The sequence below is a fragment of the Equus quagga genome, chromosome 2 (genome assembly GCF_021613505.1).
Source record: "Equus quagga isolate Etosha38 chromosome 2, UCLA_HA_Equagga_1.0, whole genome shotgun sequence".
In the NCBI taxonomy this organism is placed as follows: Eukaryota; Metazoa; Chordata; class Mammalia; order Perissodactyla; family Equidae; genus Equus; species Equus quagga.
In genome coordinates this window covers 114,130,829-114,202,917 of record NC_060268.1, presented here as the reverse complement: position 1 = coordinate 114,202,917, position 72,089 = coordinate 114,130,829, and the positions used below count along the sequence as shown (strand labels likewise).

At 38.0% G+C, this 72,089-nt stretch overlaps 2 protein-coding genes across 5 annotated transcripts; both read right to left on the bottom strand.

The window, feature by feature from the left end:
- Positions 1-8,738: 8,738 nt before the first annotated feature.
- LOC124235206 (uncharacterized) lies at positions 8,739-11,266 on the bottom strand. The gene is made up of 3 exons (XM_046652809.1): positions 11,239-11,266; positions 10,717-11,121; positions 8,739-9,961 (listed from the first exon to the last, which is right to left on the bottom strand). The coding sequence occupies exons 1-3, from the start codon at positions 11,264-11,266 to the stop codon at positions 9,732-9,734; spliced, it is 663 nt and encodes a 220-aa protein (XP_046508765.1). The 3' UTR covers positions 8,739-9,731.
- A 20,496-nt stretch (positions 11,267-31,762) lies between these two features.
- ZNF248 (zinc finger protein 248) lies at positions 31,763-50,937 on the bottom strand. 4 transcript variants are annotated; one of them, XR_006887545.1, is made up of 9 exons: positions 50,846-50,937; positions 49,998-50,061; positions 49,165-49,266; positions 49,024-49,065; positions 41,092-41,218; positions 40,730-40,825; positions 34,935-36,005; positions 34,090-34,170; positions 31,763-33,656 (listed from the first exon to the last, which is right to left on the bottom strand). XR_006887545.1 is itself a non-coding variant. In XM_046654043.1 (8 exons), exons 4-8 carry the CDS (start codon positions 49,036-49,038, stop codon positions 34,154-34,156), a joined length of 1,326 nt encoding a protein of 441 aa, XP_046509999.1. In that variant the 5' UTR covers positions 49,039-49,065; positions 49,165-49,266; positions 49,998-50,061; positions 50,846-50,937; the 3' UTR covers positions 31,763-34,153. The 4 variants fall into 4 exon arrangements, 2 of the variants coding, with proteins under 2 accessions (XP_046509999.1, XP_046509998.1); XR_006887544.1 differs by having other exon boundaries at positions 34,090-36,005; XM_046654043.1 differs by having other exon boundaries at positions 31,763-34,170.
- Positions 50,938-72,089: the final 21,152 nt, after the last annotated feature.

Genomic DNA, 72,089 nt, shown 5'->3' with positions numbered 1-72,089 from the left:
AGCACAAGGGAAGCAGCACTACAATGCAAGTTGGGAAATACTGAGCTCCAGTGACGGGAGGCAGCCACCTGATTAGGCTGCACAAGTGAAATCCCAATTTCAGTATATTCAACCATTCTTTTTTCTTTTTTCCCTGTAGAGTACACATCTTGAGGGTGGTTTGTAGTTCGGGCCACCATCGGACCCCAGACAGGGCTTCCTGACTCTAATCTGGAGGCAATGTTTCCCCAGGTGCCTCTTCTCTATGGAATTCCACAAAGGTGATGCATGAGACCAAGGAGTACCAGGGTGCTAGGGTCCCTCTAGTGGCACTGAGGATATTTGATCCATCCATTCAGGTGGATGACGTTATCAGATACGTCAAGTTTGTGCAGGACTGGACAACCTCCCTTCCTGAAATGGACAACCAAGATCAAAAGATTTGGGTCAAACAAGACGGACAATGGATCCCCAATGAAGTAGCAAACACGAGCAACTCCAGCCTTAGGAGATTCATAGAGTGGAAGGGGGATTTCTTTTCAGTCCTACAGAAGCCTCTGTTGTGCGTGGATGATAACACCCTGATAAGAATTAGCATAGCTGTGGCGAGAGGAAGCAAACTTAAACAATGTTGGATCTATCATCCCAGAATAAAATCTCTTTCATCTCACAATCCCATTTAATGGCCTGGCCAATACATATTGATTTGGACCATCCTCAAGCCACCATTGGGTCAAATCACCAGGTAACTCCCTTGATACAGGTCCAGATGCAGACATCCTGTGGAGTCCCCTGCTTTATTATTATCTATGTTATGACAGGAAAAGACCCCCATACCAGAATGGGTATTACTGATCTATATTGGCACCACAGACTTGGATGTGCCATGTGTAACTTTTCCCTTGCTGCATTCACACGGCAAAAGCAGGCTGAAACTATATATAACTGGCTAGCCAGCATTATGACAACAAATCCTGAGAGGTGTCACCTGTGCCCCTCCGGGCTATGAATTCTTCTGTGGACCCCAACAGGCAACAAAATGTCTGCCCCCGGGGGAAAAAGATCATGTTGCTTCAGAATCCTAGGGCCCACTGTCCATGTCAGCAATCACACAGAGGGCTGGAGGGGACCCATTCTGATAACCCACCTCAAAATGGCTCATGGCACCCTCCCAGGAACACAAACACCTGGTTTCATTCTGCTGTCCGTGTCCCCATACCCGGCAAAGGCAAACATGCCCTGGAAAAAATGGTAAACAACTTGTCATTGACTATCACAGAGACAGCTTACACTACAGCTTGAACTATTCAGGATCAACAAAACTCACTAAACTCACTCGCCAAGGTGGTGGTGGAAAACAGAATAGCCCTTGATTATCTGCCGACAGAACAGGTTGGCATTTGTTACTGCCAACACCTCTTCCTGCACAGACGTAATAACTTGGGAAAGGCAGAAACCAAGCTGCAGGAAATCCACACTAACAAAAGATGATTATCAGCTGAACACCTGCAGTCCCCCCAGACTCACCCTTTGACATCTTCAGTTGGTTTAAGCCAGGCACCTGGGGTTTCTGGATGAGGGAAAATCCTGCAGGGAAGCTTAATCATCCTCCTGGGTCTAATTCTCCTAATAATCCCAGTAAAGTGTTGTCTCAAAATGACAGGGAGGCTCTGCAAGCAAACCACATTCATACAGGTTGGTAGGGGTCCCATTAGACCCAACTCTGTCTATAAATTTGAAGTGGGCAATGGTCCTACCAGATTTGATATGCTTCGTTCAATAAGCTGAAACAGGTATCTATGCAGGTTTTTGACCTCCACTCAGCTAGCTAAGAATGTGCCTTGGGCCTGGAACGCTTCCTTAGCAGGAGATAAAAAGCCCACACAGCTGTGCAGGGCTTATTGCCTTGTGTGGGAATACGTTTCCCTGTTTTAGGCTAAGGAGTGTTCCTTTGTTCCTGATTGTGTATATAAATGGCTCTCAGGCACGTCCCTTGCTTTCAGCTTTTCACACTTCATGGAGGTTGGGGTAAGAGTCCTTCTGTTGTGGCACAAGAAGTGTGCACAGGCCAATTGCCCTGCATCTGCTGCAAGGGGCACCTGCTAACCAGGGGGATCGATAGCACACTATTGGAGCTGATCTTGCTCCATCTCTTCTCTAAGTGAGTAAAAACATTGTTCCACCCAGTGCTTGACTGTGTTGTTTTCCCTGGTGACTCTGATACCATGAGGCAGTGGGCAGAAGTGTTTGGACTTCTATTTAGTGGTGGCTGGCATAGTGATGATGTTTTCTGTCCCCTATATGGTCAGAGTCTTCCCCAGGCACTGGTAACCAGTGAATGGTGTTCTGCTCAGCACAGCCACCAAAAGACAGCTAGAGAGGCTATATTAATATCATATAGAATAGACTTTAAGACAAAAATTGTTACTAGAAATGAAGAAGGACATTTTATAATGATAAAAGTGTCAATCAATAAAGAAGATATAATAGTTATAAATATATATGTACCTAACGGAGTCCCTCAAATACATGAAGCAATAACTGATAAAATTGAAGGTAGAAGACAATTCACCAAAAACAGTTGAAAACCTCAATACCCCACTTTCTCTCCAGTAATGCAGAGAACACTGGAAGATCAACAGAAAATTAACAAGTAATAGCAGATTTGAACAACACTATAAGCCAACTAGACCTAACAGACATCTATAGAACACTAAACCCAATCATAACAGAACACACAGTCTTCTCGAGTGCACATGGAACATTTTCCAGCATAGACAATACGCTAGGTCACAAAACAAGCCTAATAAATTTAAAAGGACTTTAATAAAAAGTATGTTCTCCAATCACAATGGAATTAAATAAAAACCAGTAAGAGAAAGAATTTTGGGAAATTCCAAGTATGTTTAAACATTAACATACTCCTAAATAACTAATGAGTCAGAGAAGATCTTACAATGAATTTTGGAAATATTTTGAAATGAATGAAAACAAACATACAACACAGAAAAACTAATGGGAATCAGCTTAAGTGGTGCTCAGAAGAAATTTAAACAGATATTTTAAAAAAGAAGAAAGATCTCAAATCAATAACCTAAACTTTCACTTTAAAAAGTTCAGAAAAAGAAGAGCACACTAAACCCAAAACAAGCAGAAGGAAGAGAATAATAAAGATTACAGTGGAAATAAGTGAAATGGAGAATAGAAAAATAATAGAAAAGAATAAATGAAATCAAAAGTTGTTTTTTTAAAGATCAACAAAATTCATAAACCTTTACTTTGATTGACCAAAATGAAAAGAGACAGAGAGAGAGAGATCAGAGAGGGAGAGAAAAAAAGAGAGAAGACTCAATTTAGAAAATCAGATTTGAAAGAAGGGACATTACTATCAACATTAAAAAATAAACAGGATGATAGGGGAATATTATTAACAATTTCACATCAAAAAATTAAATAACCTAGATAAAATGGACAAATTCCTAGTGCAATAAAAACTACAAAAATTGACTCAAGAAAAAGTAGAAAATCAGAATAGATCTCTACCAAGTAGAGAGATGAATTAGTAACCAAAACTTGCCACACCAAAAAGTCCAGAACTAGATGGTTTCACTGGTGAATTCTACATAATGTTTAAATAAAAATGAACACCAATCTTTCACAAACCCTTCCAAAAATAGAAGAGAGAACACTTCCCTACTCACTTTATGAAGCCAGTACCCTGATGCCAAAACCAAGAAAACTACAGACAAATATCCCTTAGCAATATAGACATAAAAATCTTCAAGAAAATACTTGGAAAAGTAATCCAGCAACAAATAAAGAGGATTATACACCATGACTAAATGAGATTTATTCCAGGAATGCAAGGTTGGTTTAATATCTGAAAATCAATTGATTTAATATACGATATCGATAGAAAAAAGGACAAAAACCACAATCATTTCAATAAATGCAGAAAAACCATTTGACAAAATTCAACACCATTTTGTGATGAAAACACTCAACATACTAAGAATAGACAAGAACTTCCTCAACCTGATAAAGGGCATCTAAGAAAAACCCAAGCTAATATCATACCTAGTGACAAAAGACTGAAAGCTTTTCCCCTAAGATCAAAAACAAGACAAAGGTGTCAGCTCTTGCCATTTCTGTACAATCTAGAGTTTCCAGCCATGGTAATTAAGCAAAAAGAGGAGATAAAAAGCATCCAAATTGGAAAGCAAGAAGTAAAATTCTATTTGCAGATAGCACAATCTGGCATATAAAAAATCCTAAAACATCCCCAAAAAACTATTAGAACTAATAAGTTCAGCCAGGTTGCAAGATACAAGATCAATATAGAAAAATCAATTGCATTTCTATATACTTGGAGTGAACAATCCAAACATGAAATTAAGAAAACAATTCTAATAGCATTAAAAAAAGTAAGGTACGTAGGAGTAAAGATAACAAAACTTGTACACTTGAAACTATAAAACAATGTTGAAAGCAATTAAAGAAGATCTAAATAAATGGAAATATATCCTCTGTTCAATGGATCACAAGACTTAATATTATTAAGATGGCAATATTTTCCAAATACATCTACAGATTCAATGTAATCCCAGCTGGCTTTTTTGCAAAAGTGAACAAGCTGATCCTAAAATTCATATGGAAATGCAAGGGACCCAGAATAGTCAAAACAATCTAGAAAAGAAAAAACAAATTGGAGGACTCATACTTCCTGACTTCAAACTTATTACAAAGCTATAGTTACCAAAACTGTATGATACTTGCATAAGGACAGATATAGGGACCAATGGAAAAAATTCAGAAACAAGAAATGAAACCATATATTTATGGTCAATTGATTTTTGACAAGAGTGGCAAGACAATACAACAGAGGAAAATAGTCTTTTCAACATTTGGTGCTGGAACAACTAGATATCCACATGCAAAAGAATAAAGTTGGGTCCCCAGTTCATAGCATACATAAAAATTAACTCAAAATAATCAAAGATCGCCTTTGAAGAACACATAGGATTAAATCTTCAAGATTTTGGATTAGGCAATGATTTCAGAGATATGACACCCAAAGAATGGGCAACTAAAAAAAAGATAAATTGGACATCAACAAAATTACAATTTTTGTGTCTCAAAGGACATTACCGAGAAAGTGAAAATACAACCCACAGAATGGGATAAAGTATTTATGAATTATGTATCTGAAATGGGTCTATATCTAGAATATTTAAAGAACTCTTACAACTCAACAGTAAAAAGACAACCCAAACGAAAAATGGGCAAAAGATCTGAACAGACATTTCTCAAAAAAAGATAGACTAATGGCCAACAGGCACACGTAAAGATATTCAACAGCGTTAGCCATTCAGGAAAATCAGAACAAAACCACAATGAGATCCCATTTCACATCTACCAGAATGGCGATAAGCAAAAAGACAGACAATTGTGTTGTCAAAGATGTAGAGAAATTTGAACCCTCACACATTTTTGGTTAGAATGCAAAACTGCACAGCCTCTCTAGTGAACAGTTTGGTAGCTCCTCAAAAAGTTAACGACCTAGCAATTCCACTCCCACTCCTAAGTACACACCCACACAACTGAAACCGTATGTTCATGCAAAAACTTGTATATGAATGTACAGCAGCTTTATTCAAAATAATCAAAGGGGGGAAACATCCAACCCAAATGTCCACTGACTAATAAGAGGGAAACTAAATTTGATATATCTGCACAATGAAACACAATAGAGCCATAAAAGGAATGAAGTACTGATACACACTACAGTAATATGAACCTAGAAAACATTATGCTAAGTGTGAAAGACGCAAGACACAAAAGACCAGACTCAATGATTCCACTTAAATGAAATATTCAGAATAGGTAACTCTATACAGACAAAAAGCCAATTAGTGGATGCTTAGGGCTGGGGAGTTGAGGGAAAATAGGGGAGTAACTGCTAATGGGTATGGTACTTCTTTTTGGGGTGATGAAAATTTTTCGAAATTAGATAGCAGTGACAGTTGCACAACTATGTGAATATACTAAAAACCACTTAATGTGCTTTAACAAGATAAATTTTATAGTATGTGAATTCTATCTCAATAAAATTTTTTTTTTTTAAATAAAACCATGTAAATTTTCCTATGTACTAGTTTGGAAAGATCTCCAATATACAGTCCTTTTTTTTTTTTTTTTTTTGGTGAGGAAGACTGGCCCTGAGCTAACATCTGTGCCAATTATCCTCTATTTTATATGTGGGACACCGCCACAGCATTGCTTGATGAGCTGGGTGTAAGTCTACACCTGGTATTCAAACTCATGAACCCCGTGCCTTTGAAGCAGAATGCATGAAATTAACCACTACGCCACCAGGTTGACCCTCCAATATATACTCTTACATGTAAAACTCAAGGTAAAGAACAGGGTATTATATACTTGTATCCTTTTGGGTAAGAAGGGAGTAGAGGGGCTGGCCCGGTGGTGTAGCAGTTAAGTGCACACATTCCGCTTCAGTGGTCCGGGGTTCACCAGTTCTAATCCAGGGTGCAGACATGGCACCACTTGGCAAGCCTTGCTGTGGTAGGTGCCCCACATATAAAACAGAGGAAGATGGGCATGGATGTTAGCTCAGGGCCAGTATTCCTCAGCAAAAAAGAGGAGGATTAGCAGATGCTAGCTCAGGGCTAGTCTTCCTCAAAAAAAAAAAAAAAAAAAAAGAAGGGAGTAGAAATAAATATATACACATCAAGTTGGTGGAGGCCCTTGTGCTGAACACCAAATCACCCTAATTAATATTGATGACAAGAAACTAGGGGAATGGGTAGGCTTCTGTTAAGACTGACAGAGAGGGAAAACTCTAGAAAGTGGTTGGTTGCAGATATGTGGCAGTTAAGGATTATGGCCAAGTCTCAGGGCAAGGATGTCATCAAAGAGTAACTCAAATGCAAGAAATAAACAAATAAAAAACTTGGCTCTTGTTTCTCAAAATAAAAACATACATAGACATACAAACATGTATATACCTGTATGTATATTCACAGTTATATACATACAAATATACTAAGAAAAGGGTACAAACATATATTTATGTGTATATATATTTATCTAGATAGACAGATATAAAATCATATTTACTTGTCCTGTATTTTAAAAAATGGAAAAATACACACAAAAATTTGTTCCCTATAATTAGAAAGGGAGGTTGCAATGACAGGGACAGGCATGGGAGTAAGAATTCACATGGTCTATCTATTTATATTGTTCATATTGTATTGATTTTTCCAATATGAATACATCGCCCAATCCATACACACTCTCAGAAAAAAAAAAGATAAAGAGAAAAATAAAACCCTGATAGCTTGGTATGCAGTAATGGCAGGCATCACTATGGCAAATGTATGCGTCTTCTTCTCATAGAGTATTTCAAGAATGCTATCTCCATCTAAATCTTATACCCACATGCTGAAATTTTAGGCTTTCAGATATCTGACTAGCCAGACATGGTTTTTCCATTTCTAACCAGCAGCTTCAATAATAAAGTATAATTTAATAACTGATAAAAATTGGAATAAAAAATTAATGTTAACTAACATTAAGAGTCATCCCTGGTGGTCTAGTGCTTAAGGTGCGGTGCTCTCACCATGGTGGCCCAGGGTTTTTTCCCATCACTGAACCATGTCATCTGTCTCTCAGTTGTCACATGTGGCAGCTGCATGTTGCTGTGATGCTGAAAGCTATGCTACCGGTATTTCAAATACCAGCAGGGTCACCCATGGTGGACAGTTTCCAGTGGAGCTTCCAGACTAAGACAGACTAGGAAGAAGGACTGGCCACACAATTCTGAAAAAATTGGCCATGAAAACCCTATGAATAGCAGCAGACGATCGTCTGCTAAGGTATCAGAAGGGGAGAGGATGGTGCAAAAAGACTGGGGGGGGGGGGTTCAGCTCTGCTGTTCACAGGGGCTCTAGGAGTCAGAATCAACTCAATGGCACTAATGACAAAAAAAGGTTTTAAAAATCATAATTCTTTCAAACATACTGATGCAAATAAATTTGAAAACTTAAAAGAAATGTACAACTTTAAAAACAAATATATCTAAAATTGAACCAAGAAGTTTAGAAAACTATAAACCATCTAAGAAAATTAGTAACCAAAACCTATCCTTAAGCCATATAGAAAAAACATTGGGTATTACGGACACTCAAAACTTAAGGTGTAGAAGGAACTGAGCTAATGGGATAATGGGTGTACACCAAGAGCCTGCAGAGCGTCCCAGTGTTTGCTAATGCTTCCCGAGTTCTCTGAAAATCAGGTGCCAGGAGGATTTGCTCTCACGATTAGCAAGCATGCCAGCCATCACGCAGTAAGACCAGAAAAAGGGTAAGAAAGAACAAGATGAACCGAAGAATGAACTAAGGACTAACGGAATTAGAATGCCGAGAAGGAGGTGTGCACAGACACGGTGACACACTGGATGACAGCGATGGCATTATAATTCACTGGGGAAAAACATTAAGAATTAGTCGGTGCAACTGGGTTTATGTGTTAAAAGGTAAACCTACGTTCCCTCCTCATACTACCTATAAAAAAGAGTACCAGACTGATTCAAGGCTTAAATATTTTATTAAATAGTATTAATATTAATTAAACAAAAATAAGGAAAAAATCATTATATTGGGTTACGGAAAAAATTTTAAATAAAAATCAAAAGAAAAAAATCAAATGGAAAACATCAAAAGATCAGTCTACAGAAAAACATAAAACTTTCATGAGGCCAAAGGCACGATGCAGGCATAGGTCAACAGACAGACTTGGAGAAAACCTTCACAACAAATATAACAGATGAAGAATTACTGTTCAAAACATATAAACTATTCTTAAAAATTAATACATATAGAAAAATATGATTAAAAAACGAAGTCATTCACAAAAGCCATGAAAAAACAATAAACATATGATGTACAAGCTCATGAGTAATCTGAGAAATGCAAATTAAAATGATGAGTTCTTCTCAGAAGTTAGATTGGCAACAAATCTAAAGTCTGACAACACCAAGCGTGGGCAAGGAACAGTCTATGTACAGTGCCACAGTCTAGAGGAGGAAATATTTATACGGAGCCACTTTAAGGGCATGCAGACCATTCAGGCTTCTTCCAGATATTCCAGGTCTTGCTCCTGGACCAAGTAAGACCATTGGAAAACTGTCTACTCAAACTCTGTTATAGACTGAATATTTGTGTTTGTGTCCCCCCAAAATTCAGATGCTGAAGCCCTAATCTCCAATGTGATGGTATTTGGAGATGGGGCCTTTGGGAGGCAATTGGGTCATGAGTGTGGAGCCCTCGTGATGAGATTAGTGCCCTTAGAAGAAAAGACATGAGAGAGCTTGCCCCAACTCTCTCTCCACCACATGAGGCTACAAGGTCGCCATCTGCAAACTGGAAGTGGGCCCTCATCAGAACCAAATCTGCTGGCAGCTTAACCTTGGACTTCCCAGACTCCAAAACTATGAGAAATGTGTTTGTTGCTTAAGCCACCTGTCTACGATAATTTGTTATAGCAGTGCTATAACACTTCTCTCTGGTTTCTTCTTTGCTGTCAGGAAGACCAAAGGCAAACTTGTAGCTTGACTTTGGTAACTCCAGGACGTTATAGGACCTGCATGTATCCATATGATGACTTTGCTTAGCTACTGACCTGCCACTCTACGGTTTCTGTGACACTGATTTTCATTTCTACTTTTCCATTTAAATTTCTGTTCCCTTACAAATTACACAAAGTCCACTGTAAAACAAAGTGGGAATACATAACTCACCGGTGACTTGTTCATTTCCTGTTGCTCTTGGAAAACTGAAGAGAACTGTAAAGGTAAAGCTGGAGAAGAAGGAAGACCATGAGGTCCTGTGATTCTGGGCCTGCTGCACAGCTCTCAGACTCATCTGCCAATCAAGCTTCACACAGCAGCTGCCTATAAGGCCTGTGAGGGACAATGTCCCTTTAACCCAAGGAAGGGCAGGACAGACCCTGTGGAGGAGCACCCAGGTGTCCATGCTGACTCTGACAGGTCAGAGAGCTTAGAAGGCAATTTTTCTTTGGATAAATGTAAACATTTCCTACTAATTTATAAAGAATTTATCTTCCCCATCCACTGACTAAAAGAAAAATTAAAAACAGAGGATTCATTAAACAAAGTACAATACAGAGAAGACTATGCCTTCATTAGAACTAAACTGCAAAAATAGAAGTAAATAAAATCAAGCAAGCACACAAGCAAGCAAGCCCAGGCTGTATTGTTTCTCTGCATTCCTAGTGACAGTGTTTGCCCCTTGACTTAGAAAATCCTTATCAACATCCCCTGGAAAAGGATGGGGAATTTCACTTATTCTAACTTCGTTAGTTTCTCAAAAGGATCTTTTTCTTTTCTTTTTTTTTTTTAAGATTGGCACCTGCGCTAACATCTGTTGCCAATCTTCTTTTTTTTCCTTCTTCTTTTTCTTCCCAAAGCCCCCCAGTACATAGTTGTATATTCTAGTTGTACCAAAAGGATCTTTTAATAAAAAACTTGATGTGACTTAATTGTTAAGAGTGACAGGAACGAGTTCTCTGTCCATGCCACTAATAAATCATATGACTCTGAACAAGTCACTTATCTTTAGGCCCATTTTTTCTTCACCTCTCAAAGGCAAAAAGAAAAATCTTGAAACTCTACACATTATTTCTTTGATTCTTTACCATCAGAACAGCAGGCGTAATGGAGCATCTCTCTAGGTTGTGCGGAGAGTAAGCGCAGAGCGAAGGGACTGGGGCTGATGAGGGCAGGCAAAGGGGCAATGTCCCCTTCTGCGGGTGGTGACTCCTTTTCTTGGACTGTGTCCTCACAAAGCCTCCTGTGAGGGGCCCTCGGCGGTGCTGCCAGCCTCACCTCAGTTCTGAAGCTGATCGCTAGACAGTCCGGAATTCTGGATGTGGTGACATCACCCAGTGTTGCCCATTCTGAGTAGGAGGACCAAGGATTACTTCTGTCCAGGCAGTTCTGGCATAGTCTTTCCTGGGCCTCTTCTGCCTCTGTTCTGAGGCCCTGGTGAGAGGTCTGAGATGGAGGGGTGATCTTCCAGATGGGTTTCCTGAGGATTATCCCTTCTTACCTCAAGAGCTGCTCTGTTCTAAGGAAGCGGTGACCTGGGCAGAGAGGGAAAATTAAATTGAGTTGTAACTTTCAAACAGGGCTCCCAATCCGACCCTCACGGAACATACCTTCTCCAAGAACCAAGGGCTGGGCCATCTATAAACTCAAATGAAGGCCTCCAAAGACAAAGGCTGGAAAGGGCAGGTCCCGTCCAGAAACCTCAAGTGTGCTGCCTGACTCAAGGGCTCAGACGAATCAAGGATCTCCAAAATACAAGGACCAAGTAAGGATTCAGTCCACACATATTTCACAATTACTTCTTTGAGTCCTATAAAAACACAACGGTGCTCAGTGCTATGAATAAAGACGCTGGGTTTCAGGCAAAGTGATTTCTAAGAAAGACCATGAGATCTGCAGAAAAATCGAAAAGCTGCTCTCTGTGTGATCTTGGGTAAATTACTTCACCTCTCTGAGCCTCAGTTTTCCTCTCTCTTAACAAAGAGACTGTCAAACCTACCTCAAAGACAGTTGTGAGAATTAAAGGTGTCTGATGAGAAAAAAATCGAAGTATATATGTAGCATATAAATTAAATTTACAGCGCAGAAGCGCACGGGTCAGGTATTATAAATATTCTCCTTTTACAGAAGACGATACTGAATCTCTCGCAGTTAACTGACAGCGCTGGGACTTGGATCCCGCTGCGCTGCGAAGCAGCCCGCGCCCCTCTCCCGCCGCCGCAGGTACACGCGCGTTCTCTGCATCCTCCCCAGGGCCCGCGGCCCCCAGCCGGGCCGCCCCCACCCGCCCTCTGGAGCTCACGTGCTGGGGGGTCCTGACGAGGGCTCCGCGGGGCTCCTCCCCACTGCCGCTCCCGCCTGCTCCCGAGCCGAGCGGGCCCCCGTGGCCCTCGCCCAAGCCTCCGGGGCTCACCTACCGCTCCCTTGTTGGGCTGCACTGGCCCCGGATGATCGCAGAGACTCCACCGCCCCGGAGCCTCCTCCCAAGCGAGGCTGTAGCCTGGGGAAAGACAACTTGCACCTACGGAGCTGAAGTACGCACGCGCAAAAGGGGCCCCGAAGTTCAATACCAAAATAAAAACTACATTTCCCGTTAAGTCCTTGCTCCCTCCCCTCTGGAGAATGTCAGTTTCTTATTTACAGGTTCCTGTTACCTGGCGCTCAGGTTTTCTAAGCGCCTCCGGGCTTTGGATTAGAACTGGAGTCCGCTGACGCAACAGCCAGGTGCAGTGCGTGGTTCTTAATTGGATTTGGTATAAACAAATCAACTGCAAAGACATTTGGAGAACAAATAGGGTAATTTCTCCTTATTAAAATTGAACTGTTTATTAGTGATATTAAGGAATTACTGTTTTTTATTAAGTGCGATAATAGTATGCATTGTGGTTCTGTAGAAAATGTCCTTAATTTTTAGAGATGCAATACCGAAGTATCTAAAATATTTTCTGTAAAAAGTTGTAAAAAGCAAATATAGCAAATCTTCAGTGCTTAATCTAGGTAATGACTGTAGATATTCATTTTAGTTTCTACTTGTGAAATTTTTATTTGAGTTCATAATAGTTTACGTCATTGTGAAATTTCCGTTGTACATTATTTCTCGTCTGTCACCACACAGGTGCTCTCCGTCACCCTCTGTGCCCATCCCCCACCCCCCTTCCCCTGGTAACCACTGAACTGCTTTCTTTGTCCATGTGCTTATTTATATTCCACATATGAGTGAAATCATCTGGTGTTTGTCTTTCTCGGTCTAGCTTATTTCACTTAGTATAATTCGCTCCAGGTCCTTTCATGTTGTTGGAAATGGAATGAATTTGTCTTTTTTCTAGCTGAGTAGTATTCCATTGTGTATATATATATATATATATACCACATCTTCTTCATCCAATCATCAGTCGATGGACACTTGGATTGTTTCCATGTCTTGGCTAATGTGAATAGTGCAGCAATGAACATAGAGATGCATATGTTACTTCGGATTGTTTATTTCAAGTTGTTTGGGTAGGTACCCAGTAGTGCGATAGTGGGAGTTCTATTTTTTAGTTTTTTGAGGAATCTCCATACTGTTTTCCACAGTGGCTGCACCAGTTTGCATTTCAACCAGCAATCTATGAGGGTTCCCTTCTCTCCACACCCTCTCAAACATTTGCTATTTTCAGTCTTAGTGATTATAGCCATTTTAACAGGCATAAGGTGATATCTTAGTGTAGTTTTGATTTGCATTTCCCTGATGATTAGTTATGTTAAACATCTTTTCATGTGTTTATTGGCCATCTGTATATCTTCTTTGGAAAAATGTCTGTTCATAACCTCTGCCCATTTTTTGATCGGGCTGTTTGTTTTTTTGTTGTTCAGTTGTGTGTGTTCTTTATATATTATGGAGATTAACCCTTTATTGGATATATGATTTGCAAAGATGTTCTCCAAATTGGTGGGTTGTCTTTTTGTTTTGACCCTAGTTTCTTTGGCCTTGCAGAAGCTCTTTAGTCTGATGAACTCCCACTTGTTTATTTTTTCTTTTGTTTCCCTTGTCTGAGAAGGCATGCTATTCGAAAAGATCCCTTTAAGTTCGATGTCAAAGAGTGTACTACCTATATTATCTTCCAGGAGTTTTATGGTTTCAGGTCTTATCTTCAAGTCTTTGATCTCATTTTGAGTTTACTTTTGTGTATGGTGTGAGATAATACTCTACTTTCATTCTTTTGCATGTGGCTGTCCAGTTTTCCTAACACTATTTATTCAAGAGACTGTCTTTTCTCCATTGTACGTTCTTGGCACCTTTGTCGAAGATTAGCTGTCTGTATATGTGCGGTTTTATTTCTGGGGTTTCAGTTCTGTTCCATTGATCTGTGGGCCTGTTTTTGTACCAGTACCATGCTGTTTTGATCACTATGGCTTTGTAGTACATTTTGAAGTCAGGGATTGTGATGCCTCCAGCTTTGTTCTTTTTTCTCAGTATTGCTTTAGCAATTTGGGGTCTTTAGTTGCCCATATGAATTTTAGGATTCTTTGCTCTATTTCCATGAAGAATGTCATTGGGATTCTGATTGGGATTGCATTGAGTCTGTAGATTGCTTTGGGTAGTACGGATATTTTAACTATGTTTATTCTTCCAATCCATGTGTGTAGAATCTCTTTCCATCTCTTTATGTCGTTGTCTATTTTTTTCAATAATGTCTTATAGTTTTCATTGTATAAGTCCTTTGCCTCCTTATTAAATTTATTCCTAGGTACTTTATTCTTTTAGTTGCGATTGCAAATGGAATTGTATTCTTGAGTTCTCTTTCTGTAAATTCCTTATTGGAGTATAGAAAAGAAACTGATTTTTTTAAGTTGATTCGGTACCCTGCAACTTTACTGTAGTTGTCAATTACTTCCATTAGTTTTCCAATGGAGTTTTTGGGGTTTTCTATATATAAGATCATGTCGTCTGCAAACAGCGAGAGTTTCACTTCTTCACTCCCTATTTGGATTCCTTTTATTCCTTTCTCTTGCCTAATTGCTCTGGCCAAAACCTCCAGTACTATGTTGAATCAGAGTAGTGATAGTGGGCATCCTTGTCTTGTTCCTGTTCTCAGGGGGATGGTATTCAGTTTTTCCCCATTGAGTGTGTTGTTGGCTTTGGGTTTGTCATATATGGCCTTTATTATGTTGAGGTAATTTCCTTCTATCCCCATTTTGTTAAGAGTTTTTATCATAAATAGCTGTTGGATCTTGTCAAATGCTTTCTCTGCATCTATTGAGATGATCATGTGGTTTTTATTCCTCAATTTGTTGATTTGGTGTATCACGTTGATTGATTTGCGGATGTTGAGCCATCCCTGTGTCCCTGGTATGAATCTCACTTGATCATGTTGTATGATCCTTTTGATGTATTGCTGAATTCTGGTTGCCAAAATTTTGTTGAGGATTTCTGCATCTATGTTCATCAACAATATTGGCCTGAAGTTTTCCTTTTTTGTGCTGTCCTTGTCAGGCTTTGGTATCAGAGTGATGTTGGCCTCATAGAATGTGTTAGGAAGTGTTCCATCTTCCCTAATTTTTTGGAATAGCTTGAGAAGGATAGGTATTAAATCCCCTCTGAAGGTTGGTAAAATTCCCCAGGAAAGCCATCTGGTCCTGGGGTTTTATTCTTTGGGATCTTTTTGATTACTGTTTCAATCTCTTTTCTTGTGATTGATCTATTCAGATTGTCTGTTTCTTCTTGACTCAGCTTTGGGAGGCTGAAGAGTCTAAGAATTTATCCATTTCCTTTAGGTTATCCATTTTGTTGGCATATAGGTTTTTGTGGTATTCTCTTATAATCCATTATATTTCTGTGGTATCCAATGTTATTTCTCCTCTCTCATTTCTAATTTTATTTATCTGAGCTTTCTCTCTTTTTTTCTTTGTAAGTCTAAGATAGGGGTTTGTCAATTTTATTTATCTTCTCAAAGCACCAGCTCTTTGTTTCATTGATCATTTCTACTGCCTTTTTTGTTTCAATAGCATTTATTTCTGTTTGAGTTTTATTATTTCTCTCCTTCTGCTGACTTTGGGCTTTGTTTGTTCTTCTTTTTCTAATTCAGTTAGATGTAGTTTGAGATTTCTTATTTGGGTTTTTTCTTGTTTGTTAAGGTGTGCCTGTATTGCAATGAATTTACCTCTTACTACTGCTTTTGCTGTATCTCATATGAGTTGGTATGGTATGTTTTCATTTTAATTTGTCTCCAGATATTTTTTGATTCTCCTTTAATTTCTTCAATGATCCATTGCTTGTTGAATAGCATGTTGTTTAGTCTCCACATCTTTGTCTGTTTCTCTGCTTTTTTCTTATAATTAATTTCTAGCTTTATAGCATTGTGATCAGAAAAGATGTTTGTTATTATTTCAATCTTCTTTAATTTATTAAGGCTTGCCTTGTTTCCGAACATATGGTGTATTCTTGAGAATACTTCGTGTGTACTTGAGAAGAATGTGTATTCTGCTGTTTTTGGATGGCATATTCTATAAATGTCTATTAAGTCCATCTAGTCTAGCTTTTCATTTAATTCCACTGTTTCCTTGTTGATTTTCTGTCTAGATGATCTATCCATTGATGTGAATGGAGTGTTGAGGTCCCCTACTATTATTGTGTTATTATTAATATCTTCTTTTAGGTTTGTTAATAGTTGCTTTATGTACTTTGGTGCTCCTGTGTTGGGTGCGTAGATATTTATGTGTTGTTTCTTCTTGATGGAGTGTCCCTTTGATCATTATATACTCCCCCTCTTTGTCTCTCTTTACCTGTCTTATCTTGAAGTCTACTTTGTCTGATATGAGTATTGCGACACCTGCTTTCTTTTGTTTGCCATTAACTTGGAGTATCGTCTTCCATCCCTTCACTCTGAGCCTATGTTTGTCATTGGAGCTGAGATGTGTTTCCTGGAGGGAGCATATTATTGGGTCTTGTTCTTTAATCCATCTTGCCACTCTGTGTTTTTTTTTATTGGAGAATTCAATCCATTTACAGTTAGGGTGATTATTTAAGTATGAGGGCTTAATGCTGTCATTATATCACTCGTTTTCTGGTTTTCCTGCATTTCCTTTGTTCCTCGTCCTGTGTGTTTTGGTCTACCGATTGAATTATGTAGTTTTTCATGATGTGTTTCTTTGTTTTTTCCTTATTTATTTTTTGCATCTCTGTTCTGCTTTTTGGCTTAGTGGTTACCCTGAGGTTTGTATTCAGAATCTCATGTATAAGATAGTCCATTTTCTGATGGCCTCTTATTTCCTTAGTCTAAACCAATTCAGTCCCTTTCCTCCTCCCCTCCTAACTTGTGTTTCTCATATCTTATTCCAACTTTTGTTGTGAGTTTGTGGTTAAAGTGACAAGATTCTCTTTGTTTTTGGTGTTTTTTCTTCCCTTTAGCCTCATGCTATAGTTGAATATTTGCTATCCTATTCTGATTCTGTCTATCTATTTATCTCCTTACTCTGTGTTTTGTGACCCCTTTCTCCCTTTTTTCCCTTTTTCAGGTATGAGAGCCTTCTTGAGGATTTCTTGTGGGGGGGAGTCTCATGGTTAGAAGTCCATTAGCTTTTGTTTGTCTGGGAGAGATTTAATTTCTCCCTCATATCTGAAGGATATTTTTGCTGGATAGAGTATTCTTGACTGAAGATTCTTGTCTATTAAAGTTTTGAATATGTCATTCCATTCTCTCCTAGCTTGTAAGGTTTCTGCAGAGAAATCCACTGAAAGCCTGATAGGGGTTCCTTTGTAGTTATTTTCTTCTGCCTTGCTGCCTTTAGTATTCTTTCTTTATCATTCATTTTTTACAGTTTTACTACTACGTGCCTTGCAGTAGGTCTTTTTTACATTGAGAAATATAGGAGATCTGGGAGCCTCTTCCACACATATTTCCCTCTCTATCTCTAGATTAGGGAAGTTCTCTGCTATTATATCTTTGAACACTCTTTCTGCTCCATTCTCCTTCTCTTCACCTTCTTTAATACCTATAATTCTTATGTTGCATTTCCTCATTGAGTCAGATATTTCTCACAGACTTTCTTCATTTCTTTTTAGCCTTAGTTCTCTCTCCTCCGTCTGGAGCATTTCAACATGTCTATCCTCGATTATGCTCTTATGCTCCTCTATGATGTCCACTCAAGTATTCAGGGAATCCGTATTTTGTTTTATCTCTTCCATTGTGTCTTTCATCTCTAATATTTCTGATTGATTCTTCTTTATAGTTTCAATCTCTTTTGTGAAGTAGCTCCTGAACTTGTTGAATTGTTTCTCTACATTCTCCTTTACCTCATTGAGTTTTTTGAAGATAGCTATTTTGAATTCATTATCGTTTACCTTACATATTTCTGTGTCCTCAGGACTGAGTCCTGGGTGCTTGTCATTTTCTTTCTGGTCTGGAGATTTGATGTAGTCTCTGATGTTGGAAGGTCAGGTCTTTCTCATTCTGATATTATTCAGTTGCAGTTACCACCTTTCACCACTGCGTGGGGTCAAGACCGTGTATTCTGAGCCCTTGGTGTTCAGCCAATATCCCAGGCACTGGAGCAGCATGGAGCAGGTAGGGGGAGGGGCACTTTCTCCGGCATGCACTCTGGGATTTCTCAGATCAGCTCTCGCTATCTGGTCTCCTGGGGTCTTGGCTTGATGAGGTCACCCCCTAGGAAACCTTTCCCCCAGTTATAGGGCTTCCCTCTAGGCTGCAAGTGCCCTAGGGAGTCCTTGGTGATCCTGTGGACATGCAACCCCTCCCCCACTCCTTCCCTCAAGGATCCTCCCACAGTGGAGATCGCAGTCTTTAGGGTAGGGAGCAAAGTTCTTTCTTACCCCATTACAGCTCCTCTGAGGGGTGCTCCAGCCTCTCTGTCCTCTGTTGTGTGGCTGCATCTCTCTGAGGTTTTTGTGTTGTTAGAATGTCTTCTGTTGGAGTATGGATGTCTCTTTTTGTTGTATATTGGAGGGGCGAGAGTGCTGGGCGAATTCACTCCACCATGATGTTGACCCCTTGGAAAGTTTTATCCATTTACATTTAAGTAATCATCTATAAGAAAGGGCTTACTTCTGTCATTTTCTATTTATTCTCTGTATGCCTAGTGGCTTTTTGTCCCTCATTTTCTACATTACTGTCTTCTGTTGCATTTATTTTTTTTGTAGGGAAATATTTTAATTCCCTTCTCATTTCCTTTAGTGTATTTTCTATAGCTATTTTTATTTTTGTTTACCATGGGGATTACATTTAATATCCTACAGTTATAGCACTATAATTTCAATTCATACCAGCTTAACTTCAGTAACACACAAAAACTCTGCTCCTGTACAGTTCCATTTGCATCCCTTTTCGGTTACTGCTGTCACAAAATTAGACCTTTATGCATTATGTGCCCCCAAACATACACCAACAATTGATATTTTTATGCATAGTCTCTTAAATCATGTATAAAACAAAAAGTGGAGTTACAAATTAAAGATATAGCACTAGTTTTTATAATTTTCTATGTATTTAGCTTTACCAGAGGTGTTTTCATTTTTTTTGTCTTTTGTTTTACAGCTTTGAGTTTCTGTCTAACGTCCTTTCATTTCAACCTGAAGGACACCCCCCCTTAACCTTTGTTGAGGGCAGGTCTAGTGGTAACAAACTCCCTCAACTTTTGTTTATCTGAGAATGTCTTAATTTCTCCCTCACTTTTGAAAGACAATTTTGCTGAATATAGGATTCTTGGTTGACAGATCTTTTTCCCTTCAGGACTTTGAATATACCATCCACTGCTTTATGACATCCAAGCTTTCTGATGAGAAATCTACTGGTAATCTTATTGAGGATTCTTTGTGACAAGTTGCTTCTCTTGCTGCTTTCAAGGTTCTCTCTTTGTCTCTGACTTTTGAGAATTTGTTTATAATGTGCCTCAGCATGGGTCTCTTTGAGTTTATCCTACTTAGAGTTTCTTGAACTTCTTGGATGTTTATATTCATATCTTTTATCAAATTTTGGCTATTTCTTAAAATAATTTCTCTATACATTTCTCTCTCCTTTTTAAACTTCCACAATGTGTATGTTGGCCCACTTGATGATTTCCCACACGTTTCTTAGGCCCTGTTCACTTTTCTTCATTCTTTTTCTTTTTTGTTCTCAGACTTGATTATTTCAAGTTCACTCATTTTTTTTTCCTGTCTGATCAAATATGCTTTTGAATTCTTCTAGTAAATTTATTTCAGTTATTTTACTCTTCAGCACCAGAATTTTTTGTTCCTTTTTGCTTTTTATCTCTTTGCTGATATTTCTATTTTGGTCATATGTTGTTTTCTTTACTTTGTCCGTATCATCTTTTACCTCTTTGAGCACGTTTAAGACTTTTAAAGTCTTTGTTTACTAAGTCCACTATCTGCATTTCTCAGGGACATTTTCTTTAAATTGTTTTTTTCTGTTGAATGGGACACTATTTTGCTCTTTCTTTGTATGCCTTCTGATTTTTTTCTTGAAAACTGGACATTTGAATCTTGTGTGGTATCTTTTTAGATTAGACTCTCTCCCTTCCTCAGCTTTTGCTGGGGTTTTTTGTTTTGTTTTCTTTTCTTTTCTTTTTTTAAAGATTTTATTTTTTCCTTTTTCTCCCCAAAGCCCCCCGGTACATAGTCGTGTATTCTTCGTTGTGGGTTCTTCTAGTTGTGGCATGTGGGATGCTGCCTCAGCGTGGTCTGATGAGCAGTGCCATGTCCACGCCCAGGATTCGAACCAACGAAACACTGGGCCGCCTGCAGCAGAGCGCGCGAACCCAACCACTCGGCCACGGGGCCAGCCCCTTGTTTTATTTTTTTCATTATTGTTATAGGATGTCTGTGGGCTAGGATCAGACTGAGGTATAAACTTACAGTCTTCTCAAGGTTTTTCTGAGTCTGCACTTTTCCTTAGACGTGTGTGGTACTTTCTAAATTTTCCTGTATATGTGGTTGCTTTTGAATATGCTAGTCTTTAAATGTCTGACTCCCAAAAGGGGGAAAAAAGAAAAATGAAGGAGAGGGGGAAAGTGCCAGCATTTTAAATCCCTAGGAACTCACTTTATTTAGAGGGAGAAGGGCTTACAGCAATGGTATGGGGGTGCAACAATGGCTGCCTTCACCTCCTCAATCAGAAGTAGCAATGAGCAAACAGAGCACAGATCCCTGCTAGTTGGAAGACAGAGTCACTAATGCCCACTTTGGCTCACACAAGCTGCTGCAGGAGTGTGTGATTAGCTGACTGCCACAGGACTAGGAGGTGGGGGATGGGTAGCCACTATCATGCTAATAACTGAAATTTACTTAAGTTAACTGCAATTTACTATCCATGCCTTCCTGTGAAGATAGTTTTTGAGGTCAATATTTGAGGCTCTTTCTGACCTCACTTAGGCTCTTATTTGCTCTTTCTTTGCTTCCTCTAGAGGAAGCCTGGATTTATCATGAAGCTATCATCCTCCTCTTAATTGCTATCCACCAAAATCTTCAGTGTTTTTGATTTCCCTCAGGCTTAAACTTGCTGTACACTCTTTCAAATAAAGTCAGTTCCTTTGGGGAGAGTTTTGGACCTCTTGATTCTATCACCTGCCTCTCGCCCTTGGCAAAAATCTTTGAGTCATGCCCCAGACCTGGGAGTAGAGACAGTGGCATTCTTCTCTCTTAGTGACACCCATATTTTAGGAGCAGGTTGCTGGATGCGGGTGGCAGCCTCTGGTTTTCTTGGTTTCCTTTCTGGCTTGAAACCTCCACCTTACTGAGTCAAAATGAGGGTGATTAGGGTCTCAGTATTCTCAGCATGCCATACCTGAAACAGTACCTCTGTTATGTGAGTGGGGCCTGGGCAATTAGGAGCCCTTGACTTCTCCTCAGTTACACTTCCCTGCAATGCAGCCTCTGAAAGAGTTTGCTGGAGAGGTACAACAAATGCTGGAAGCCTGACCCTCCCAGCTAGATGCTATAGCCTGTGACTGGGAGCTGGTTGTGGCTCAAATACCACAAACTCTTGCTGTTCTTAATGAGTTTTAGTAGATTTTCTTGAATAAATGTTTCTTTTTTGCTGTATGCCCTTAGGCCCATTTCCAGAGAATTTACTTTTTTGAAAATAATTTTCATCAGTTATGCTTGCTTCACATGGAAGTAGGTCTGTGAAGCTCCTCTTTCTGCCAGTTTGGGAATAACTTTTTATGTGTATTGTCCCTGCTAGAAAATAAGCTGTGTAAGAGCACAGAGGTTTTTTTCCAGCTTTATTGAGATATAATTGACATATAGCATTCCGTAAGTTTAAGGTGTACAACGTGATTTGATAAACTTGTATATTGAAAAATGTTTACCACAATAAGGTTAGTTAACACATTCTTCATCTCACGTAATTACCATTTTGTTGTAGTTGTTATGGTGAGAACAATGAAGCTCTACTCTCACAGCAACTTTTAAGTAGACAATATGGTATTTTTAACTGTAGTCATCATGCTCTACCTTAGATCCATGGAATTTATTCATCTTATGAAAGAAAGTCTGTACCCTTTGACTAACATCTCCCCATTTCCCCTACCACTCAGCCTGTGGCAGTCACCATTCTATACTCTGTAAGTTCAGTGTTTTTAGATTCCATATATAAGTGAGAACATACTGTATTTGCTCTTCACTGAGTTATTTCATTTAGCATAATGCCCTAAAGGTCCATCCATGTTCTCTCAAATGGCACAATCTGCTTCTTTTGTATGGCTGAATAAAATTCCATTGTGTGTGTGATTAAGACCTTAATATATTTTGAGCTAATTTTTGTGAGTGGTATAAGATAGGGGTTCAATTTCATTCTTTTGCATATGGATATAGTTTTTAGTAGACACTTCAATTCTTTTCTCTTTATCTTGAGTGTATCTACTCTAGGTATTTGTTTTGTGGTTACCCTGAGGCTTACTTAAAACATCTTAGTGGGGTCAGCCCCAAGGCCGAGTGGTTAAGTTGGCACGCTCTGCTTCGGCAGCCCAGGGTTTCACCAGTTCAGATACTAGGTGCAGACATGGCACCGTTCATCAGGCCATGCTGAGGCGGCAACCCACATGGCACCACCAGAGGCACTCACAACTAGAATATACAGCTATGTACTGGGGGGCTTTGGGGAGAAGAAGAAGAAGAAGAAAAAGAAGAAGATTGGCAACAGATGTTAGCTCAGGGCCAATCTTTGGGGAAAAACTCCATCTTATTGATGTAGTTTATTTTAAAGACTTTTTATTTTTTCCTTTTTCTCCCCAAAGCCCCCCAGTACATAGTTGTATATTTCTCATTGTGGGTTCTTCTAGTTGTGGTATGTGGGACGCTGCCTCAGCATGGTCTGACGAGCAGTGCCATGTCCGCGCCCAGGATTCGAACCAACGAAACACTGGGCCGCCTGCAGCGGAGCGCGCGAACTTAACCACTTGGCCACGGGGCCAGCCCCTTGACGTAGTTTATTTTAAGCTCAAAACTTAACTTCAATCACACACATAAACTCTGCCCTTTTATCCCCTCCACATTTTATGTTGTTGACATCATAATTTACATCTTTTTATATTGTGTATCCACTAAATCATTGTAGCTATAGCTATTTTTAATGCTTTGTCTTTTAAGCTTTATACTAGAGTTAAGTGATTAATACACCACCATATTGCAAGTGTTAGAGTATTCTAAATCTGACTATATACTTACTTTTACCAGTGTGTTGTATATTTTCATGTTGCTAATTTAGCATCCTTTAGTTTCTGCTTGAATAACTGCTTTCAGCATCTTTTGTAAGGCAGGTCTAGTGGTGATGAACTCCCTCAGCTTTTGTTTGGGAAAATATCTTGCTTTCATTTCTGAAGGACAAATTGCTGAGTAAAGTATTCTTGATTAACAATTTTTTCTTTCAGCACTTTGGATAGATCATCCTACTCACTCCTGGCCTGCAAAGTTTCTGTTGAGAAATCCAATTGCTTTATGGAGGTGTCCTTGTATGAGATAAATTTTTTCTCTTGCTGCTTTCTAAATTCTTTGTCTTTGATTTTTAAAAGTTTTATTATAATGTGTCTTGGAAAAGATTGTTTTGGATTGAAATTATGGCATGACCTATTAGTTTCGTGTACTTGGATGTCCAAATCTCTCCCCAGGTTTAGGAAGTTCTCAGCCATTCTTTCTTTTTTTAAAAAAGATTTTATTTTTCCTTTTTCTCCCCAAAGCCCCCCAGTACATAGTTGTATATTTTTAGTTGTGCGTCCCTCTAGCTGTGGGATGTGGGATGTCACCTCAGCATGGCTTGATGAGCAGTGCCATGTCCGAGCCCAGGATCTGAACCAGTGAAATGCTGGGCCGCCGAGGCAGAGCGCACAAACTTAACCACTTGGCCATGGGGCTGGCCCCTATTATTCTTTAAATAAGCTTTCTGTCCCTTGCTGCCTCTATTCTCCTTCTGAACTCCAATGATGTGTATAGTTTCTCTTAATGGTATCCCCTTAGTTCCACAGTCTTTCTTCATTCCTTGCGTTCATTTTTCTTTTTGCTCCTCTGACTAGATAATTTCAAATGACCATTTTTTGAGCTCACTAATTCTTTCTTCTTTATGGTCCAGACTGCTGTTGAAGCTATTGAATTCTTCAGTTCAATCATTCTGTTGTTAGCTCAAAACTTTGTTTGGTTTTTTATGTTTTCTCTTTGTTGAACTTCTCATTTTATTTGTACTATTTTCTTGATTTCATTAAATTCTTTATGTTCTCTTGTAGCTCTCTGAGCATCTTTAGAACAATTATTTTGATTTCTTTGTCAGGTAATTAATGTATCTATTTCTTTGGGGTCAGTTACTGTAAGTTTACTGTGTTCCTTTGGTGGTGTCATATTTCTCTGACTCTTCATGATCCCTGTATCCTTGCATAGGTGTCTGTGCATTTGAACAAGCAGTCACCTCTTCCAGACTTTATGGACTGATTTCAGTAAAGAAAGACCATCACTTGAGAGTGGGGGTATGCCAGATCATGTGGGATGCAGGTCTAGTGGTGTAGGGTACCAAGCACAGGGGTGTGTACCAGCTGTGGTTTGGGGTGGGGGGGTGATGTTTTGTCAGCTCAGGCCACTGGGTTCCAGAGCACTGACAACTGTGTGGTCCTTGATAAGTGCTGTGGGGGGGGGGGGGGGGTCCACAGTGGTTAGAAGGATTGATAGGGTCCTCAGTGGCACCTCCAGGTCTAGCAGCTAGGGAACAGGGCAGGCAGTGGTGGTGGTCAGAGCTAGTGATGTGCACATATTTGGCTGTAGGAGCCAGTCACAGGTGCCTGTGAAGTGACAGGTGTTCATTGTGGACACACATGTAGTGATGAGGGCCTGGGCTAATTGTGGGCACACAGGCAGCTGTGCGGGCCCTGGCTGTTGGTGTACACCCCTGTGACTGAAGGATCTATCCACAGGTACATGCATGGCAGTGAAGACCAGTGAAGCGAGTCAGGCTGGGAGCATGCAAGTGCACAGCTGGAGGGGTTGCTGCAGGTGAGTCCAGTGGTGCAGACCAGTGACAAGAGACAGGGTTGAATCTGGGCCCAGAAGCAGCTAATGGAACCTTGTTGGTGTGTACTCATGGCTGAAGTGTCTTGCCACAGGCACAGAGCAGTGGATGCTGGTGACGGGGTCAGGCCAGGGGAGTGCAGGTGCACAGCTGGGGTGGAGGTAGCTGCAAGTGAGCCCAGTGGTGTGGGCCAGTGACTTGAGATAAGGCTGAATCTGGGCACACCAGTGTCTGTGGTGACCTTGGCTGTCAATGTGCACTTCCATGGCTGCAGGATAGCGCAATGGGCATGCACATGGCAATAGTTGGTGATGAGTCAGGCTGGCAGCATGCAACTGCACAGCTGGCGAGGCTAACCCCAAGTGTGTGCATGGTGGTAGGTGTTAGCCACTGGGGTCTAGGCTGGTGTCCTGCACCCCTGCAGCCATGGAGGCCTGCACCAGCTGCTGGTGTGGATCCTGGGCTCTGGTGGAGCTGGGGGTGGAGGTGGGGAGTGGCAAGAGTGGAGAGGGACTTAGGCAGCTGGCATCTGCAAATGCAACTACCTGTGGGGAAAAACTGGTGAAACCTGCAGGGGGGTCCATGGCTGAGCTAGCTGTTTTCTTCAGTGGCAAAAGCTGCTGGGGTCCTCTGCAGAACAGATTACTGGGAACTGTGGTCACTACCGCTGTGTAGCTGACACTGGTAGCCCCTGCTCTTCTTCCTCATTCCTAGCCATCTCTATACTGTTCTCAGCTTTGCCAGTCTCTGGGTGAAGTAAAACCTAAGCGCCTCCTTCATGTGGTCCTGAAAGGCTAGGGAAGCTGGCTGCTCACCTCACTCCTCCTTTGCCAGCGAGAGCTCTTTCTAGCTGAGAAGTTCCCTCTTGGCACTGAGCAGCGCCAGCCAAGGGGATGGGTTGATGCAGGCAAAATGAAGCTCTCCTTCCTTCCCTTTTTGAGCAGCTATTCTCAGGTTTTTTGTTCCACTGCATTGCTGAAGTTTGAGTGGCTTCCTGAGCTCTCTCAGAGCTGTTTTTGTTCATGGCTAGCTAACTGTTGCTCTCTGTGAGGGGTGGCTGGGGTCTCCTACTTTCTCTTGGTGACGTCACTCTCCCAGTTTTGTCTGTTTCATTTTCAAATAACTCCTAATCAACTATAAAACTGCCTGACTCATATCTATCGACTGAATGAATTTTAGAATTTACTTAAAACCCCATAAAGTAGGTATTGCTGTCATCACATTTTAGAGAGTGAGAAACTAAGGTTTGCAGTGGTTAAATCACTTGTCTGGACTCACAAATGTGCTAAGTGGTAGAATCTGCATGCGTATGCAGACCTGACTAACTCCCAAGTCCATGGTCTTGGACAGTATGCTTTACTACAGACCACTGACACCCACAGCCCCAGCTCTTACCAGCCTTTAACTACCCTCTTCAGTCACATTCATGGGCCTCGCTCCCTGGCATACACAGCTGCAGAAGACATCTTCTGGAATGAAAGCCTGTAAATTTTACTGCACACACCTGGCCATTTACATCAGGAGCTTTCCTCAAAGAAAGTAACAAATGCAACCACAGCTCATGCCCTGCTTGACCCCAGTCCTCTTCCTCTTTCCTGCACCCTGCCCTCCACCCTGAAACAGCAGACCCTATTATCAAATGCCTTTATGTGAAGGTAAGTCCAGAGCAGGCTAAAAAATACATACATTAAGAGACCCAATTGAGAGGCATTTGGAGAAATTTTGGACCCTACCCACTGTAAGCTGATCTTAGCTCCTTTTCTATGGCTGCCAAATTCCACAGAACCCAAAAGTGCACAAACTTCCTTCCCAATTCTGTCCAGAACCAGGTCTCCAAAGGATAAAGGCTGGATCCTCAGGCACCAGCTCCCTCAGGAGGCTGGATACAACACAGAATTGCACATGTGTGGAGCAAAGTGCAGCACCTTACTTTCCCAGTGTCATCAGAGGCCCAATTCATATTTCTGCATTCAGTGCCCATTAACCTCTATGGCCCCTCCTTTTGTGCTCCCCAAAATAATCTCTTCTCCCTGGAGGTGTTGCTTTTACAATCCCTAAGACATGGTTTAGAAGTAGGCTTTCATCATACCCTGAGACTATATTGACATAAAACTACCACAGATAGGTATCACAAATATATCAATTTCACTTATGAATCTAGATAAAACATTTAAATAAAATTGAAAACAGAGGCCAACAAAGTGTCACATCCATGATTGTCAGGGTTTCTTTTGGGTTGCAAAATATGTTAGCTTGAAGAAATTACACAAATATTTAAAAAATGGAAAAAATTCAGAAAAGAAATACAATCCAAAAGACTTCTCCTCTCAGAGTTAAGTGCAAATTCTCTGACATTTTTACAAAGCGCATAATGCTTTGTGACTATCTCTTCATTAAATAGTATATAGTGAAAATCTTTACTGTCAAATATGTTTTAATAATATGTCTCCATTATGTCCATGATGCTAACATAATCAAGAAGTTTACAAGTTCAAAGAAAAAAACATAGACATAAATAAGAAATGTGAAGAGACCACATGAAGGAAACTACAGAACTTTACTGAACAGTAGTCTAAGATGTGAGTAATAATTTTCCTGAATAAAAAGATGAAGTATATTATGGTACAACATTCCAAACAAAATCTCTACAAAGTTGTTTTCAGATTTTCTGTTCTGCCGCCAGACAAATGTAAATTTTATGTAGCATGATACGAAGCGCCATTTTGTGAAAATGCAGACTAAAGCTCAACTGAAGATGTGTCTTTAATAGTTATAACAGTTAAATATTTTAGTTCTAAGTCAGGAAAAAAAACATGTAAAGTCCTAAGATTGTGTAAGAATTTAATATGTGATAATGGTGGTGTTTCAAAATGTGCCTATTTAATAAATGGTGCTGGGGCAACTGGTTCTCTCTCTAAACAGCATAACAAGAGTAGATGTTTCTCTCACATATTACAAGGAATACTCTTTTGATGGATTCTTAATATCAAAGTATTCAAAACATAAGAATTTCATAATTTTAATGTTGAGAATGCATGACACCAATTGCAGGCAAAAAATCATTTAAAAGTTCAAATTTATGAAATCTGAACTGCAAAAAAAAAAAAAAAGCCCTCCCATAGGCAAATTTTAGAGTACACTCCAAAAGAACAAGAAATGTTATCATGTTGATATGAACCATTTATTAAGTGAAAAAAGCAATTATGTATAGCTCTCGTTGTAAAATGAGGTAAGAAATATATTTAGATTCTTATAAAGAGCACATAAACCAACAAAATGTTGTAATAATCGTTTATGACCAGCTATTATAAAATGACGAGCACCTCAATTAAAATTAGGCTAAGGACATGAGCCAACATTAAGAAAGAAACTGAAGACAAGCAATCAATAAATAGTGTTAAAATTTTCAATGTCTCCAGAAAATCAATTTAAGAAATATTTTATTATGTTGTATAAATGAAGTTGGAAAAAACTGTAAAAGAGCAGAACCCACTGTGGGAATGGGTTTAAGGAACCCACATTTCCAAACTTTGGATGGGAGTGAAATTCATTTAGCCTTTCTGGAGTCAATTTCATCAGAACTGAAAATGAACTTACCTTTTAATCCAGAAATTACACTTTTAGAAATTCTAAGAAAACTTGGACCAGTGTAGAAAGATGTATGTTCAGAGGTGTTCCTCCATAATGTTATTTATGATAGTAAAAATTACTGGAAGCCACCTTAGTGAGCATTGAGAGGGTAGAGGTAAAATGGTATTGATCCATAAGATAGAATTCTAGGTAGTCATTAAAAATGATCATGTAAGGGCAGAAAAACTAACGTGGAAAATGTTAGTCACATACTGTGAAATAAATAATGGAGTTTACAATATATATATATATTATCTTAACGTGTGTGTGTATCCAAAAAGAACACTGAAATATAAGAAGCCAAACCAAACTGACCCAAACACCAATCCACCTTCAGATAACAGCAGAGAGCAGTATTTTTTTTCACGAATTTTCCCACATAAGTAAAATTAAAGAGCACATTTCAGAGAAAGTCTATGACTCTTGAGGTATATTAAAGTCACTTTATTTATATTTTCTGAGCATTATTATTTTCTCATCATTACCTACTAAACTGCATGGTGTTTCAGGGTTAAAGTTCTTCACAGCCTTCCATGGAATCTGACTATCCTAAAGTTACTGATGTTCAGGTATGTTTTTCATCACTGCCACCAAGATTCCCAGTTTTAAAACTCTTGAATACACTTTTACAGAAATTTTTTAATGTTTTAAACTATAACAACATAGACTATCTTCACGAATCATGTGAAAAACTTCAAAAACCGTAAATAGTAATACTTGTGCATGCACAGGCTATTAAGAATGATATGGTGTATTTCTCTTTAGTGGCAATTTACAAATACAGCTTGAAAATCATTGAGCATGCCTGCTCTATAATGATCTAATTCCAGGCAACAAAATATGATTTGGAGACGGCATTTATATTTTGCATGTAATAAAAGACTTTTATTAATATTTTGACAGTATTTCTCATTTGCAAAACTCAAATGCCCATAAAATAAGACTCCAGTATATTATAAATTCTCTATAGGTGCATATATGTGGATTGAAATGCACGGCAAAAGGCCCAGGATACATGCTGAACTAAAAACCAAGAGTTATTTCACGGGAGGTAACTATTGGGGGTAGAGGTTGAAGAATTCTCATCTGTTATACTCTGAAGAGTATTTATACCCTCTTCTCCCAATATAGGTCCCGGTGGGACCATCAGCACAGGAGCACAGAGTCCCAGGAAGGCTTAGGAAGTCCCACTACCTCCATGGGCACCAGTCACGGCTGCCATGCGTCTCCAAGTTCCTTTTCTGTTTTAAGGAATGTGATCAGAGACCCAGAAGAGCAGAGCATGCCTTCATTAGGGGCTGGAATTCAAAGAGTTCTGAACTCCCCTCTTATTCTATGAGGACTTGGGCTTCTTTTAGGGGGGTTAGACAAGTGAGAATTTTGGGCCTGTGTGTTACTGGAAGTAAGCTCAAGGTAAGGCCTACTCTTTCAGATGAGGATATTACCATTTTGCAGACAAGGAAACTGAGCCAAGAGAGGATCAATCATCCCAACTACAGACTCCAGACATGGTGGGAGGCATGCAAGATATTAAGCATCACTTTTCCACCTCCCCAAGTATCTGAGGGGACCTTGTTCTTAAAAAGTGGCGTCTAAAAATAGACAACAGCTCCTCATTATCTGAAAGAGAAGCCTGGGGATGTAAGGTCTGAGAGGAGAGGCAGGCTGGGAAAACGGAGGCTTAGTTCCTCAGATAAAAGGAAGGAGGCTGAGATTGTGCAGTGTCCAGTCACTGGGTGGCAGATGGAGATTCAGTGGAAATAACAGCAATTCAATAAGCCTTCCCCAGAAAAATAGAGAAAGAGCGGTAGGTCCGCGACAGCTACAGCTGCAACCTCTGACTGGGAGGCAACAAGCAGGGGTAGTGAGTGGGGGCATCTAGGATACTCATGGTTTGAACCCTCCCAAAGGCTATGGCTCCACCTTTCCCTGCCAACTACAGGCTGGATATAAAGTGGTAGGGCACACCAGGTAAGGGAGGCCAAGCTGGGGACAGAAAATGGGCCCAATTCCAAAGAAATGGATTATTGGGAGTTTATCAGAAAACAATTTCGAGGCACTGGGAGTGTCAACTGCTTAATCATTTCAGAAAGCCATACCGATGACCCCGCAATTCCTCTCATGCTTTTACACACTTGAGCGATGGTTTTCAAGCTCTGACCCATTTGTTACTTGTGAAATCAGCTTAGTATATGGGAACAAGTATTTCTTGAATGTAGGACAATAAAAAAATAAAACACCATAGTACATTACGATTAATTAGGATACTGTTTCATGAAATGAAATCACAGATATATAAAATTGTTGGTTATACATGTGTAAGTATTACAGACACACACACACTCTTCCTCCAGAAATCCAAATGGCTCGTTCTCTTCATTGTAGCCTTCCCAGTGAGGTCTTTCCTTCTCCACACTATCTAAAATCAAACCATCCTTCTGACAACTTTCCCTATTTTTATTTTCCTTATGACACTTATCACCATCATATTCTCCCTTGAAGATAAATTTTCTTGATATAGCTACTGGCAGCAACAAGGGATACAACTCTCTGGTCATGGTGACTTCTCAATAAAAATATTCTAGGATGGTTCTCATGGGCCTATTTTGTAACAAAGCATTATTCCTGGATGAATACAAATGTGGGGCCAGGCAGATGCCAACTCTGTGCTCATAAGGATGGGATATATTACTAGAAGAACATAGAAAAGGTACACTGAGCAGACAAAAGCAACAGCCACTACATAATATTTAAGTACATGATAAAAATGCCATATCGAGCCAACAAGAAAAAGGGTGAATTAATCAAACAGTGCAGAGACAACTGGCTCTTTATTTGGAAGAACAGAGAGCTGCTTACCTCACACCACATATAACAAGAAACATCACAGAAGGACATATGAAAAATGCAACTTGACATAATGTCTGCTTTATGTATATCAAAGGACAAACATACCTGCCACAGTGCTCAGTTCCAAAAGGAATTTACTTATGACAATACAAAAGCACAATGAAGCAGAAGCATGACTTTCAACTAGTAGAATAACTTTATTTCTAATACTGAGCATTTAACACAGGAATTTACAGGAATAAAAAACACTGCGCTGCTTATTCTCCATTGGCTCCACCCAGACCTTCTCTGCCCACCTGGGCTCACCTGTAGATGGGATCTGGTTGGATTCTCCAAAGGGAGGCACCAGCAATTTGGTGCCACAGTATCTCCTATGAGGTGGCCCCTCCTCCATGAGGGCAGCTCTTATTGGGCTCTGGTAACACTTGTTTCCATCCTTTCCCCCTTTAGGACTTAGGATGGTAATGGCTTCCTGCTGATGCTAGTCTCTTCAATATTGATCCTAGTTGCTTCAATATTCCTTGTTTCTGGCCCAAACCACTGTAATAAATCTGCCATTAAAATCTTCTTAGTTGGAGTAGAATTCTGTTTTTCACCAGAACCATGGCTGATACAAATAGCCATCCCTATATTAATTTGTCAAAAGAATTTTTCTCCAAAATTGCTGTATAGAACATTAACACTTAGAAAAGAATTTGTCTGTTCAGGGGGAATGCTTTCAGCTCTAAATAACAGACAGCCCTAAGGATAAATAAGAAAGCACTGTTAACGCAGTAATACAAAGACTTAGTAGAGAGCAGGTCCAGATAGAGCTATGCAGTGGTGGCAGTAATGCCACCTCTGAGCCAGGAGTGTACTGTTATCGTCAGGCTATTTTAGCCCTTCAGGGCCACATGCTGTAATCTGCTGTAACATACAGACACGAAAAAGTCCAGCAGAAGAAAGACAATCTCTTCTTATGTCATGACAATATTTTATCACTCAGATCTCTCCCAGAAGCACTGCAGAATATTTTCCAAACATTTCACTGCTCACATGTCCACCCCAACAAAATCTTTAGAATAGAATCTTCATAATTAACTTAGACTAATCTGAATTTAGCCCTAAATCATCTGGGGGAAGGATGGACAAAGAGACAAAACAGAGCCCAGTACCTAAGAAGTAGGGAATGTCTGGTAGGTGGGCAGTGTCTCTTGGAGCTGCTTATCCATGTGTTCCAAGGAAGCACAGGTAAGAGTAGGACAAAGGAGACAGAGATGGTATATGACACTCTATTAAATTAAATAGAAATACATAGTTCCTGGGTTACATACAACTCAGGTTACACATATTATGCCTAAATAGATACAGGAATGAGATACCAAGAGTATGAGAGAGGCATTTCATTACATACTACTACTTTTTATTTGTAGAGTGCAGTAAGTATTACTGTTCATAACTGATGTTAACATTTCTGAAATTTATATAAATATCATTATTAACGCATTTACATTAGTGACTGACCCAGAGGCAGCTGAAAAACCTCACAAGAATATTTTTTGGCTTTTTTATATAAGTGGTAGTTCAGTAATAATGGCCATACTCATTCATAGATGCCAGCAAAGTGAGAGAAAAGGTAGGTGATGTGGTTGTAAAATAACATACTGGCCACACTATAAAGAGACTCGTGATATTTAGAAGAGGACTGATGCAGAGGTAGTTAAAAACCTCAAAAAAACATATTTTGGCTTCTTTACTGAAGAGGCAGTTCAGTAATTATGGCCATAGCCATTTATTTATGTCAGGAAATAGGAGAAGGGCTATGTGGTTTGTACTTAGAATTTTCCAAATGTATTTTCATATATACACAGTGGTGTGCTACTGTAAATATTTAACAACAGGTTCTCTGAGAAAATAAAAACCCTGATTTGTAGAGTTTGCCAATTTCCATGGTGTAAATACTCCCAGTAAAGCCAAGCTATCAACATGACGGCACTGAATGTGGGGTTGGCACATTCAGTTGGAGATGTGCAGTGGCACACCATTATACAGCATGTTCATCATGCAGGTTCCATAATACAAGTAACCTAAAGAACAGAGATAACAGCAAAACGTTACAAAATAATTATGAAGTGATGATTGTTGAGTATTTATTACCTTTGTTTTTAATATAATTTAATTGTAAGTTTATATAATTTTTAAATAATGACTCTATTTAACAACTGGCTCACAAAATTCCTGAAAATTTAAAAATCAGCAGTACTTGCAAGCCAGTATGAGCTTACACTAGCACACCACTGTATGTGTGGATATATGTGTATAAACATATTTACATATACATATATACACATGTATAATTATGTCAACCTATAAAGACACTGGTGGCATTTATTTTGGGAAATATTAATATAGACCATAAAGTTACTTAACTAAGGGTTCATATTTTCTCTTCACAAGTATATTGGGCCCCCATATACAAATCAAGCATACCTCAAATTTCTGTTATATTAGCATACTCACATAGGCCCGCAAACATCAGGGACTCTTCACATAAATGTTTAATGCTGTTGCCATTCAACCTTTTTTAAGCTTCAGATTCCACTGTGAATATGGGTATAAATGAATATTATCCATTATATTTACAATAAAATTTTGGCATCACATCCACTATACAACATAAATCCTAAAGATTTTTACCACATGACTTAAATGAATAAATTTCCCCTCAGCACAAATTTTCTGATGAAAAGTTTTAATTTTTCTTGAAAGCTTTCACATATTCAAAACATTAATAAGGTTTTACTCTAGTATTAATTATCTGAAGTACAATGAGATGTCACTTTCTAGTCACTTGTGGCATTCTTTGGGTTTCATTAATCTCATTTTCTAAAACTATGTACAACAAATTAGAAAGGGTGGATGAAGGCTTCTGAACATTCAGGATGTTGAAAGAGCTTTCACCCTTGTGTGAATTCTCTGATGTTTAGTGAGTACTGACCTCTGACTAAAGGTTTTCCCACATCCATTACACTCATAGGGTTTCTCCCCTGTGTGAGTTCTTTGATGTTTAGTGAGAGCTGATTTCTCACAGAAGGTTTTCCCACACTCATTACATTTATAGGGTTTCTCCCCTGTGTGAGTTCTTTGATGTACAATGAGGTTGGACTTCACACAGAAGGATTTCCCACATTCATGACATATAAAGGGTTTCTCGCCTGTGTGTGTTCTCTGATGTACAGTTAGGGCTGACCTGTGGCAGAAGGATTTTCCACATGCATTACATTCATAAGGTTTCTCCCCTGTATGTGTTCTCTGATGTTCAGTGAGGTTTGACTTCACACAGAACGTTTTTCCACATTGCTTACATTCATAGGGTTTTTCTCCTGTATGTGTTCGCTGATGGTTGGTAAGATGTGGTTTCTGACAAAAGGCTTTCCCACATTCAGTACATTCATAGGGTTTCTCTCCTGTGTGTGTTCTCTGATGCTGAGTAAGGTTTGACTTCTCCCAGAATGTTTTCCCACATTCACCACATTCGAAGGTTTTTTCTCCTGAGTGACCTCTTCGAAGCTGGGTGAGAGGTGACTTCTTGTTGAAATTATTTCCATTTTCATTATGCTCATAAGGTTTTTCCCTCATGTGAACTACCTGATGTTTAAAGAGGGCTGACTTCTCCCACATTTTCTGACTTACTTTATATTCATGGGGAATCTTTCTTGTGTAAGTTCCCTGATGGATAATGAAAGTTGAATTGTCACAGAAGATTTGCCCATATTCATTATATTCATAAGGATTCTCCCCTGTAAGAGCTCTCTGATGTCCCAATCTTAAATCCGTATGGAAAGACTTCCCACAAATACTGCATTCACATGGCTCCATTTCCAAATGAGTTCTCTGAGACAAACTGAGCTTTAAACTTTGGATGAAGGTTCTTCCACACTCATTATATTTACACAGTGTCTCTCCTACCTGAGTTCTCTTGTTTGTGAAAAAGGCTGCCTCCTCATGGAAGCCTTGTCCATTTTCATTATACTCAAAAGGCTGGTGAAAAATTGACTGAGAGAGAGCCTGGCTATGACTGAGGACATTCCTTTTTTGATTATATTTGTAAGATTTCCCTCCATTAGGAGTTTTCTCATGCCTAATATCAAGATGCAACTTCTCACATACATTAAACTCTTCAGGCTTCTTTCCAGAATAGTTCTTTCTACTAATAATTAAGCCTGAAATATTTTTCAAACTCATTTCACATGAGTCACATATCTTATGTGGAAAATTTCTTGAAGGAACAGAGTCTGTACTCAGATTGAAAGTTTTCCTTACTCTATCACCACTATCTGTACTTAATGTTTTGTTGGTGGTGAAAGCAAGTTGCCAAAAATGTTCATCTTGATTTTCCTGGCTGCTCTCTATCAGGTCATCAACTTTCCAGTCTTCTAGAAATGAGAAAAATAACCACATCTTATGAACCTAGTACATTTTTAATGGAATTGGACTTTTACACAAATGTCCTATTATATAGTCAATTCTTTTGTTTTAGGCTCAGATTCCTTGTATGAACTAAATCCAACTATACATTTCCTTTACCCTTCTGGTTTGAGTGCAAAATAAATACATGCTGCAGTGGAAGCAGAGAAAGGAAACTGGCAATGACATTTAACACTTTACAAATATAACCTTCAAAACTGGACAGAGAAAAGGTAAAATAAAATTCAGAGCACAGGGAACTGGTGAGTGGCTGATTCAGAAATAGGGAAACTCAAGAGGATGGGGTGAGCCAGAGACATTAAACACTGGATAAATTGACAGCGAAGAGTACTAGGCAAGGGCTTTGAGAGGATGAACTACGTTTGGGGGAGACAGAACAACATTCAGTCCTAATTCCCTCACATACTGATTACTGTGGGAGGGTTCCTCCTATAGTACAGGCTTCCACTCTACGCATCAACACCAAACTGAAGTTCTGAAAACACTAACTTCCTCAGGTTCAACAGAATAGTCCTATACCCTAGGATCTAGTTTTTCCTTTAATTTATTTCCCAAGGAATAATTATCTTTTAAAATGTTGTAATAGAGGCAGGCTAAAGAAGGTAAAATAAACTCAAGACACAGTGAGCAAGAGATGGGGATTTTCTGAGAGTTGCTCTTGGAGGGAATGGGAAACTCAGAGAACTGAATGAGTTCAACAAGGGAGTTCTTTTAAAAAGGAAAACTGTTTGAGAAGCATATTAGAGGAAGAATTCGGTTTGGCAGAGGCAGATCACGGTTTCTGTCCTTATCTTCTCACAGCTTGATTACTGTGGTAGGATCCTCACTAATATGCAAGTTGGCATTTCTTCTTTTTCCAATTTGATACATCAACATCAAAATAAATTTCTGAAAGCACCTATTTCCTCATGTTTTAAGGGACATTGCTTTATCTCACACGCCAACTCTCCATCCAGCTGTGATTCACAATAACACAAATGTCCAACAGGAAACACAAAATAGATGAGGGGCAGGCTATCTCTGCAAAAGGACCAGGTTCATTTGTCTTCTCACAGCTGTTAATGAATTTGTCCTGACCATCAAACCATATGTTTCTTCCCTTCCATCTGCTAGCTTACTTTTCCCCAAAAGGATTTTGATTCTGAGGCAATGCTGATCTCTAAGTCTGCTTTTATATCTAGGCTTATCTTTTATATCAAGGTTTTCTGCTTTTATATCTAGCCTCATCTATGGCTTTTACTTACTTGCATGGATCACATTTCTCTATATGGTTCTGAGACCTTCAGTAAACGTCATCATAAAAATTCTTGGCTATACTTCACTGTTGCTACCCAATGTAACATTAATCACATGTTTAAAAAACAATCTATGATAGTCCTAAGCCCACTCTAAGGACCAACAGATAATAGTTATTATCCTGGCAAAAACAAATCAAAACAAAAACTTTATACCAACTGGATTCACACTAAGTGTTCAAACCACCATTCCACAAGTCCATTAAAAATATCTCTGTGCAGCTGTAGCAGGGTCTCTCACAAATTGCTCATTCCAAACAACAGAGCTTGCACTCAACTAGCTGCACTCCAGTCTTGGCTCTCCTTGGGACCTGGACCTCCTTCAGGAAACGCTACCTTCTTTAATTTAAAACAATAAACCACAAAAATAATAATAAAAGGACAAAAGCCAACAAACCCTACAACATCCCTACCATTTTCAGCTTCCACTTGCTGCCTTTAGAAGAAGTTGGTGTCAGTGTAATTCACTGTAATGTAAAATAAATCCATTGCTAATGCTACACCCTTTGTCATGACCACAGTCCGGCTTTTGGCAGGTGATACCAAAATCCTGTTTCCTCTGACCTCACTAAGACAGTACATTCATGATTCTTAAAAGACAATATGCATATGAATAATTTCCAACCTGTACCTGATAAGCTGTAATACATGAGAAATATATGGGAACATGCATTTAGGAAAAGTACTACAGAATGTTTTCTGAATGGATGAAAAAGAATGATCTAAAGTTGTCTCCATAGTTACTCAACAAAATAATTATTAAAATATCAGAATTAGGAAAATTAAGAAAGGGCCTTCTCTTTGGGAAAACAAAATCTCAGTAAGGAAGGAAATCCTAAGCAACAGTCTTATGATCAGGTCTGAGTTTTTTGGGATACAGCTACTAGTGGGTTAGGGTCATAAAAGATGGACTATTTAAGTTACAGCAAAAAATCAAGCTTTAATTTAAAGTAAGTGAAACAGTAACATTCAAGCCATTACTATGTGTACCATATGAGGTCTAAACACTTTACATGCACAATACTAATTAAAGTACCTGAAAAAGCAAAGTAAATAATAAAGAGTGTTGTAGATAAAAGACAAAGCATTTATAAGTGAAATTTAAGATATAAGATAGTATGGGGTTTAGTATAAAATCTAAAGAGCAGAAAGAAAAATTGAGATAGGTAGAATAGGACCACAGTCAACAAAAGGAGACTTTAGTTTCATTTATTAAGGAGCAATTCTGTCAGGACAGTGAAAGATAAATTAGATGCTGTAGGTAAAAAAATAAGAGCCAATTATGAATTAGATCAAGCCAGGAATGAGAGAACACAGACACAGTTCTGGTTTTGAGTGATATCAGTGAAAAGTGAGAAAATGAAGAGATGCAGAAGAAGGTTTCGAAAGGAAAACAACAGGAGTATGAAGAGACTAGTTAAAGGGGATAACAGGTTTAGTACAGTGACCCTATGGTTGCCATTTAAGGTAGCTACAGGATGGCAGAATGTTCCTTATTTGACTCTTAGGAAACCAGGCTCTCTGGCCTGCATGTCACTCAGATTCTTCCTTCTCCATCTCCTCTAATTATAAGATATAATGGATTTACACACCTTGTAAAAGTGGTATTGTCCCAGGACTACATCTTTCACAAACAACCACTCTCTAGAAAAGGGGTCAGCAAACTATGACTGCAAGGTAATGGTCCTTGAACTAAAAATGTTTTTTATGTCTTTAGAGGGAAAAAGATGGAAGAGGGAACAGGGAAGAGTGAGGAGGAAGAAGAAAGAGGAGGAGGAGAAAGAGGTAAGAGGAGCAGCAGCAGCAACAACCACCATCACCAAGACCACACGTGGTCGACTAAGTCCAAAATATTTACTATCTAGTCTTTACAAAAAAGTCTGCCAACCTCTGATCAGAAGATCTCCTCTAGCCCCATGCCTTTAGCACCTAGAGCTGATGGCTTTCAAACAGATACCTCTAGTTCTGACCTCAACCCTGTACCTCATACTTGTATATATCCAACCTCCTATTCAATACACAGACTAACAGTTATCTCCAACTTCGCATGTCCAAATTTAAATTTGTAATAACTCCCCTATAATGTTTCCTCCCTAATTTTCTCTCTCTCAGTAAATGGCACCCTAATTTATCCAGCTGCTTGAGACAAACCATTGGGCTCATGCTTGACTTCTCCCTTTCTCTCACACTCTATATCTAATTCACAGCAAATCCTCTTGGTCTCATCTTCAAGATATATTTACAAACATACCACTTCTCAGCCCTTCTCACATAGCCTTAGCCACTATCCTCTCTCCTTTGGAGTACATAATAGTCTCCTAACTGGTATTCCTTCCTTGCTCATGCCTAAACACCACCTATCCACTACAGTGTATTCACTACAAAGAACTCAGAGAGACCCTTTTTAAACTGTAAATCAGATTTGATAACTTAATTTGATCTACATTTACTCAAAAAAACCCAAGGATTTCTCACATCACTCAAAATTAATGTATCCACTCATGGTCCATGTTACTTCCTATGACATTATCTTGTACCAATCTCCCCCATACCCACTCGCCTCCAGCCACACTGACATCCTTGCTATTCTTCAAATGCTCTAAGAACACACTGTCTGAGAAGTTCAGCACCTGATGTTCCCTCTGCCTGGAATACTCACAGTCCACAAAGCTCACACTCTATTAGTCTCATCTCTACTGTGGACCTCATTAAAAAGGTCTCCTCTGACTTCCTCACCAAATAGCACATGCCATCATTCTCTTTCCCCCTTTCCACTGCTTTAACAGTACTTACTACCTAAACAGTACTTACTACCACCCAACATTGTGTGTGTTATACATGCACATATATCTACATACACACACACATATGCAAACACACATTTGCTCTTTGTCCCTCATTGTAATACACACTGTATGATAACAGCAATATTATTCTTTTACTTACCTAAAAACATAACTGGGTCACAGTGAGTGTTCATCATATATTTGTTAAATGAATATCTGGAATTATTGCATGAATACATACCAGCTAACAAAAGGTATCCAAAGACAACAGAGGGAAGGTGTACAATTTTAAAAGAGAAATTAACCAAGAAAAACTATCTAAGATGAAGCCAACTGAGTTTGAATTATGGGTATAGGTAAATCACTCTAAAATGTCAAAGAACAAAGGAAAGCATTTATGAGTAAAAGTGACATGGAGGAATGTGATTAAGGTAATGGAGGGATGTGAGTCAACTGTCCTTAGTCACTTCTAAAGGTCTGGGGCTAAAAAAAAAATTTCTGAGAAATATTTCAAAGGTGATAAACCCTAAACCAATGGCCTGAGATCTCATTTCCTCTGGTTTCCATCTGCCTGTGAACTCACTAACTCACCTGGGTGAGAATGGCCTGGGAATCCTTCCTCTAATATCCAGGGCTCTTCTCCTTGCTCTATCTTGAAGATCACTTCTGGCTTAGTAATGCAATACCCTGTTAAGAGAAAATAATACAGCCTGGCTTTGGGGATTCTGAAAAAATGACGGGGAAGAAAGGTATAGCTTCAGGACCTGTCCAAAGGAGGTGCCCAAATGAACCAATCCCTGAAAAAGAACATATTTCTTTATGGTGGCCAAAAGGGATCGGTCATATCAGAGCCTTTAATCTCAAGCTTCAAATCAGAAAATTCCACAGGGAGTTCATGTTTCATCGACTAAGAAATGCATGCTACTGGTGATCATACGGAAAAAAATTCTTACCTACTGAGAGAAGGTGGCTGTAATTTTCCAAGATCACATCTCTGTATAAAATCTTCTGAGCTGGATCCAGCAAATACCACTCTTCCTGGGTGAAGTCCACACATACATCTTTGAAAGACACTTGTTCCTGTAACAGTATATTCCTTTTCTATATAAAGCTGTCAGAACTGTATGATGTGGAAAAGATTTAAAAGAACTAATCTATTTAGAGTTTACTAAAAATTGACATATAAGATTGCCTTCTTTTGTGCTATACTATCTAAGATAAAAGAAATATCTTGTACAAATTAAGTTTACACTAAGGGCCTGGAACTGTCCTAGTAGCTGCTAATACTTACTGACGAAAACAAACAAACAAGTAACAGTTCCTGTTCTCAAAGGGTTTACGACCTGGTAAGGAGACATATACATTAACATTTATTATATTAGACATTGCAGGAGCTAGCAGTATGCACAAAGCAGACTGGGGTTACCAATGAAAAGTTAGTTCTTTCATATTATCTTCTGTATTATCAAGTTAACTTCCACTGAGGAAGTAAAACTTTCAGTTGTTAAACTGAATAGCGAGATTAAAATGAATATGGTGCAGGCCCTGACCAAGCTCAGCTCACGACTAATTAAACTACCTGCCCACCAGAGAAAAAGATGACTCCTCTCTGCTAAAAGAGATCATTTTCTGCAGTCTCTACCAATTTTTTTTTTGTTAAATACAATGTTTGGCATCCAATAAAAAACTTCATGTTATGTGAAGAGACAGGAACTAAGAATAAAATAGAAAATAAAAGCGGACCCATAGGGGACCCAGATATTGGAATTAAACAAGAACTTCAAATGAATTATAATTAATATGTTCAATAAAACAGAGGAAAACATAAACAAAATAAATGAAAAGATGGGAGAAGTTCAACAGATATATGGTATGTGTGTTGTCCAGAAAAGAATTAACAGAGTAGCTATGAGACTGCGATCCTTTGAAAGGTCTGCTACAAGGGTGTCCCTTGGCTGGCATCTGGGACCTTGGATGTCAGGAGGGTTCTCACCATTCCCCGATAAGAATGCTTCCCTGAGCCTAAACTATTTGTGTAAACAATATGGTTTATGCTGCACACATGCATTCCTTTGGGAGTCTGAAATTTTATGTGCTAAATAGAAAGTACCTATGTGACTAGCCCCTGATGATAACAGTTCTGAGTGTCTTCTGAGCTTCCCTGGCAGACATTTTACACTTGTTGTCACATCTCATTGCAAGAGGACTTCAGTGTGTCCTGGGAGAAGACACTTAGAAGCTTGCACTTGGTTTCCTCTGGGCTATGCCCCACGTGCCTTTTCCCTTTGCTGATTGTGCTTTGTATCCTTTCACTTTAATGAGTCATAGCTATAAGTACAACTACATGCTGAGTTATCCTAGTGAATCATTGAACCTGGAGATGGTCTTGGGGACTTCTGATGCATGTGTGTATACATATATGTACACTCATGGGCAGAAATTGGGCATTCTAGAGTTGAAAAATACAATATCTGAAATTAAGAACTCATTAGGTGGATTCAAAATCCTTTAAAGAAAGAAGATACAATCTGAAATATGTATACATCTAACAAAAGAGTATCAAAACACATATGGCAAAAACTGATGGAACTGAAAGGAGAAAATGACAAATCTATAATCATGGGTGGAGACTTCAACACCCCTCTGTCAGTCTTGAGAGACCAAGCAGACAGAAAATCAGAAAGTATATAGATGACCTGAACAGTACTATCAATCAACATGATCTAACATTTATAGAATACTCCATCCAAAATAAATACAATACACATTCTGTCATTCTATTCTAGCTCACATGGAACATTCACCAAAACAGACCATCATCTAGGCCACAAAACACACCTTCCTAAATTTAAAACAAAAGCCATCATACAAAATATGTTCTCAGACCACAGTGGAATTAAATGGAAATCAGTAAGCAAGAGACAGCTGGAAAATCCACCAAATACTTGAAAATTAAACAGCACTCTTGGAAATAAGTTACAGGTCAAAGGAGATGTCCCAGAAATTTTAAAAAATATTTTAAATGAAATAAAAATGAAAATACCACTTACCAAAATTTGTAGGATGTAGTGAAAGCAGTGCATAGAAGGAAATGTATAGCATCAAATGTATATATTAGAAAAGAAAGATTTAAAATCAGTAACCTAAGCTTCCATCTTGGTAAACTAGAGAAAAATGCAAATTAAGCCTAAAGCAAGCAAAATAAAGGAAATAAAAAAAAATCAGAATAAATCGATGAAATTAAAAACATGAAAAAAAGAGAGAAAGTCAATGAAACCAAAAACTGCTTCTCTGAAAAGTTCAATAAAATTAATAAACCTCCAGACCAGCTAACCAAGAAAAGCAACAAACAAACTGCAAATCTCAGAAATGAAAGATAGGTCAACATGACTGATCCTGAAGACATTAAAAGAATAATAAGAGAATACTACAAACAATTTTATTTCTGAAAAATTGATAACTTAGATGAAACGGACAAATTCCTTAAAAGACACAGCTACCAGAATCACACAAGGAGAAACAGATAATGCGAATAGACCTAGATTTGTTAAAAAAAAATTGAATTAATAATTCAAACACTTCCAAAACAGAAAGCATCAAGCCCAGGTGGTATCACTGGTGAATTCTATTCAACATTTATGTAAAAGATAACAATTCTCCACAATCTCCTCCAGTAAATAACACTTTTAAACTCATCATATGAGGGCAACATTACCCTAATAACAAAACCAGATAAAGACATTATGAGAAAACTAAAGACCAATATCCCTCATTAACATAGATACAAAGCCCCTCAAATACTGGCAAATCAAATATGACAATGTATAAAAAGAATTATAAATCACAACCAAGTAGAATTTATTCCAGGTATGGAAGGCTGGATCACCATTGAAGAAAAATCTTTTTTTTTTTTTCAGGTATGCTTTTTTTTTTGGCGAGGGAGATTAGCCCTGAGCTGAAATCTGATGCCAATCTTTCACTTTTTTTCCCTCTCCCTAAAGCCCCAGTACATAGCTGTATATCCTAGTTGTCAGTCATTCTAGTTCTTCTATGTGGGATGCTGCCAGAGCATGGCTTGACAAGCAGTGCATGGGTCTGCGCCCAGGATCCAAACCAGCAAACCCCAGGCCACCAAAGGAGAATGCATGAACTGAACCTCTTGGCCACGGGGCTGGCTCCCAAAAATCAATCAATTTAATACAGCACATGAACAGGCCAAAGAAGAAAAATTACATGATCAAATCAATTGATGAAGAAAAAGCATTTGACAAAATCCAACAGCCATTTATGATAAAAAACTCTCAGCAAACTAGGAATAGAAGGGAATTTTCTCAGCTTGATAAAAGACTATCTGCAAAAACCCTACAGCTAACATCATATTTAATGTTAAGAGACTGGACATCTTTCCCCTAAGCACAGGAACAAAGCAAGGATGTCCAGTCTCAATACTCTTACTCAGTTTTGTACTGGAAGTCCTAGCTACTGCAGTAAGACTAAAAACAAAATAAAATAAACAAAAAACAAAACCAAAAGAAATAAAATGTATACGATTGGAAAGGAAAAATAAAACTGTCTTTACTCAAAGTCAACATGATTGTCTAGGTAGAAAAATCCCAAAGAATTTACCAAAAAAAAACCCTCCTGGAAGTAATATGCAAATATAGCAACATCATAGCTTACAAGGTCAATATAAACAAGTCAACTGCTTTCCTACACAGTAGTACTCCCCTTATCTGTGGGAGATATGTTCCAAAGTTTAATTTATAAATTAGGCACAGTAAGAGATTAAGAACATTAACTTCTCTTTGGCATCTCCAAATTGCCAGCATTACTACTCTTGCACTTTGAGACCATTATTAAGTAAAATAAGGGTTACTTGAACACAAGCACTGCAATACTGGGACAGTCGATCTGATAACCTAGACAACTACTAAGTGATTAATAGGTGGGTAGCATATACAGCGTGGATATGCTGGACAAAGGGATGATTCACATCCTTGATGGGACAGAACAGAACAGCACAAGATTTCATCACACTACTCAGAACAGAATGGAATTTAAAACTTACAAATTATTTATTCCTGGAATTTTCCATTTAGTATTTTCACAACACTATTGTTCATGGGTAACTGAAACCATGGATGGGGGGACTACTATATCAGAATAAACTACTGGAATTTCAAATTTTTAATGAAAAAAATACCATTTACAACAGCACCAAAAAGAAAAAAATCTCAAGTATAAATCTAACACAATATACTACAGGGATATGGAGAAAAACACAAAACTGATGGAAGAAATCAAAGATCTAAATAAATGAAGAGACATTCCATATTTATCAATCAGAAGAATCCATATTGTTCAGATGTCAATTCTTTCCAACTTAATCTATAAATTCAATGCAATTCCAATAAAAATCCCAGCTATTTTGTAGATACTGACAAAATGATTCTCAAACTTACACAGAAAGGTAAAGGACCTAGAACAGCCAACATAATGTGGAAGAAAAAAGAGGATTCACATTACCTGATTTCAAGTCTTACTATAAAGCTACAAGTAATCAAGACAGTGTGTTAATGGTGAAAGACACACATAGATCAATGGAACAGAATAGAGGGTCCAGGAATAGATCCACCGAAATACAGTCAACTGACTTTTGACAAAAGCACAAAGGCATTAAATGGAGAAAAGATAATCTTTCAACAAATGGTGCTTGAACAACTGGATATCCATGCAAAAAAAAGAACCTAGACAAAAAGCTTACACCTTACACAACTATTAACTAAAAATGAATCATAGACCAAAATGCAAAATGATAAAATTTCTATAATAAAATATAGACCACAGAAGATAGGAAATCTATGTGATCTTGGATTTGGTGATGTGTTTTTTAGATGCAACAGAAAAAGCACATTCCACGAAAAAAAAATACACAGGAGGGTTTATCAAAAATAAAATCTTCTGTTCTGCAAAAGATACTTCTAAGAAAATGAAAGGATGAGCCATAGACTGGGAGAAAATATCTGCAACACATACATCTAATAAGAGACTGCATCCAAAATATACAAAAGAACTCTTAAAACTCAAGAAGATAACTCAATTGAAAAATGAGCAAAAGATCTTAACAAACATGTCACAAAAGATATATGGATAACAAATAAGCTTATGAACAAATGCTCAACATCATCTGTCATTAGGGAAATGCAAATTAAAACAAAAATGCGACACCATGATGCATTAGAATAAATCCAAAGAATGACAATATCAATTTCAGGTCCAGATGCAAAACAACAGGAATTCTGGTTCGTGGTTGGTAGGAATGCAAAATGATACAGCACCTTTGTAAAGCAGTTTGGCAGTTTATTGCAAAGCTAAACACAGTCTTAACACATGATCCACCAATTTCACACCCTATGTGTTTGAAAACTTATGTCCAAGCAAAAACCTACATACGAATACTTTTGGCAGCTTAATTCATAGTGGCAAAAAACTGGAAGGAGCCAGGAGTCCATGCGTTAACAACTCTGAAATCACTTATACATGCTGAAATTGAATAATTAAGTAAATGAAATGCAGATAGTGGTAGTAGCCAGATTCTCATTGTTAGAGTGGGAGATTACAGACAAGCAAGAGAGAAAGCTAGGATGTCCCATGTGGTAATGATTACAGCAGGAGACAGCAGTGTGGATTATGCTTAGCTTAATACAGATACTGATGGTTATGTACCAAAGTATTTATAGATATGTATATATACATGAGTTGGTATACACATATATTTCCTTGTTCAGCCAGCTGAGATGGTCTACAAGCAACGACACACCAGTAGCAACAGGCACACGTAGCCCTCCAATCTTGGTTTCTAAAACCATGCTCCAATAAAAGGAACCTGAGCCCTTCAGGAAAAAATGGCTAATTCTAAAGCAAGGCATATATATAAGATGGACCTGGAATATCTTCTAGTACCAGAAAGTAAAGAGGTACTCAAACAAAAATACAATAATGGGGTATGTCAAAAGGACACAGGAACCAATTAAAAGTGCTCTTAATAAGCAACCTGGAACAATTTAAGCAACAAATGAACAAGGTAGTATTAGACTATAACCAAAGTAGAAAATAACTAACCATCAGCTCATACTGATATAAATAAATAACTGAATAAATTAATAAATGGGAGAGAACAGACAAATCTTCTGTGCAGTATACCCTAATAATTTGTGTAGATACTCCATCATGAAGGAGGTGCAGCATAACTCCCCACTTCCTGCCAGAGTATAGTATGAAAGCAGAGGAAAAAAGAGTAACTTTACAGTGGAGAAACGACCACACGACCTCAGCGATACATCAAATGTGATAAATCATGCTGAGAGCATTTTCCTTTGATACGATGAGACAAAATGACACTTTACTTCTGTGGTCTTCCTCCAAGAAACTCATAACCCCAATCTAATCATGAGAAAAACAGCAAACAAATCGCAATTAAGGGACATTTTACAAAACACTTCTTTTGTACTCCTGAAAACTGTTAACGTCGTCAAAAACAAGGAAAGTCTAAGAAATTGTCACAGCCAAGGGAAGCCTAAGGAAATATAACAACTAAATGAAATGTGGCATCCTGAAACAGGATACCTGGATGGAAGAAAAACACCACGAACAGTCATCAAAAGACAAACGATATACCAGAAAACAATAGTTTGTAACTCATAAAATAGACAAGCATTCGTATCCCTGCTATATAAAGAGCTAACTATACACGGGGGAAAAAAAATAATAAAGCCAGAAACCTAAGAGCAAAATGAGCAAAAAATAGGAACAGAAAGTTTACAGAAATACAAATAAAGACACCTTGTAGATACATGAAAAAAATATTCAACCTCAGGGTTAAGAAAATTGCAGATGCAAACTACATAAAATTCCACTTTTTACCTATAAGCTGCCAAAAATCCAAAAGTTGAACCACATACATCCATGGGAGAAGCTGTGAAAAAACACACACTCTCATGCAGTGGGAATGGGAATACAAAATGATACTACAACCCCACCAAACTGATCAAGTTTATCAATTGTATTCACCCTTGAACCTGGCAATCTCACTTCCGGGAATTTATCTGATAGAATAAACCTATATGTTCAAGGTTATTCATTAAAACATGGTTTGTAGTAGCAAAAGGCTGGAAATAGGTAATAATTAGTTTAATAAACTATGGAACATCCACAATTGATGTGGTGTCATAGACAACAGAGAAGACTCAAAACAAAGAGAATATGGAAAATAGTATCAAATGCTGCAGAAGGGTCAAGTAAGACAAAGACTTTTCTGGAAGGGATTCAGGTGAGCGGTGGTAAAGGAGCAAGACTACATTCATTAGGCTGAAATGTAAATGAGAAATGCAGAAAGAAAAGCCAGAACTGTCTGCTCCTCAAGCTAGAAATACAAACAAGCATTTATGGAGAGTTATTTTTAGGACATGCAGTCGTTCCATTCTGCCAGATCTTCAAGGTTTTTTTCCTGGATCAAGTAGGACCATGAGAGAGCTATCTACTCAAACGTCACTGTTTGGTCCCCTGAAAAGTATGTGCACTGAGTTCTGCTTTGGCACTGTGCTGTTTCCACCACGAAATGACTATAGGCACTATATTGTATTTATTTCAGTGTTATTATTAGGAAGATCAAAGAAAATTTTATAATAACTTGTATAAATCTGTAAAATTAAAAATCCTGCATCTAATTTTGCCAACTGCCCTACTTTGGACTTGTAACTCTCACTACATTTCCCTTAATGTAAATTTTTGCCAATTTCTACTTTTTCACTTCAAAAATACAAACCCTATAAACTTAAGAAAACTCACTTTAAAATAAATTGGAAACAAATAAACAAAAAACTCACCTGGGATTCGTTCATTTTCTGCTCTTAGCGGAGGCGGGAGAGCTGAGGGAGAAGGAAGGAAGAAGGAAGTCAGGAGAACTTGGCCGGCCTTGCAGTTCCTGGATTCACCTGCCTACACAGCTCCACACACAAGATACTTACATGTCCATGTGTGGCTCCGATATATGTTGAGTTTAGACATGATACTTTTCACTGAGTGAATGTAAACATTTGTTTCTTATTGATTTATTACCAATTTAGGTTCTGTGACACAGAAAAATTAAAAACATGAGAAGATGAGTTTAACATATAACAGTAATCTAGAGGAGGAAACACTATGGATTTGTCAACCTTACGTTGCAGGGTTGGGAAAAAAAGCCCTCAAGCCAACTTGTTTATCTATTTACCTGGTAACACCATTAATCCCATGAGGTCAGATAATCCAAGAAACCTCTGAAAAAAGGGATGGGGGTGTTTAAGAAGATACATTTTTTGAAATGTTTGTTCTAACCTGCTTACAATTTTCAAAAGGCTCTTTTAATAAGAAACTATCTTTGACCTAACAGTAACAAAATGGGCAGTAGCCTAGCAATCTGCAGACTTGACTTTTAATCTTGGTTCTGCCATTAACAAATTGTGTCAGCCTTCACCTTCTCAGACTCAATTTTTTTAATCTTTCAAATAAGGTCAAAACGTCTAACTCAAAAAGGACCTGCCTGCACTACCATCCTGTGCGGCTATAAGGCCGGGAGAGCGGGAACCTCAGCATCCCTCTAAATGCCATCAACAATGGGACACTGTCTGAGGGCAGCTCACCTCGGGAAAGAGGGGAGGAAGAACGAGGGGAGCGGCAGGTGTTTAGGGAGCGGTAAGGACAGAATTCCTTAAGCTATGGCTGGTGAGCCTTTCATCCCCGACCACGCCCTCACAAACTCTCCAGAGAGGTGACATTTCCTGTGTAGCCTGCGAGCCCACCCGTCTCAGCTCCAGCTCACCTCGCTCTTCTTAAATTTGTCCCAGACCTTCCACCGTCACACAGCCTTCGATGGCTTCAGGATACTGTGTCGTGATTATACATAACAAATAACAAATGAATACATAATAAAGAATAACCTGGTATCTGGGTAACGTTAGGGCCAGGAAAGCTTAGGCTAGCTAGTCCAGCCCCTACCTTCCTCCGTTATTCACGAATGAGTTAACTGAGGAACGGGGGCCCTAGAGACTTGGCCAAGCCCCGGCCGCAGTTATTACACACCTAACAAATAATACAATAGCAGCTAACACAACGCGGCAAATATTCTTCAGACCCGCATTTTACAGATAAGGAAACCGAGTCTCACGTCGGCTAATTGGGAACAATTCATTTATATCCGACCCCCCGCCGGGCGCACTCGTTCTCCCCGACACCGGTCCCCAGCCACCCCGCTCCCTAAGCACAGCGCACAAGAAACGCAGGCGCACACGTCACTACGCCAAACGCGCGCAAGTCGCGCACGCGCACTCGCTCTTCCCCGCCCCCACCGCACGCCCGTGGGACCAGCGCACACGTCACGCACGCGCACTCCCCACCCGGGACCACCCGACAGAGCCGCCGGCTCAGGGCAGGGGCGGGACACCTGCGGGCGCAGCGAGCCCGAGAGCCCGGGTTCCCACGCTGGCCTTCGGCCCCTTTAAACACAGGCGCCCTCGCTCGCCGTCCCTTCAACTCTGCAGGCGCTGCAGACGCCAGGGATCCGGCCAGTGTCCGCGGGGCTCCTACCCACCACCGGGCACCACCGCCCCCACCAGACCCCCGAGCTGCGCAAGGCCCCCTCTGCCTTCGCCCCCACCCTCCGGGGCTCACCCGCGGCTCCCTTGCCGAGTGGACCGGGAGGCCAGGGATTGTTTCCCACGAGGGGCTGGAGGCCGGGCAAGGACTAGGGGAGGAGAAGGCGGGGACGCACATGCGCAGAAGGAGGGGGCGGTGGCGGCGGCGAGCTGGAGCTTGGCTTCTGGCAGCCTGGGCTGGAAAAGTGGTTTTATGCTTAGAAGCGATGCCTCACTCCTAAATTGTAAAAGTAAGCTAATAGTAATACCTAGCTAATAGTTTTATAAAGATTAAAGGTGTTTACATTGTAAAAGCACTTAGGACGGTGTCTGGCACATAAACTGTTTAGTACCTGTACATTTTTCAAGATTCTCTTTCCCACTGTACACCGTGTCCACTCCTTTAGAAATCAGCTGGAGAGTTTCTGCCTGGTTTACTGCGTTACGAGATTACTGAGATACTCCTGCTGCCTGGAGCCAGGTTTCTATCGGTGCCCTGGAGGTGTGCATCAAAGCAGTGTGCCGTTTGGACACAGACCGAGAGAAGGAAAGGTGTGCGTGAATTGCATTTATGAACGTGGACAGATAGATGTTGGATTAGTTTAGATAAATTTATTTTCTAGCAGTTTAGAAGGTAGACTTGTCTAAAGTAATAACTGACCAGCATAGCTATTCTCTGGAATGAGGAAAAAACCAAGTTAGCAATTCGGCATCGAACAATAATAAAAACTTGGCATGTCCGAAACTGTTCACACACCACGCTTAAAGAAGAAAGCACGCTCCTGGAACCAACCATATTTTACCTGGAACCACATATGCATTCTTTTATGTGCACATCCGCTGGACATTTTTAGCACAGTGTGATCATATGGGCATATTATTTTATGGCGAACTTTTCATGAAACAATATATTGCGAACTCTTTTTGGTCAGTGTCACCTCTTAACTTTCATGTTTTAATAACTTGATATTTACGGAAGAGTTGCAAAGATAGTTCCCGTATACTTTCACCCAGCTTTCCCTAATGTCGACGTTTTAATAACCATGGTACATTTATCAAAACTAAGAAAGTAACACCGGTAAAGTTCTATTAACTAAACTACAGAGTTTATTTCGATTTCATCAGTTTCTCCACTAACGTCCTTTTACTGATCCAGGATCCAATCCAGCATACCACAGTACATTTAGTCATCCTGTCTCTTTAGTCTCCTCCAATCTGTTAAGTTTCTTGGTCTGTCCTTGTGTTTCATGACCTTCAGATATTTGAAGAATAGGGGTCAGATAGTTTGAAGAATGTCCGTGGGGGCCGGCCTTGTGGCCCAGTAGTTACGTTCGTGGCTGGGCTTGGCAGCCCAGGGTTCCTGTATCCTGGGCGGGACCTAGCACCGCCTGTCCAGGCTTGGTGAGGCAGCGTCTCACACAGCAGAACTAGAAGGACCTACAACTAGAATTTACAGCTATGTGCTGGGGGTCTTTGGAGAGAAGAAGGAAAAAGAAAGATTGGCAACAGATGTTAGCTCAGGGCCCATCTTTAAAAAAAAAAAAAGAAGAAGAAGAATGTCCCTGAATTCGAGTTTGATGTTTTATCCTGATAGGGTGGTGGTTATAAGTTTCTGGGAAGAATACCACAGATAGGACACGATATCAACAGGACTTGTCGTATTAACCTTGATTACTTGGTTAAGGTGGTGTCTGATAGGTTTCTCCACTCTGTAGTTAGGATTTTCCCCTTTCTAGTCTACACTCAGAAGTGGGTTACTAAGTCCAGTGCACACTCACGGGGGCTGGAAATAAGCTCCATCTTGGATTTGTGGTCATATTTTAAAACCACCACATTTGTTAGTAAATTTGAGGAGAGACCTTTTGAGGCTATGTAAATATACTGTTTCTATTTAGAGTTTTGGCCACTAATTTTAGCTTTCATTGGTGGATCTTGCCTGCAGCAATTATTACTGTGGTGTTTTAAATGGTAATTTCTATTTCACCTCTTCTTTATATAGGCATTAATTGGGATTCTTCTGTAAGTGAAAAGTTTTATTTTCCCCATTAACTACTCTGTCATTTATGTATGTCAATATGGACTCATGGATATTTATTTCATTCCCAACCATTGTTGTTCAACCCTACCTTTCTCACCCAACCTTTGGCACCCTCTGATCTGTTCTCTGTTCGATAATTTTACCGTTTTCAGAATGTCAAATGGAATCATGATATGTATCTCCTGGATTTGGCTTTTTTCACTTAACAAAATTCATTTAAGATTCATTCATGTTGTTGCTCCTATTTAGCTCCTTTCCCCCCTGCCCCCTCTCCCTTTTCATTTCTTCCAATACTATGGTGTCATTATGTTGCTCCAATTCTTCCGGGTGCATTGAGAGCTATCATAGGTTAGCTTTTGGATCCTTTTAATATATACTTAAAAAATTTTTTAAAGCATATCCTCGCTTTTTGACACCACAAGATGCTCCAGGCTCATCCTGCATTTTTCCTGCCCCAGCCCTAGAATCAGCCATTTTTCCAAGGGGCCCTGGTTTATTTTATTGGAGAAATGAACATCTGAGCCCTAGGTGTGCTTACTGATGCTGAATGTAACTGTTTCTAGACTCAGAAGACAGAGCTAAGAAATATGTATGTTTGCTAATCCATGTTAGTACTCTATATTACAATATCTATATTTCTGTATCTATACATGTATGTACTATGTATACATATACATATTAAAAATAATATGAGTTTACGCTGATATCTCCTTCTCTAACTCGGGGTTCATTCTAGACTCCCCACCTGCCGCTTGCTTATTTTTATCTTCATACTCAGACGCTGAGGTACCTGGTTACTGTTATCTACAATATATTTACTTACTCTTTTAGCCCTAGTGTGCATTACCGTTTCAGAATTGCTAACGCCTGTGAGAATTCACCAGCCAGGCTACAGTGTTTCTGTACAGTTCTTTTTGTTTCCAGTCTTCTAGTATCCAGTAAAAATGTTGTTTTACAAAGTTATTTAGGTCAGCTCCTTTCCTCCCACCCTTTTCATTCAGGTTACAGGATACGTTTGTAAAAACAGTCACTTATCACAGTCCACGTTCCATCCAACGCTGTCTGATTGTTTTGGTTACCTAGTTAGAGTTAAGTTCTCTCTTGGCAGTGTACAGCCCTCAGGTTTTGATGAGTGTGTCACCCCAGCACCGTGCACAACAGCTCTGTTACCGTAGAACTTCCCTCCTCAGCCCTTCCTTCCCCCCCAGCCCCTGCCATCCACTGATCTGTTCTCTGTCTTATAATTTAACTTTTTTCAGAATGTCACATAGATGGAACGACATAATGTGCAGCGTTTAGGTTTGGCTTCTTTCACTTAGCAAAAATCATTTAAAATTGATTCATATTGTAGTGTGAGGCATTAGCATTCCTTTTTATTACTGAGTAGTATTTTATTTATAGATGTTTCACAGTTTATTTCTCCATTACCTGTTGAAGGATATCTGGGTTGTTACCTGTTTTGGTGATTATGAATAAAGATACTATAAATATTTGTTTTGAGGCTTTTGTGTTGACATACATTTACTGTTCACTTGGGTAAATACACAGGAGGAGGATTGCTGGATTGTGTGGTATTGGAATTTATAAGAAATTGTAAAACTCTTTTCCAAAGTGCTTGTATTATTTTGTGATCTCACCAGCAATGAGTGAGAGTTCCCATTTCTCAGTTTCCACATCCACAGCACTATTTTGTATTTTCATCTTTGTTTTGTTTCCCATTCTAATAGGAGTATAAAGGCCTTATGCTGGTTTTAATTTGCATTTCTCTGTAAACTAATGTTGTGCATGTTTTCACATGCTTATGTACTAGCCATGTATCTGCTTTAGTGACATACATGTTCAGATCTTTTGTCAATTTTTAAATTGGATTGTTTATTCTCTTGTGGTTGCCTTTTTTTTTTTTTTAAGATTTTATTTTTTTCCTTTTTCTCCCCAAAGTCCCCTGGTACATAGTTGTATATTCTTTGTTCTGGGTCCTTCTAGTTGTGGCATGTGGGATGCTGCCTCAGCGTGGCTTGATGAGCAGTGTCATGTCCGCGACCAGGATTTGAACCAACGAAACACTGGGTCGCCTGCAGCGGAGCGCGCGAACTTAACCACTCGGCCACGGGGCCAGCCCCTCTTGTGGTTGCTTTTAAGAACTACACATATTCTGATACAAATGCTTTGTCAGAAATGTGATTTGCAAATATTTTCTACCTGTATGTGGCTTGTCTTTTCATTCTCTTAGTATCTTTCACAGAGGAAAAGGTTTCAATTTTAATGAAGTCCAATCTATCAATTTTTCACTTTCTGGATTGTGATTTTGGTGTGAAACTTAAAAAAACTCTTTGCCTAACCCAAGGTCACAAAGATTTTCTCCTATACACCTGGAAGTGTTAGAATTTTAAGCTTATTTAAGTCTACAATGCATTTTGAGTTGATTTTTCCATAAGAGTGAAGCATAGATTGACGTTCATTTTGTTGTTGTTTGTTTTGGTGTTTTGCATGTGAATGTTTAAATGTTCCAGTGCCATTTGTTAAAAAGACTGTCCTTTCTCCACTAAATTGGCTTTGTACCTGTATCAAAAATCAAGTGGCCATATTTGTGTGCATTTATTTCTGTGCTGTCTATTCTGTTCCATTGATCTCAGGTGTCCATCCTTTCATCAGTACCACACTGTCTTTAATATTATAGCTTATGGTAAGTTAAGTCAGAGAAAGACAAATACCATGTGATTTCACTTATATGTGGAATCTGAAAAACAAAACAAACAAAACAGAAGCAAACTCATAGATAGAAAGAACAAACTGGTGTTTGCCAGAGGGGAGAGGGTCGGGGGACAGGCAAGATAGGTGAAGGGGATTAAGAAATACAAACTTCCAGTTATAAATAAGTCACAGGGAATATAGTCAATAATATTGTAATAATTTTGTATGGTGACAGTTACAAGGCTTGCCATGATCATTTCATAATGTATATAAATGTTAAATCACTATCTTGTATATCTGAAACTAATATAGTATGTCAACTACAACAAAAAATAAAATTAAACTTTAAAAATATTTTGGTTTTGGCACTTTAAAAAGTTACACACACACATATTTACAAAAATTACACACATAATTTAAAAAATATATATTTCCTACAATTATGTAAATTGTATATATAATTTAAATTCCAATGGCTCGTTTTTAGTACACGAAGTACAATTGATTTTTTTTTTAAAGGTTTTATTTTTTTCCTTTTTCTCCCCAAAGCCCCCCGGTACATAGTTGTATATTCTTTGTTGTTGGTCCTTCCAGTTGTGGCATGTGGGACGCTGCCTCAGCATGGCTTGATGAGCAGCGCCATGTCTGCGCCCAGGATTCGAACCAACGAAACACTGGACTGCCTGCAGCGGAGGGTGTGAACTTAACCACTCGGCCACAGGGCCGGCCCCTAAGTACAATTGATTTTTGTGTGATGACAGCGCATCCTGCAATCTTCTGTTATGTAATTAACAGGGACACCTCGACAGTGATAAGTCATATTGGTAGCATCCACCCTTGATAGGGTGTAATTGAATGGCACTTAACTCTGTGGTCTTCCTCCACAAAATGCATAACCCTGATCTAATCATAAGAAAAACAGTAGACAATTCCTAGCAGATGATTAGTACTCGTCAAATCTGCCAAAGACATCAAAAGTGAGAAAAATCTGAGACACTGTCACAGCTAAGAGGAGCCAAAAGAGACATGACAAGTAAGTGTCCTTGTTAATTACCTGTCACATGAATAAGGTAGCATTTTTCATGTTTGTCCACTGTAGTGTTACTCTGTTCTCCTGTGTTCATACTGTCCTCTTTGGAAGGAGGTCACTATGTGCAGACCACACTTCAGGAGTAGGGAGCTATATCCACTTCCTCATGGGCAGAGTATCTGCATAAATTATTTAGAATTCTTCTCACAGAAAATTTGTTTTCTCCCCCATTTAGTAATTTATTCAATCATTTATTTATTTTATTTTTTCGGTGGGGAAGATTCACCCTGAGCTAACATCCATGCCAATCTTCCTCTATTTTGTATGTGGGATGCCTCCACAGCATGGCTGACAAGTGCAGCAGGTCCACGCCGGGATCTGAACCCCGAATCCAGGCCAGCAAAGCAGAGTACATGGAACTTTAACCACTCGGCCACAGAGCCAGACCCCTTCAATCATTTATTTATATCAGTATGGATTCGTGGATATTTATTTTATACTTTGGGTCATAATCCAATACTACTTTATTTATTCTGTTGCTCAAATTGTTCCAATTTTGGCCACTGGGAACTCTTTCAGTTGGCTCCTATGCCACCCTTCCTCCAATAAAAAAAAAAGTTTTATTGAGCTATAATTTACACACATCAGCTCACTCATTTAAAGTGTGCTATTCCATGATTTTTAGTGTATTCACATATAGGAGTGATCGTCACCACAGTCAAGTTTAGAACACTTTCATCAACTCAGAAGAAACCCATACCCTTTAGGTATCATCCCCCAATACCTTCGTTCTGCCCAGTCTGAAGCAAAAACTAATCTATTGTTTCTCTATAGATTTGCCTCTTCAAATAAATGGTAACAATATGTAGTCTCTTGAGACTGATTTCTTTCACTTAGCATACTGTTTTTCAAAGTTCATTGTGTTTTGACATGTAGTAGTACTTCATTCTTTCTTATGACTGAATACTATTACATTGTATGGTTGTATCACATTTTGTTTATCCATTCATCAGTTGATGGCGGTTCTTTCCAACTTTTGGCTCTTATGAATAATGTTACTATAAACATTCATGTATCAGTTTTTTATGGACATATGTTTTCATTTCTCTTAGGTATTTACCTAGGGATTAAATTGCTGATTCAGATGGTAACTCCATGTTTAACCTTTTGAGAACTGCCAGCCTGTTTTCCAGAGTGGCATCACCATTTTGCATTCTCACCAGAAGTGTATGAGGGTTCCTGTTTCTCCACATTCTGACACACACTTGTTTTTACCTGATTTTTTAATTCTAGTCATCCTAGTGGGTGTGAAGGTGTATCACATTGTAGTTTTGATTTACACTTCCCTGATGAATAATGACATTAAACATCTTTTCATAAATTTATAGACCATTTGTATGTCTTCTTGGGAGAAATTTCTATTCAGATCATTTGCCCTCTTTTAAATTAGGTTATTATCTTTTAAATATTGATCTGTAAAAGTTCTTTAGATAGTCCAAATGCAAGTCTCTTATCAGATACATGATTTGCAAATAAGTAATCCCATTCTGTGGATTGTCTTTTCACTCTCTTGATAGTGTCCTCTCAACCAGAAAAGTTTTGTATCTCAGTGAAGTGCAGTTTATCTATATTTTGTTGCTTGTGCTTTTGGTGTCATATCTAAGAATTCATGGCCACATCCAAGGTCATACAAATATTCTCCTGTTTTCTTCAAAGGGTTTTATACTTTTAGCTCTTACATTTAGGTCTTTGATCCATTTTGAGTTAGTCTTTTCATATGGTGTGAAGCAAGGCCCACTTTGTTTGTAAGTGGCTATCTGGTTGTAGCAGCATCATTTTTAAAAAGATTAATCTTTCCCCATTGAATGTTCTTGGCACACTTGTCAAAAATCAGTTAACCATAGATGTATGGACTTATTTCTCGACTCTCAATTCTATTCCGTTGATCTGTGTGTCTATACTCAGGTCCATACTACATTGTCTTGATTCTGTTGCTTTATAGTAAGTTATGAAATCGGCAAATGTGAATACTGCAGCTTTGTTTTATTTTTCACGATTGTTTTGGCTATTCTAGGTCCCTTGCTAATCCATTTAAATTTTAGAATCAGCTTGTGAATTTCTATGAAGAAGTCATCTAAGGTTATGATAGGGATTGCATCAAATCTGTACCTTAATTTGGGGAGTATTACCATCTTAACAATACTAAATCCTCTGCTCTAAAACTATGGGATGTTTTTTGATTCAGTTAGATTTTTAATTTCTTTCATCAATACCTTGTAGTTTTTAGGTGAAAGTTTTGCAAGCTTTAAAAATTATTCCTAAGTATTCTATTCTTTTGATGCTATTGTAAATGGTATTGTTTCCTTAATTTTGTTTTCAGATTGCCCGTTACAAGTGTATGGAAATAGAATTATTTTTTCATATTGATCTAGTATCCTGCCACCTTGTTGAACTCAAGGATTCTTTAGAATTATATATGTATAATTAATATATATACAAGATAATGTCATCTGAGAAGAGAGATTTACTTCTTCCCTTCCAATCTGAATGTCTTGTGTTTCTTTTTCTTGCCTAATTGCTTTAGCTAGAACACCTAGTACACAGTTGAATAAAACTGACAATAACTGGCATCCTTGAATCATTGCTGATCTTAGGGGCAAAGCATTCAGTCTTTCATCATAAAATAAGATATTAGCTATAGGTTTTCATAGATGCTTTTTAACAGGTTGTGAAAGTTTCCTTTTATTCTGAATTTGTTGAGTGCTTTTATTATAAAAGGGCATTGAATTTTGTCATTTGCTTTTTCTGTGTCTTTTGAGATGATCATGTGGATTTTGTTTTTTATATTATCCATATGGTATATTATATTGATTGACTTTTGAATGTTAAATCAACCTTTCCTTCCTGGGGGAAATTCCCCTTCATCATGATGCATAATTTTTTGTATGTTGTAAGGTTCAGTTTGCTATTATTTTCTTTGGGATTATTGTGCCTATTTTAATGAGATACTTGTTTTATTTATTTATTTTTTTGTCATAGCTTTTGTTTTGATGTCAGCATAATACTAGCCTCATAGAATAAGTTGGGAAATGTACCATCCTCTTCTACTTTTTGGAAGTGTTTGTGAAGAATTAATATTGATTCTTCTTGAAATATTTGGTAGAATATACTAGTGAAACTATCTGGGCCTAAGCTTTTCTTGCTGGTAGTTATCGATTAGTGACTCAATGTGTTTACATGTTGTAGGTCTATTCAGATTGTCCATTTATTCTTCAGTCAGTTTGGGTCCTTTGTGTACCGCTAGGAATTTTTCCATTTACAGTAAGATACCTAATTTATTGGTATACAACTGTTCATAGTATTTCTTATAATCTTTTTTTGTTTCTGTAAGGTGGATAGTAAAGTCCACTCTTTCATTTATGGTTCTAGTAATTTGAGTCTCCTCTCTTCTTTTTGATCTTTATAGCTAAAGGTTTGTCAGTTTCATTGATCTTTTCAAAGAATGAGCTTTTGGTTTCATTGATTTTCTCTATTGTTTTTCTATTCTCTATTTTATTAATTTCTGCTCTAATCTTTTATTATTAACTCTTTTTGCTTACTTCAAGTTTATTTTGCTATTTCTTTTTTAATGTCTTAATGTGGAAGTTTGAGTTATTGATTTTAGATCTTTGTTATTTTATGTGTAGGCATACACAGCTATACATTTCCCATTAAGCCCCTGCATTCACTGCGTCCTATATATTTTGGTAATGTTGTGTCTTCATTTTCTTTCATTTCAGGATGTGATATAAATTGCCTCTTCATTTCTTCTTTGACTCATTTGTTATTAGCAGTATGTTGTTTAATTTCCATTTATTTGTAAGTTTCCCAAATTTCATTTTGTTATTGATTCTATTTGATTTCTATTGATTTCATTTTGATTAGAGAATATACTTTGTATTATTTCTATCCTTTTGAATTTCCTTGTTTTCTTTATGGCCGAGAATATGGTCTATCTTGAAGTATGTACCATGTGTACTTGAGAAGAATGTGTATGCTGCTGTTCTTGGGTTGCATGTTCTATAGATATCTCTTAGGTCTAGTTGGTTTATAGTGGTGTTTGAGTCTTCCATTTCTTTGTTAATCTTCTGCTTAGTTATACTCTTTATTGAAAGTGGTATTGAAGCCTCCAACTAGTATTTTAATTGTCTATTTCTCCATTCAGTTCTCTCAGTTTTTGCTTCATGTGTTTTGGAAATTTGTTTTTAGGTGTATATATGTTTATAATTGCTATATCTTCCTGATGGATTGGCCATTTTCATCTTAAAATGTCTCTGTTTATGTCCAGTAACATTTTTGGTTTTAAAGTCTATTTTGTCTGATGTTAGTGTAGCCACTCCAGATTTCTTGTGGCTGCTGTTTACATGATATATCCTTTCCATCATTTTACTTTCAGTCTATTTCTATTTTCGGATAAAAAATGTGTCTACTGTAGACAGCATATAGTAGGATACTGCTTTTTTTCCATCTAACAAACTCTTACTTTTGACTGTACTGTTTAATCTGTTTACATTTAATGTTATTACTAATATAGATAGATTTGTATCTGCCATTTGAATTTTTTGTTTTCTAGATGTCTTTTTTTGTTCCTCTATTCCTTCTTTGCTACTTTCTTTTGCATTAAGCAAGTATTCTCTAACATTGCATTTTAATTTCTTTAATGAGTATTTTTGATAATAACTTTTGAGTTATTTCCATAGTGTTTGCTTTAGAGCTTACCATAAACATCTTTTGGTTTCCTGGTATACAAAAATTTATTTTTTTATAATTTTTAAAATCATGGTAAAAATTATATGTAACGTAAATTTACAATCTTAACCACTTTTAAGGTACAGTTCAGTAGTGTTAAGCATTTTCACATTGTTGTTAAACGGTTCTCCAGAATTTTTTCATCATGCAAAACTTGAAATCTGTACCTGTTAAGCAATTCCCCATTTCTCCCCAGCCCCTGGCAACCACGATTCTACTTTCTGTTTCTGTGAACTTGATCATTTTAGAGACTTCATATAATTGGAATCATACAATATTTGTATTTTTATAGCTGGCTTATTTCACTTAGCATAATGTCCTCAAGGTTTATCCGTGTTGTAGCACGAGACAGGATTTCCTTTTTTTTTCCTTCTTCCCTTGCAATGCCATATAAAAAATGGTAGTCTTCAACTTTTTCATTAGAAAAATAGCAGAGGGTTTTAGTGTAGGAAATATAATGAATCATAAGCATGATTTCATGGGGACAACTAAAACACTAAATGAATGGTGGAAAGAACTTATGTTTCTATTAATGTCTTTAAGTTACAAAAGTAAGGAATTTGAAAAAAGGGCTTAGATGAAGGCAAAAATCAAGATGGAAGCAGAGAAAAAAAGAGCTTTCAATTGAGGAATGTTTCTAAGAGATGGTACTGGGAGACTGCTCATTTTACTGTGTAACAAAAAGGAAAAATGGAGGTTTTTTCAAAGGATCAGGCCAAAGGAGTTTGCAGCATGTGCTATGAACTCATTCACAGAGAAATCAATATAATTTAGAGCAAAATTGTCTAAAAATAAGTTGCTTCATCAGTTCTGGGACATTTTTTCAGTCTTCTGCCAGGAATCCAATTAATGTACGTTGTTTTTTTCTTTCAGAAAATTTTATATGGCTTTTATATCTCATATTCTTTATAAAGAAAATTCACTCAGCCAAGTGTATGGCAATAATATTGTATATGAGTAGAATTTCTTTTTTTAAGGCTAAGTAATATTCCATTCCAATATATATATGTATATATATCCAATATATATATATTTATATACATATATGTATATATATCCCGTATATATATATCCTGTGTATATATATATATATATATATACACACACACACACACACACATACACACACACCACATTTTCTTTACCCAATCATCTTTTGATGGACATTTGCATTACTTCCACCTCTTGGCTATTTGTGAATACTGCTGCTGTGAAGAAAGGTGAGCAGATATCTCTTCGAGACCCTACCTTCAACTGTTTTGGATATATACCCAGAAGTGGGATTGCTGGATCATATGGTAATTCTATTTTTAATTTTACTGTTTTCTATAGTGGATGCACTATTTTACATTCAACAGTGCACAAGTCTTCCAATTTCTTATTATTCCAATTTCACTTGTTATTTTCTGGGGTTTTTTTGTTTTTTAACAATAACTGTCCTAATGATGTGAGGTGATATCTTATTGTGGTTTTGATTTGCTTTACCCTGATGATTAGTGATTTTGAGCATCTTTTTATATGCCTGTTGGCTGTTTGTATATATTCTTTGGAGAAATGTCTATTCAAGTCCTTTGCCTATTTTTTAAGGGAGTTATTTTTGTGTGTGTTTTTGACTTGTAGGAGTTCTTAATATATTCTGAATATTTGCCCTTATCAGATATATGATTTGCAAATATTTTCTTCCATTCCATGAGTTGCCTTTCCTCTCTATTTATTGTGTCTTTTGATGCACTGTGTTGTAAATGAATGGGGAGTGAGTTCCTCTTATGTGGTCTTGAAAGATCACTATAACACAGCTGTGGAAATTACACTTGGAGAGACATATGAAATTAAAGGATTTATTATACTTAGATGTCCTAGGAGAGCAAAGCACAGCACACCAAGCAGGGAGCCATATGGGAGGAGGAATAAGGCAGCATGCTCAACTAAGTAGGTGGGGAGTTGAGAGACAGAGAGAATGAAGACCCATGGGAAGTGCCTTTATTGGGGATCAGAGAGGAGTACACAAGTAAAGGTGTGAGAGGACTTTACTGATGCATTTGAATGTCACTAGGTCACAATCAGGGAAGGGCACAAAGGGGAACTTGTGGCAGGGACCAGCCTTATCACACTGGTTCACCTCGTTGCCTTGGCAGAGTGATCACAGCCTGTTTGTGGGGGTGTTGATACACCAGGAAAATATGAAATTTTAAAAATTTATAACACATACACTGTGCTTTTGGTGTCACATCCAAGAAATCATTGCCAAATTCAATGTTAAAAAGTTTTACCCCTATGTTTTCTTCTAGGGGTTTTATCATTTGTTCCTTCTTCTGTTTAGGTCTTTAATCCATTTTGAGTTAGTTTTTGTATATGGTGTAAAACAAGGGTCCAACTTCATTCTTTTGGCATGTAGATTTTCAGTTTTCCCAATACCGTTGGTTGAAAAGATTGTCCTTTTCTCAAGTGGTCTTGGCACCCTTGTTAAAGATCATTTGACCATATGCATGAAGGCTTATTTCTGGACTCGGAATTCCATTGGTCTATTTGTCTGTCTTTATAGCAGTACCACACTGTTTTGATTACTGTAAACTTGTAATTTTTTTGAAATCAGGAAGTTTGAGTCCTGCAACTTTGTTCTACTCTTTCAAGATTGTTTTGGTAATTTGGGGTCCCTGGAGATTCCATATAAATTTTATGATCGATTTTCCTATTTCTATTAAAATACCTTTGGGATTTTGATAGGGCTTGCATTGAATCTGTAGATTGCTTTAGGTAGTGTTGATAATCTTAACAGTATGAAGTCTTCCAATCCATGAACACAGGAAGTCTCTCCCTTTATTTGTATCTTCTTTAATTTCTTTCAGGAGTGGTTTGTAGTTTTCAGTGTACAAGTTTTTGCCTTCTTGGTTAAGGTTATTCATAAGTATTTTCTTTTTGTTCATGTTATTATAAATGAAATTGTTTCCTTAATTTCCTTTTCAGATTGTTCATTGTTAGTGTATAGAAACACAATTGATTTTGTGTATTGACTTTGTATCCTACAATCTTTCTGAGTTTGTTTATTTCTAAGAGTTTTTTTGTGGAATCTTTAGATTTTCTCCATAAAAGATCATGTCATCTGTGAACAGAGATAGTTTTACTTCTTTCTTTTCAATTTGGATACCTTTTATTTTATTTTCTTGCCTAATTGCTATGTATAGTACTACTAATTACTCTTCCAGTACTATGTTGAATAGAAATGGTGAGAGTAGGCATCATTTTTTTGTTCATTATCTTAGAGGAAAAGCTTTTAGTCTTTCACCATTGCAGGTGATGTTTGCCATGACTTTTATTATTTTGAGAGAGTTTCCTTCTAGTCCTAGTTTTTTGAGTATTTTTAATCATGAAAGGATGTTGAACTTTGTCAAGTGTCTTTTCTATGTCAATCATGACGATAATGTGGTTTTTGTACTTCAGTCTATTAATGGGGTGTCTTGCATTGATTGGTTTTCATATGTTGAAACATCCTTTCATTACAAGAATAAATCCTGCTTGGTTATGGTGTGTAATCCTTTTATTATGCTACTAGATTTAGTTTGTTCATATTTTGTTGAGGACTTTTGTGTCAATATTCATTAGAGGTATTGATTTGTAGTTTTCTTTTCTTATAGTGTCTTTGTCTGGCTTTGGTATCAGGGTAATGCTGTTTTCATAGAATGCGTTGGAAATCTTCCTTCCTTTTCAATTTTTTGGTAGAATTTGAGGAGGATTGGTATTAATTCTCCTCTAAATACTTGGTGGAATTTTCCAGGAATCCATCTATTCCAGGGCCTTTCTTTCCTGGTAGGTTTTTGATTACCGATTCAATCTCTTTACTAGTTATAGGTATGTTTAGATTTTATATTTCTTCATGATTCAGTCTTGGTAGGTTGTGTGTTCTAGGAATTTATCCATTACTTCTAGGCTATCCAATTTATTGGCATACAATTGATCATAGTATTCTCTTATAGTCCTTATTTCTGTGGCATCATTTGTAATGTTCCTTCTTCATTTATTTTATTTATATGCGTCTTCTTTCTTTTTGTCTCAGTTAATCTAGCTAAAGCTGTGTCAATTTTGTTGATATTTTCAAAAAACTTGTAATTTCATTGATCTTTTCTATTGTTTTTAATTTCTATTTGTCACTTATCTCTGCTATAATCTTTGTTATTTCTTTCCTTCTGATAGCTTTGGGTTTCATTTGTTTTTCTTTTTCTAGTTTCTTGAAGTTAAACTTAGGTAGTTGACGACATCTTTTTTAAAGTAGGTGTTTACAGCTATAAACTTCCCTCTTAACACTGCTTTTATTGTATCTCATAAGTTTTGGTATGTTATGTGTTTTCATTTTCACTTGCCTCAAGATATTTTCTAAATTCCTTTGTGATTTCTTCTTTGACCCATTGGTTAAGAGTGTGTTGTTTAGGGGTCAGCCCCATGGCCAAGTGGTTAGAGTTCTGAGCGCTCTGCTTCAGTGGCCTGGATTCGCAGGTTCAGATCCTGGGTGTGGACCTACTCCACTCATCAGCCGTGCTGTGGTGGCAACCCACATGCAAAATAGAGGAAGATTGGCACAGATGTTAGCTCAAGGCTGATCTTGCTCAAGCAAAAAAATAATAATAATAAATAAAAGAGGTAGATTGGCAACAGATGTTAGCTCAGGGAGAATCTTCCTCACCAAAAATAAATAAATAAACAAATAAACCGTGTTGTTTAATTTCCACATATTTATGGATTTCTCAGTTTTACTTCTGCTATTGTTTGCTAGTTTAATTCCATTATGATTGGAGAGGATATTTTTATGATTTTAACCTTTTAAAATTTGTTAAGTTTTGTTTTGTGGCCTAACACGTGGTCTGTCCTGGAGAATGTTCCATAGGTACCTGAGAGGAACATGTATTTTGCTGTTGTTAGGTGGTGTGTTCTCTTCGGTCTGTTGGTCCAAATGGTTTGTACTGTTATTGAAGTCCTCTATTTCCTTATTGATCTCCTGTCTCCTTGTTCTATTCATTGCTGAAAGTAGGGTATTGAAGTCTCCTACTATTATTGTATGGTATCCATTTCTCCCTTCAATTCCATCCTTGTTTGCTCCATATATTTAGGAGCTCTGATGTTTGGGGAATTTCTTTTTTATAATTGTATATTTTCCTGGTAAGTTGACACTTTTTTTTAACATAAATAACCATTTTATTTATTTATTTATTTTTCCTGAGGAATATTCACCCTGAGCTAACATCTATGCCAATCTTCTCTATTTTGTATGTGGGTTGCCACCACAGCATGGCCAATGAGTGGTGTAGGTCTGTGCCTGGGATCCAAACCCGAGAACCCTGGCCACTGGAGTGGAGCACGCAAACTTAACCACTATGTCACCAGGCTGGCACTTACTGATTTTTTTGTAGTGAGATGATTTGATTGCCTTCTCATTTCCTTTTGTGTATGTTCTATAGATATTTTCCTTGTAGTTTCCATGTGGATTATATAAAATATCTTAAAGTTATAGCATTCTATTTTAAATTGATAACAAGTTAATTTCGATCACATACAAAACTCTCCTGCTTTACAGCTCTGTCCCCTCCGTACACCAAATCTGCTTACTGTCTCTATAGTTTTGCTCTTTCCAGAATGCCGTATAAATGGAATCTTTTGTCTTAATCTAGCTAAAGGTCTGTCAATTTTGTTGACATTTTCAAAAAACTTGTAGTTTCATTTATCTTTTCTATTGTTTTCAATTTCTAGTTTTCATTTTCTATTTTTCTGTTTTGTTTATACTGGCTTCTTTCACTTAGCAATACATTTAAGATTCATCCATGTTTTTGCATGATTTGATACTTATTCTTTTTTATCACTGAATAGTTTTCCATTGGAGGATGTACCACAAATGTACCTATTCTCCTATAAAGAACTCTTGGTTGCTTCCAGTTTTTGGTGATTATGAACAAAGTGCCATAAATATTGACATGCTGGTTTTTGTGTATACACACGTTTTCAAATCAGTTGAGTAAATACCCAGAATTCCAATTGCTGGATTGTAAGTAAGACTATATTCAGCTTTGTAATAAACTGCCACATTGTTTTTCCAAAGTAGCTGGACCCTCTTTTTTTTGCATTCCCATCAGCAAGGAATAAGAGTTCCTATTGTTCTGCATCCTCATCAGCAATTTGTATTGTCATTTTCTAAAGAGAAATACAAAGGATCATAAGAGAATACTATGAAAAACTATATGGCAACAAATTGAACAACCTAGAAGAAATAGATAAATTTCTAGACTCATACAACCTCCCCAAACTGAATCAGGAAGAAATAGAGAATCTGAATAGACTAATCACAAGCAAAGAAATAGAAACAGTAATCAAAAACCTCCCCAAAAATAAGAGTCCAGGACCAGATGGCTTCTCTGGAGAATTCTACCAAACATTCAAAGAAGATTTAATACCTATCCTTCTCAAACTATTCCGGAGAATAGAGGAAGATGGAGCACTCCCTAATACATTCTATGAAGCCAGCATCACCCTGATCCCCAAACCTGACAAGGACAACACAAAGAAGCAAAACTACAGGCCAATATCACTGATGAACATAGATGCAAAAATCCTCAACAAAATTTTGGCAAACCAAATACAGCAATACATCAAAAAGATTATACACCATGATCAAGTGGGTTTTATACCAGGGACACAGGGATGGTTCAACATCCGCAAGTCAATCAACATGATTCACTACATTAACAAAATGAGAAACAAAAACCACATGATCATCTCAATAGATGCAGAGAAAGCATTCGACAAGATCCAACATCCATTTATGATAAAAACCCTCAATAAAATAGGTATAGAAGGAAAGTACCTCAACATAATAAAGGCCATATATGACAAACCCTCAGGCAACATCATACTCAATGGACAAAAACTGAAACCCATCCCTCTCAGAACAGGAACAAGACAAGGGTGCCCACTTTCACCACTCTTATTCAACATAGTACTGAAGGTGTTGGCCAGAGAAATTTGGCAGGAAAAAGAAATAAAAGGAATCCAAATAGGCAACGAAGAAGTAAAACTCTCGCTGTTTGCAGACGACATGCTCTTATATATAGAAAACCCCAAAGAATAGGAAAACTATTAGAAACAATCAAAGCTACAGCACAGTTGCAGGGTATAAAAGCAACATACATAAATCAGTAGCATTTCTATATGCTAACAATGAACTAACAGAAAAAGATCTCAAGAACTCAATCCCATTTACAATCGCAACAAAAAGAATAAAATACCTTGGGATAAATTTAACTAAGGAAGTGAAAGATGTATACAAAAAAAACTACAAGACTTTCTTGAAAGAAATCGATGATGACATAAAGAGATGGAAAGACAGTCCATGCACGTGGATTGGAAGAATAAACATAGTTAAAATGTTCATACTACCTAAAGCAATCTACAGATTCAACGCTATCCCAATCAGAATCCCAATGACATTCTTTACAGAAATTGAACAAAGAATCCTAAAATTCATATGGGGCAACAAAAGACCCTGAATTGCTAAAGCAATCCTAAGAAAGAAGAACAAAGCTGGAGGCATCACAATCCCTGACTTCAAAACATACTACAAAGCTACAGTAATCAAAACAGCATGGTACTGGTACAAAAACAGATGCACAGACCAATGGAACAGAATTGAAAGTCCAGAAATAAAACCACACATCTATGGACAGCTAATCTTCAACAAAGGAGCTGAGGACCTACAATGCGGAAAAGAAAGTCTTTCAACAAATGGTGCTGGGAAAACTGGACAACCACATGTAAAAGAATGAAAATCGACCATTCTTTTTCACCATTCACTAAAATAAACTCAAAATGGATCAAAGACCTAAAGATTGGGCCTGAAACAGTAAGTCTTCTAGAAGAGAATATAGGCAGTACACTCTTTGACATCAGCTTCAAAAGAATCTTTTCAGACACCATAACCCCTCACATGAGGGAAACAATAGAAAGAACAAACAAATGGGACTTCATCAGACTAAAGAGCTTCTTCAAGGCAAGGGAAAACAGGATTGAAACAAAAAAACAGCCCACTAATTGGGAAAAAATATTCACAAGTTATTTATCTGACAAAGGGTTAATCTCCATAATATATAAAGAACTCACACAGCTCAACAACAAAAAATCAAACAACCCAATCACAAAATGGGCAGGGGACACGAACAGACATTTCTCCAAAGAAGATATACGGATGGCCAATAGACACATGAAAAGATGCTCATCATCACTAATCATCAGGGAAATGCAAATCAAAACTACACTAAGATATCACCTTACACCTCTTAGAATGGCAAAGATATCCAAAACCAAGAGTGACAAATGTTGGAGAGGTTGTGGAGAAAAAGGAACCCTAATACATCATTGGTGGGAATGCAAACTGGTGCAGCCACTATGGAAAACAGTATGGAGATTTCTCAAAAAGTTAAAAATAGAAATACCTTATGACCCAGCCATCCCACTACTGGGTATCTATCCTAAGAACCTGAAATCAGCAATTCCAAAAGTCCCATGCACCCCTATGTTCGTCGCAGCATTATTCACAATAGCCAAGTCATGGAACCAACCTAAGTGCCCATCAACTGATGATTGGATAAAGAAGAAATGGTATATATATGTATATACAATGGAATACTACTCAGCCATAAAAAAGTCATCCAATTCACAACAACATGGTTAGACCTTGAGGGTATTATGTTGAGTGAAATAAGCCAGACAGAGAAAGATGAACACTGTATGACTCCACTCATAGGTGGTAGTTAACATATAGACAAAGAGAACTGATCGGTGGTTACCAGGGGAAAGGGGGGTGGGGGGAGGGCACTAGGGGTGAAGTGGTGTACCTACAACATGACTAATAATGATGTACAACTGTAATTTCACAAGGATGTTAACTTTCATAATCTTAATAAAAAAAATTGTAACCATTGTAATATGTGTGTCCTCAATTGCTTTTTCAAATGTTGAACCAGCCTTGCATTCTTGGTATAAACTCCATTTGGTCATGGTATATTACACTTCTTATATAATTTTGAATTTGGTTTGCTGATGTTTGGTTGAGGATTTTTGCATCTGTATTCATGGATGATATGGCTCTATGGTTCTCTTGTAGTACCTTTGTATGGTTTTGGTATTTAATAGCAGGGTAATGCTCGCCTTATAAAATTGAATCCATTTTTTTTATTTGCTGGAAAAGATTGTATAAAGTTGGTATTATTTCTTCCTTAACTATATGGTAGAACTCACCAGGCCTGGAGTTTTCTTTTTGGGAAAGATTTTTAACCACCAATCCAATTTCTCTTGCCTATGGCTTATTTAGAAGTGTGTCATTTAGTTTACAAATATTTGGAGTTTTTTTTCCAAATGACTTTCTGTCGTTCATTTCTAGTTTAACTTCACTATAGTCTGTGAATATACTTTTTATGATTTCTATTCTTGTAAATTTATTGAAATTTTTTTATGGCCCAGAATATTGTCCATCCTTGTGAATGTTCCATGTGTACTTTAAAAGAAAATGTATTCAGCAATTTTTATGTAAAATGTTTTATCAATGTCAATTAAGTTTAGTTGGATGATACTGTTATTTATGTTGACATTTTTACTGATTTTCTTTCCCCTGAAAGAGAAGTGTTGATGTCTTAAATTAGGACTTTTTTTATTTCTCCTTTCAGTTCCATCAGTTTTTGCCTCTTGTATTTTGATGCTCTCTTGATAGATGCATACACTTTTAGAATTGTTATGTCTTCTGAGATAATTGACCTATTTTATCCTTCTGTAACGTTGCTCCTCGTCCTGAATAATATTCCTTGCAGTGACATCTGTTTATCTGATATTAATATAGCTATTTCAGCTTTGTTTTGGTTAATGATTGCATAGTATCTCTCTCCTTTCTTTAGAGCTATGTATATCTTCAAATGTAATATGGATGTCTTCTCAACAGCATATAGTTAGATATTTCTTTAAGCACTTTGGAGATTCCGTTCTATTGTTTTCGTCTTAGTTCCTGGTGAGAAATCTTCTGTAACTCATGTTTGTTTCCTGTATGCAATGTTTCTTTTTTCTCAGGCTCACTTCAACTTTCTCTTTGTTTTACAGTTTGAACTCTATTATTAGAAGTTAAGATAGTAGAAACTTTGAGGAGGAGAGAAGGAGAAGTCACTGATTGGAGTGGCATTGGGGCACTTCTGGAAATACTGGCATGTTTATTGACATGGATGATAGTTACACAAATCTTACTTTGTGCTAATTCACTGAACTATACATCAATGTTTCATGAATATTTTTGTGTATGTTTTATACTTGAATTAAAAAGTTTTTTTAAAAACTATGTTAATTATTTGTTAAAGTATTTTAAAATGTAATGCTTCTTAACCTGTCAATTCACCATCCAGGAATCTGTCTTAAGAAAATAACCAATAAATCAAAGTAGGTGCCTATACGAAGATGTTTAATGCAGAACATTGTCTTAAATTATAATGATGATGCTGCATCATGCAGAAAATTAAATTGGGCGAGGTGAAACAGAATGACTGTATGTCTACTATAGGTGGTCAAGGAAGGCCATTCTATGATACCATTTAAAAGTTGAGGTTTGAATGACAAGAAGGGGCCAACGATGTAGGTGTCAGAAGACTGATTCAGGTCAAGGGAACAACTGATACAGTGGCTCCCTGGCAAATACAAGCATGGTATTCAAGAAACAGAAGT

Coding starts and splice junctions, on each gene's coding strand:
- LOC124235206 (XM_046652809.1), bottom strand. CDS start 11,266: ATGGCCCAGCCCTTGGTTCTTGGAGAAG. Junction 11,122..11,238: donor GCCCTTGGTTCTTGGAGAAG/GTATGTTCCGTG, acceptor TGAGGTAAGAAG/GGATAATCCTCAGGAAACCC. Junction 9,962..10,716: donor TTACGCCTGCTGTTCTGATG/GTAAAGAATCAA, acceptor TGTCCCTCACAG/GCCTTATAGGCAGCTGCTGT.
- ZNF248 (XM_046654042.1), bottom strand. Junction 40,826..41,091: donor CAGCCACCTTCTCTCAGTAG/GTAAGAATTTTT, acceptor TTCTCTTAACAG/GGTATTGCATTACTAAGCCA. Junction 36,006..40,729: donor CCCAGGCCATTCTCACCCAG/GTGAGTTAGTGA, acceptor TCTCATTTCTAG/AAGACTGGAAAGTTGATGAC.